A 55,013-nucleotide genomic window follows, 5' to 3' on the forward strand; every position below is an offset into this window, starting at 1 on the left:
CACTGTCGGAGCTAGAAGCACAAGCATTTCACTACACCCACAATAACATCTGCTAATCACGTGTAATGTGACCAATTAAACTGGATTTCTATTCAATTTACATTTCAAATGGTGTATCAACTCAATTGCTGTGGTCTGAAGGAATAGGTCCACTCTGTGAATTATATTTTTATGATTGAAATGACCCCCCCCCCTGTATTCATGAGCATGTTGTCTCAACCGTTGGTGGGCACAACACAAAAACCTCAGATGATGTAATGGAATGCTCTTCCAACAGTCTTGAAGGAGTTCCCACATATGCTGAGCACTTGTTGGCTGCTGTCCTTCACTCTGTGGTCCAACTCATCCCAAACAATCTCAATTTGGATGAGGTCGGGGGATTGTAGAGGCCAGGTCATCTGATGCAGCAATCCATCACTCTCCTTCTTGGTCAAATAGCCCTTACACAGCCTGGATGTGTGTCGGGTCATTGTCCTGTTGAAAAACAAATGATAGTCCCACTAAGCGCAAACCATATGGGATGGTGTATTGCTGCAGAATGCTGTGGTAGCCATAATGGTTAAATCACTGATAGTGTCACCAGCAAAGCACCCCCACACCATAGCGCCTCCTCCTCCATGCTTTACTGTGGGAAATACACATGCAGAGATAAACCGTTCACCCACACTGCATAACACAAAGACACGGGGTTGGAACCAAAAATCTCAACTTTGGACTCCAGACCAAAGGACAAATTCACCAGTCTAATGTCCATTACTTGTGTTTCTTGGCCCATGCAAGTCTCTTCTTCTTATTGGTGTCTTTTAGTAGTGGTTTATTTGCAGCAATTCGACCAAGAAGGCCTGATCCATACAGTCCATGAACAGTTGATGTTGAGATGTGTCTGTTACTTGAACTCTGTGAAGCATTTATTTGGGCTGCAATTTCTGAGGCTGGTAACTCTAATAACCTTATCCTCTGCAGCAGAGGAAACTCTGGGTCTTCCATTCCTGTGGCGGTCCTCATTAGAGCCAGTTTCATTATAGCGCCTGATGGTTTTTGTGACTACTTGAAGAAACTTTCAAAGTTCTTGAAATGCTCCATATTGGAAGAACTTGTCCCGATTGGTGTTTTTAAATCACTGATGAAGGATTTTGAGGCTGATTCCCTGACCTGTCAATGTTTTTAATTTGCTGTTTTATACTCCCGTGAATTCAATGGTTTTTACTAGATTACTTGAAGTTTCTCATGTTGTCTGTCTGTAATTTTTTTGTAATGACTTGGTGCTGCCTATCTTGGCCAGGGCGCTCTTGAAAAATATATTTTAATCTCAATGAGCCTTTCCTGGTTAAATAAAGGCTAAATAAATAAAAATAAAATATTGACTGACCTTCATTTCTTAAAGGAATGATGGACTGTCGTTTCTCTTTGCTTAAGCTGTTCTTGCCATAATATGGACTTGTTTTTTTTTACCAAATATGGCTATCTTCTGTATCCCCCCCTACCATGTCACAACACAACCGATTGGCTCAAACGCATTAAGAAGGAAAGAAATTCCACAAATTAACTTATGAAGGCACACCTGTTAATTGAAATGTGTTCCAGGTGACTACCTCATGAAGCTGGTTGAGCTAATGCCAACAGTATGCAAAGTTGTCATTAAGGCAAAGGGTGGCTATTTGATTTGTTTAATACTTTTTTTGGTTACTATATGATTCCATATGTGTTATTTCATAGTTTTGATGTCTTCACTATTATTCTACAATGTAGAAAATGTAAAAAAATAATAATAATAAAGACAAACCCTTGAATGAGTAGGTGTTCTAAAACTTTTGACCGGTAGTGTATGGAATATTAAAACAATTGAAGGTTAAGCGTTTCTAGGTAATTTACGTTAAAGGTAAAAAATAAAATATATATATATATATATTTATCTGACATATTATAGTTATCATGTGAAGTGTCTTGAGGTAAGAGGGTAATCAACCACATACCCATGTCAGAGACGCAAACTCGGTCTCAACCTTTAAGTCTTTACTGAAGACTCATCTCTTCAGTGGGTCATATGATTGAGTGTAGTCTGGCCCAGGAGTGGGAAGGTGAACGGAAAGGCTCTGGAGCAACGAACCACCCTTGCTGTCTCTGCCTGGCCGGTTCCCCTCTTTCCACTGGGATTCTCTGCCTCTAACCCTATTACAGGGGCTGAGTTACTGGCTTACTGGGGCTCTCTCATGCCGTCCCTGGAGGGGGTGCGTCACCTGAGTGGGTTGATTCACTGATGTGGTCATCCTGTCTGGGTTGGCACCCCCTTGGGTTGTGCCATGGCGGAGATCTTTGCGGGCTATACTCAGCTTTGTCTCAGGATGGTAAGTTGGTGGTTGAAGATATCCCTCTAGTGGTGTGGGGGCTGTGCTTTGGCAAAGTGGGTGGGGTTATATCCTTCCTGTTTGGCCCTGTCCGGGGGTGTCCTCGGGTGGGGCCACAGTGTCTCCTGACCCCTCCTGTCTCAGCCTCCAGTATTTATGCTGCAGTAGTTTATGTGTCGGGGGCTGGGGTCAGTTTGTTATATCTGGAGTACTTCTCCTGTCCAATTCGGTGTCCTGTGTGAATCTAAGTGTGCGTTCTCTAATTCTCTCCTTCTCTCTCGGAGGACCTGAGCCCCAGGACCATGCCCCAGGACTACCTGACATGATGACTCCTTGCTGTCCCCAGTCCACCTGGCCGTGCTGCTGCTCCAGTTTCAACTGTTCTACCTTATTATTATTCGACCATGCTGGTCATTTATGAACATTTGAACATCTTGGCCATGTTCTGTTATAATCTCCACCCGGCACAGCCGGAAGAGGACTGGCCACCCCACATATGCTCTCTCTAATTCTCTTTCTTTCTCTCTCTCGGAGGACCTGAGCCCTAGGACCATGCCCCAGGACTACCTGACATGATGACTCCTTGCTGTCCCCAGTCCACCTGGCCGTGCTGCTGCTCCAGTTTCAACTGTTCTGCCTTATTATTATTCGACCATGCTGGTCATTTATGAACATTTGAACATCTTGGCCATGTTCTGTTATAACCCCCTACTCACAAGGCAGGCAATACGCTCGACCTCATCTTTACTAGATGCTGTTCTTCCACTAACCTCATTGCAACTCCCCTCCAAGTCTCCGACCACTACCTTGTATCCTTTTCCCTCTCGCTCTCATCCAACACTTCCCACACTGCCCCTACTCGGATGGTATCACGCCGTCCCAACCTTCGCTCTCTCTCCCCCGCTACTCTCTCCTCTTCCATCCTATCATCTCTTCCCTCTGCTCAAACCTTCTCCAACCTATCTCCTGATTCTGCCTCCTCAACCCTCCTCTCTTCCCTTTCTGCATCCTTTGACTCTCTATGTCCCCTATCCTCCAGGCCGGCTCGGTCCTCCCCCCCGCTCCGTGGCTCGACGACTCATTGCGAGCTCACAGAACAGGGCTCCGGGCAGCCGAGCGGAAATGGAGGAAAACTCGCCTCCTGCGGACCTGGCATCCTTTCACTCCCTCCTCTCTACATTTTCCTCCTCTGTCTCTGCTGCTAAAGCCACTTTCTACCACTCTAAATTCCAAGCATCTGCCTCTAACCCTAGGAAGCTCTTTGCCACCTTCTCCTCCCTCCTGAATCCTCCTCCCCCTCCCCCCTCCTCCCTCTCTGCAGATGACTTCGTCAACCATTTTGAAAAGAAGGTCGACGACATCCGATCCTCGTTTGCTAAGTCAAACGACACCGCTGGTTCTGCTCACACTGCCCTACCCTGTGCTCTGACCTCTTTCTCCCCTCTCTCTCCAGATGAAATCTCGCTTCTTGTGACGGCCGGCCGCCCAACAACCTGCCCGCTTGACCCTATCCCCTCCTCTCTTCTCCAGACCATTTCCGGAGACCTTCTCCCTTACCTCACCTCGCTCATCAACTCATCCCTGACCGCTGGCTACGTCCCTTCCGTCTTCAAGAGAGCGAGAGTTGCACCCCTTCTGAAAAACCTACACTCGATCCCTCCGATGTCAACAACTACAGACCAGTATCCCTTCTTTCTTTTCTCTCCAAAACTCTTGAACGTGCCGTCCTTGGCCAGCTCTCCCGCTATCTCTCTCAGAATGACCTTCTTGATCCAAATCAGTCAGGTTTCAAGACTAGTCATTCAACTGAGACTGCTCTTCTCTGTATCACGGAGGCGCTCCGCACTGCTAAAGCTAACTCTCTCTCCTCTGCTCTCATCCTTCTAGACCTATCGGCTGCCTTCGATACTGTGAACCATCAGATCCTCCTCTCCACCCTCTCCGAGTTGGGCATCTCCGGCACGGCCCACGCTTGGATTGCGTCCTACCTGACAGGTCGTTCCCACCAGGTGGCGTGGCGAGAATCTGTCTCCTCACCACGCGCTCTCACCACTGGTGTCCCCCAGGGCTCTGTTCTAGGCCCTCTCCTATTCTCGCTATACACCAAGTCACTTGGCTCTGTCATAACCTCACATGGTCTCTCCTATCATTGCTATGCAGACAACACACAATTAATCTTCTCCTTTCCCCCTTCTGATGACCAGGTGGCGAATCGCATCTCTGCATGTCTGGCAGACATATCAGTGTGGATGACGGATCACCACCTCAAGCTGAACCTCGGCAAGACGGAGCTGCTCTTCCTCCCGGGGAAGGACTGCCCGTTCCATGATCTCGCCATCACGGTTGACAACTCCATTGTGTCCTCCTCCCAGAGCGCTAAGAACCTTGGCGTGATCCTGGACAACACCCTGTCGTTCTCAACTAACATCAAGGCGGTGGCCCGTTCCTGTAGGTTCATGCTCTACAACATCCGCAGAGTACGACCCTGCCTCACACAGGAAGCGGCGCAGGTCCTAATCCAGGCACTTGTCATCTCCCGTCTGGATTACTGCAACTCGCTGTTGGCTGGGCTCCCTGCCTGTGCCATTAAACCCCTACAACTCATCCAGAACGCCGCAGCCCGTCTGGTGTTCAACCTTCCCAAGTTTTCTCACGTCACCCCGCTCCTCCACTCTCTCCACTGGCTTCCAGTTGAAGCTCGCATCCGCTACAAGACCATGGTGCTTGCCTACGGAGCTGTGAGGGGAACGGCACCGCAGTACCTCCAGGCTCTGATCAGGCCCTACACCCAAACAAGGGCACTGCGTTCATCCACCTCTGGCCTGCTCGCCTCCCTACCACTGAGGAAGTACAGTTCCCGCTCAGCCCAGTCAAAACTGTTCGCTGCTCTGGCCCCCCAATGGTGGAACAAACTCCCTCACGACGCCAGGACAGCGGAGTCAATCACCACCTTCCGGAAACACCTGAAACCCCACCTCTTTAAGGAATACCTAGGATAGGATAAAGTAATCCTTCTCACCCCCCTTAAATGATTTAGATGCACTATTGTAAAGTGGCTGTTCCACTGGATGTCATAAGGTGAATTCACCAATTTGTAAGTCGCTCTGGATAAGAGCGTCTGCCAAATGACTTAAATGTAAAATGTAAATGTAATCTCTACCCGGCACAGCCAGAAGAGGACTGGCCACCCCACATAGCCTGGTTCCTCTCTCGGTTTCTTCCTAGGTTTTGGCTTTTCTAGGGAGTTTTTCCTAACCACCGTGCTTCTACACCTGCATTGCTTGCTGTTTGGGGTTTTAGGCTGGGTTTCTGTACAGCACTTTGAGATATCAGCTGATGTACGAAGGGCTATATAAATAAATTTGATTTGATACCCAGCATTAACCCTTTGCTAACGTTTAATTGTGTAAACGTGTAAATACCTGTTTTTAGAGACTAAAACTAGGCTAGAACAAGGAGATATTAATATTTACCTTACTGAGGTGATGTAGATGAAATAAAGTCGTTCTATTATTTTCTACCTTATTCTTTCTAAACGAGTGTGCTCTGAGCTTGAAAGATACTGATCATAGGAGATTTGATGTGTAATGTAATGAGCAGTAGCGTATTTCAAAGAACAGTGTGCATACCTTTTTCATTTAACCACACCCTTTGAACTATGATGCCAACCAATAAGATCCTTTCTCTTCAATTTAGAATGATTTATTTAGAAAGATTTTGGACCGGTAGGAGTGACCTTTATTGGAAAAAGTGGATCCCTGCTATTCGGCCGGACCATGTTGTTTCAAGCTATTTAAAAGGACAAAATGTGACCTGTCAAAGATTGGGTGGAATTTTATATATAATTTTTTTGCATCCTCCGCCCAGAGGCAGTGAGCAACCACGTCACGTGCCTCTGGGATCAACCTGTGTCGTGCTTTGCTTTCTCAAAAGAGCGATCAATGGGGAGGCGTAGAGTAAAGGTGGATCAAATTAAAAAAATATATTTTGGGTGTTTGTGATGCGCGCCGTATGCTGAGATTTAGACCCTGTGGCAATGGCGCGACTCAGAATACCCTGTCTGTCTTGTTGAGCTTTGACACAGAGTTTCTACCTGGTAAGGTTAATATTTGCTATTCTGTGAGGGCCTATGTTCTGAACCCACTACAGTGCTTTTGGTGCCAAGGATTCCGACATGTTGCAACAGTGTGGAGATAGGGAGTCAGAGGGAGTGTAAAGTTGGGATAGAGAAAGTATATAGTGTCAACTGTGGGGGCGCCCATGCAGCTGGGGATCAGAAGAGCCTTATGAGAGAGAGACAGGTTGAGATAGTTTTTATGCTGAGCCCCCCCTGAATAGAGAGATCCAGAGAGGATGAGTATCAGTAAGGTAGGGCGCTATGGTTATTAATTGTACTGCACTGAATTGTACTGCACCAAAAAATAGAGATTTTTAGCGAAGAATATCTACAGGGGGTTTTAAGAGAAGGCGATAGGGGTTCCATCCGCCCAGGCTGTTGGCCTGAAGTAGGATCTGGTTGGGTTCAAGTAATGGATTTTTGGGGTATAGTGGTATATACACTAAGTGTACAAAACATTAGGACACTTCCCTTTCCATGACATAGACTGACCAGATGAAAGCTATTATCCTGTAATAATATCACCTGTTAAATCCACATAATCAGTGTAGATGAAGGGGAGGAGACAGGTTAAAGAAGGATTTTTAAGCCTTGAGACGTGTGGGTGCCATTCAGAGGGTGAACGGACAACAAAAGATTTAAGTGTCTTTGAACGGGGTATAGTAGTAGGTGCCAGGCACACCGGTTCGTGTCAAGAACCACAACATTGCTGGATTTTTCACACTCAACAGTTAACCGTGGGAATCATTAATGGTCCACCACCCAAAAAACATCCAGGGAACTTGACACAAATGTGGGATGCATTGAAATCAACATAGGACAGCATCCCTGTGGACCACTTTCAACAACTTGCCGTCCATGGCTGACGCATTGAGGCTGTTCTGAGGGCACAAGGGGGTGCAACTCAATATTGGGAAGGTGTTCCTAATGTGTTGTACACTCAGTGTATGTGTAGGGTTAGCTGGTGCAATTCATTTGCCCCCCCCCCCCCCCTTTGTGACAAAATGTGCAATTCACACTCCGATCCTGTAAAACGCAGCAGCATAAGTCTACGCAACAAACCTTCTAGCCTGCCGGAAACGCATACGAAGAAGAAGTAAAGGGAGTGAACAGTGACCAAGAAACAATTTCCACGTTAGCGTTTTTTTGTATTTAGACGTTTATTAACAACATGGAACTCATAATATGATTAATTTAACTGCACAGCATCGAATACTTACCCCATGTAGTGCTTAATTCGCGCTAGAGACGGGACTTGGTTGATAGATGTTCTCTACGTAACGCTAGCTAGCTTCTAACAATGGCTAACTGTATGGTTTTTCACACTCAAATAGCCTCCATTATGGAGGTGCTGGCAAATGCAGCCGTGGCAGAGATCTGTAAACTCGTAGACGACGACTATGCAGTGTTTCGTTTGGAAATAACTCAAAGCCGGAAAGAAAACAGGACATTGCGGAGGAAACTACTGGAACTGAAGGTGGCACGGGAACGTGCAGAGAGGACAATGCGAGAGCGCGTCCTCACCAGTCGTCCCAGTAGTGTCAAGATCCTCGATCGATACAGAGGAATTTCAAGAGGTACAATGAGCTGCGTGGCCTGTCGCGGATCATGTATAACGCAGTTACCGTCTGTTTAGATGTATTACCCAGAATTGGTTATTGGTCAGTTTTTGGATTGTATGTAATAATTAACCCGATTACTTAGTTATCTTGCATATATAGACAATATAATATTCTAAACCAATGTATTGATTTACTGCATGGCTATTATTTACTCAATTAAAACAATATGATGCATAATACATTGATCAGTGCAATAAATGGTATATCAAGAATTTATGTTACATCCTTGCCAGTTGTAGACATTGTTAAGTGTACAATATAGCATTGACAGTAGCTAACCACATTTTTGCCGCCAATCTCTCTCTCAGGTGAAGGACATCTCACTGGAGGCCACAGGACTATTGTGAAGCCAGCGGGACACAATACATGGGGAGATGGTCAACAAATCACTGTTGATGAGGGGAGTGGAACCTCAACCCAGCACATTATCATGATAGAGGTTAGTGTAATAGTGTTGCATTACAAATTACAATTACTTTGGAAATCAAATGTAGCCTGTTTGTTTCAGAAAGGCTACCCTCAGCTATTCACTTGCTTACATGTACATCCTCATTTATCTGCCATAGGGGAGCTTATGAGACTTCCCTACAACATTATCATCTTGTGTCAGTCTGCAGAGGCTGCAGGTCCTGGGTTCAAGCAGGAGAGGTCTGAAGGAGAGGAGGACCCACGGCACAGCAGAGACATCCAGACTGGAGTGTCTGGAGCGCCCCCTGTAGCCACAGAGGACCCCACTACCACCCCAGCGCAGCCCAGCGCCCGACGCAGCATCACGGAGGTCAGTGGAACGCTGAACGCCGTCCTCAAGTCAGAGGCAGAGACCAAGACTTTAACTGTAACACACAGGCTCTTACACAAAGGATCAGACACAGAGAGATTGAGGCTAGGGAGACTGGGCTGTCCTCCTGCTCCCTGCTCAGAGTATTTACCGGTATTTCACCATAGGCAGAAGATGGTTCATTCCCATGGTGATAGTGACGTGTTAGACACTGGCGGCGATGATCAGTCTTATTCTTACGTTACAAAAATGGACCCTGGCAACATGCCCTTGGGTTTAGAGACACAGACGGTTCTGTCTAGAGGGGACAGGAACCATTACAGTAGTAGTGTATACTCTGAAGGCTGCCTTGATAAGAAAAGGGAGGTTATAGTGGTAGATGAAGTGACTGTGAAAGTAGAGGGCGATGCTCCTCCCACATGTAATGCAGATAGTCACCTTGGAGATGGACACTCACAGGGCAGAGATTTCTTAGATTACAGGGAAAGCTTAGAGACCGATCTAAATGTTGTCACCCGCTCCCCTTTACACGAGTTCAGGGATCGAAACCCAGTGTCCACATCAATGGGGCCCTCCGAGTCACATGGCCGTGTCCGATTTGATGAGGTATTGAACTCAAATGACAGGGCTCGAGCCCAGGCTCAGAGAAGGGGAGCCACATCAGGCAATATTAAAGAGAAACGGTTCCTCTGCATGTTCTGTAACAAAGGCTTCAGCTGCCTCCAGAAAGTAGAGAGGCACCAGAGGGTCCACACAGGAGAGAAACCCTTCAGCTGTACCCAGTGTGAGAAGAGGTTCTCCCGCCAGGACCACCTGAAGATGCACCTGAAGGTCCACACGGGAGAGAGGCCATTCGCCTGTAATCACTGCGGGAAGAGGTTCTCAGAGAGGAGATACCTCAGGATACACCAGCAGAAAAACCATTCCACCCTATAACATATAAAGTAACCATTCCACATGATAGCTTCTGACATGAAGATCAAACCCTACATGAATTTAAAACATTTATTTTAAATGTTGTCAGCAGAAAATATCCACAGATTGTGTGGTATATAAGACTACAAAGTCTGTTTCATATTGTTTGTGCTGTGTAGGCTATATGATGTTCAAATTGTCACAAGGCACTTCATGAGAAAATTAATTCAGTTTATCATGTTCATGCAATTTTTTGTTATGTTTTAATAAACAAAATCTGAACTTTTCATTCGAAGACTTTCATTGACTCGAGACCCACACACTAACACCTACTGTACACGTCAAAATAGTTTAGTCAGGTTTGTCTGATGATGACTTATCATAGCTGACTCATATTTGCCCACAACATCATATTTATGTCCACCATGATGGGTTTAACAACAATGAAGTTATTCTGTAACTACAGTATAGGACTCATAGTGTGGATGGGTAAACACTCCATGTTGAAAGTGCGTTTTATCTGTGTGCATAACTGAGGGAGTGTATGTCTGTAATCTGTATCACCTGTCTCTTCCAGGAGGAGGAGGGTCCAGAGGTGCTGCTGGTGAAGGAGGAGGGGTGTGAGGAGGGTCTGGGGAACCCTGAGGGGACCATCGTCATGGAGGACAACCAGACTACACATCTTCCTGAACCCACAGAGGAACCAGCTGAGCAGCACAAGAACACACACAGTCTCATGGAGGTGAGCCCACAGTAAACTACTGTCTGAATGGTATTCGTTCAGTACCCGGATCCACAAAGCCTCTCAGAGTAGGAGTACTGATCTAGGATTCAATTAGCCTTTTAGATCATAATGACTAAGATTAAATAGACAAGTGGGGACAAGATCCTCAATCAGCACTCCCCACTCTGAGACTCTTTATGGATAAGGGCCCAGGTCTTGATTCATTTTGTCTTACGTGTGGGACCATGCCTTTCAATTATCAAACCATTAGAGTGTCATATAATCAATTCAAATAACACGTTTGCATAGTATCACATCAATCCCTCATTGCCCAATCAGAAGATGCTCCATAGCACGGTGCTCATATCAGATATCTTGATTCAACATCCTCTCACTGTATTTCTTACAGTCAGTAGACATGGAGGATGGGAAGCCTGATCTGCTGATAGTCAAAGAGGAGACAATAGAAGATGGGCCAGAGAGCATTGATCTGCTGAGTGGACTAAAGATGGGGGAGCAAGGTAAGAGAGACCTAAATATACAGAACATAATAGATATAGCTACTTCATTGGGATACGCCTGGCTATTATTTTCTCTTCATTCAATAAAATGAAATCAGTACAATGTATACTTACATACTAAAACCCACACATGTACGAACTTCACCAGGAAATTGACAACAAAAAAAACTTCATATGTACAGTTTTCTGTGCCATGTTTGTAGTCTATTTTGTAACCTCCAGGTGATTGGCTGGAGGATAACAGAGGAGACTGGGTGGCCATCTTGGATTTCCAGACCCCGACCAGTGCAGCCAAGGCTCCAGGGGACAACATCACGGAGCAGGCCAGGACCAGTAGCGACATAGTGGAGGTCAGTGGATGGGACAGCATCATCAACTCTGGGCTGGGGAACAACACTGTTAACCAGAAACAGACAGTCGAACACAAAACAACGACCAAACTTAGTCTCCAAGACAACAGATTGTCAGAGATAAGAGTGAGGCGTCGATTTGGTCTGCGGGGACAGGGAGGTATGTGGCTTGAAAGAACAGACACAGACTTGGCTAGCGATGCTCCATCCTGCTCTTATAGTTGTGATTCGGAGAGACTGATGGCACCTCAGGTTAACCACCTAACAGGTTCTGCCTTCAGCCTGCCTTCTATAGGATCTATCAAATGGAACATGGATCCTGTGACAACTCAGACACTTCCTGGCCTTCGTCCTCCCCACACTTTCCAAATGTTAAACCAGACCCCCGACAATGTCAGTGCCTCAACACTAAATAGCTACACAAGCCAATTGACAGATGACAGAAGTAGAGACGGAATCAGTAAAGGTGGCTGCGCCACAGAGAAGCGCTTCCCGTGTTCTTTCTGTGGGAAAGCCTTCAGTTTCCCCCAACAGGTGGAGATTCACCAGAGGATTCACACGGGGGAGAAACCATTTGTTTGCCAACTGTGCCGGGGCAGTTTCTCCCAATCGTCCAGCCTGAAGAGGCACCAGAGGGTCCACACCGGGGAGAAACCCTACAGCTGCCCCCAGTGTGAGAAGAGGTTCTCTCACCAGCACCAGCTGAAGATGCACCTGAAGGTCCACACGGGAGAGAGGCCGTTTGCCTGTATGCACTGTGGGAAGAGGTTTTCAGAGAGGAGCTACCTCAGGATACACCAGCAGAAAATGCACAGGGCCCATGTATAGAGTATACTGACATGTAATGTAGTAGTAGTTAGTTTGTAGTTAATTCTGTTGGTTTTGGATGTATGTGGAACTGGATGAGGTGAACTGAGGAAATAATGAGTATGATGAGGTAGAGTAAATTATATGGTGATGGTGTCTGTAAAAACTTTTCACTAATGAAAAGTGACACTTGTCCTGTTTTGATCCTGGTGTTTTATAATGAGGAAATTATAGTGCCTTAATTCATGTTTACTTGACATGAAGTGGTGAAGCTGTGTGTGAAGTTTTACATTTTCCAAAGTATTCTAAAATGCATTTTATCACTGTGAGGGTACCACATTTACAGAAAATATAAAGTGTTACCATAGTGAGAAAAGTTATTCTACTTGTGATTTTGTGCAATAAAAGTACTGTACCTCAAAGTTGAGTGTAAGACCATTTTGTTTAAATTAAATACAAAATTTACTCTGTGTTGACTGACTATATCATTGCAGGGACTGAGTTTCCCGTCTCAGTCTAACCAAAACATAATACTAATTCTTGAATCAACACATATGGAAATGTTTTATAATAAACTCCAATGGCTCCATATTGTTAGGTACTTCAATCAGTGTTCGAGATGTGTTTGACTGTGGTTAACATTTTATAATATCATGTCATGTTTCTGTGTGTACAGCAAAGAGTTTCTTATATAAACCTTTATGCTTTTCTGTTTAGTTTACAGAGGACCAGTTGATATCTGGTGTTGCTTGCGGGAGAGACTGGACCTCTGAGGTGGCTGGTCACAAAGCCTGGCCCCGGATCAGAACCCTAGATCCGGAGCCGTCGCTCTTCCTTCCCGGCTCAAAACCAGGCCTGAACCACAAGGGACAGAGACATCACCACACAGAACAAAACCAGTGGACAGGTGGACTGAACAACCTCAGTCTTGGTGGTTATCAAAGAAACAAAGGCTCCAGTCAGGGATCCAGTCTGCAGACCAGACCCTTCTCTTCACAGTCTCAGTGCAGGGATGGAGCAGGGCCTGGGGCTGATAGAGATAGACCCTCCTGTTCCTATGATACAAACACCACAGTATCCATGATGAACAGAGCAGGTCACCCTGGGCTTCAGCCTTCACAGAGACTGGTGGGAGACCCCTCTGGAGGTAGTCTATCAGCAAGTCTGTCTTCTCCTTCAGGGACACATCTAATGCCTGGTGAATGGGTTAATAGAAAGCCTGGACCTGGGTCTAGCCTTCCTCAGTTACCTCATGGTTACCCCACCAATACAGACAGGGTCAGAATGGGTGTTCATCACAAGAGCTACCTAGCTTATAACACAGCACACAATCCCAACAACACCCAAACAATGGCTAGAGGTCAAGGAGGGAGCTCAAAGACTAACCACCTGAGGGTGGTGGCACCTGCGTCTACCTCTGGTGTCATTGGGTCACAACGGGGGAGGCAGAGCATTAGGACAGATGCTGACAAGCCGTATGTCTGTCCCACGTGTGGGAAGCGCTTCGCTGATGCAAATTATGTGAAGAGGCACCAGACCGTTCACACCAAGGAAAAGCCCTTCAAGTGCAAACTATGTTACAAGAGCTTCTCCTTCCTGACTAGCCTTATCAGACATAAGAGTGTCCACAAAGGGGAAAAATCATAGCGGTGTGGCTTGAGAAGTATGCTGGGGATATCTGGGAACTATACTTAAATATAGTGTGAAGTGTCTTGGGGTAAGAGGATAATTAATCACATGCCCCTCGTTAACTTGGAATTTGAAACAGGCTTGAGTAAATACCTGTTTTTAGAGAGACCGTAAACCGAGGCTAGAACAAGGAGTTTAATATTTACCTTACTGAGGTGATGTAGATGGAATAAAGTATTATTAATTTTCTACTCTATTTTTTGCTGACACACTGTCCTTTCTAAACAAGTCTGCTCTCAGCTTCAAAGATACAGTACTTGTCATAGGAGATTTGATGTGTAACATAATAAGCAGTACCGTACTTCTAAAAAAAGCACGCATACATTTTTCATCTAACTACACCTTTGAGCTGTGATGCCAACCAATAACATTATTTCTCTTCAGTGTAGACGGACGTAAAGTGACCAAGAACAATGTTCACCTTAGCGTTTTTATTGTTATTTAGACTTTAAGACCATGGTACTCGAAATATTACTAATTTAACTGCACAGCATCACGTTCTTGCCCTAGGCAGCATTTAATTCGTTGGAGACAGGACTTGGCTAATGTTCGTTAACAATACCAACAGCTATGGTTTTCCACACTAAAATACTCTATTATGGAGGTGTTAGCGAATGCAGCTATGGCAGAGCTCTGTAAACACGTAGACGACAATGCAGTTTTGTTTTAAAATGTCTCAAAGCCAGAAAGTAAACAGGGTATTGCGGCGGAAACTACAGCTACCGGAACTAAAGGTGTCACGTGAGTTCGCAGAGGACAACGCATGAGCGCGATTCTCCTCCGATACCGAGGAATGGCAAGAGGTTCGTACATTTTGAGAAAGCCGGAGGTTGACTTGCGGCGTTTCCACTAGTTACCCAAAGTCAATATCGTAACAATTTCTAAAAACAAAATGTGCTTTTTGGTCTTAATGTCGGTTAGGATCAGGCATACAGTTAGCAGTGTGGCTAGGTTTAAAATCACATTTTAAGAAGATACAGTCATAAACCCAATCCTATTTCTACAATGTATCCGTGGTAACAAGTGACGACCAGGTTGCGGGGCCTCTTGCGCATGTGTGACTTGCATGAATCCATGAGCACCAATATGTGAAGTTCACAGGAGCTTGAAGGCATAAATACATTTTCAATAATTTTCCATCCTCAAAATGTTAAATAAACAAAAGCTTTGATTTATTGGCCTTATTAGAAATATATCAAAACACAATGATGTTGAAGTACAGACCCCTGCCAACTAAAAAACACATATTTAGTTTAGGATATCTTTAAGAAACATTTCCTTGTGGATTGAAATTCTGTTTCCATAAACACACATCTTTAAGATTGTATCTCTCCCTCATGAGGAGAGAGGATCAATTCAAAGTTCAGAAGTAACTTAAATTTAGTTTCTGAATTATTACGTGATTAAAACTCAATATATAAAATCATGGAATTTCTGAAATTAAATTGGCTACAATGGGAAATCTTAGTTGTCACAAACTACAGTTGGGTCACCTGCTACTGTCCTCCATGTGGCATACTGTTACCTTCAACTGAAAACTGTTTTCTTTCTCTTTCCGTCACCAGTAGCTAGCTAACTTTTTAGTTTGAATACCGCACTGCAGTTGGCATCAGTTCCTGGAACTTCTAGTCTCTTTCCAGTGATCCTGCCGACCAAGGCCGGATCTGAGGAGCTATTTGGCGTAGCAGCCTAGCTGCTAGCTAGCTGCCTATCCAGCTAGCTGGGTATTCTTGAGGGCTTGAACACAACCTGCGATGCGATTAGCCATTGTGGCTGGAACCACAGATTCTCTCGGGTTTGTGGCTGTCTAGATCCCTGCTGTTTGTTTTCAATCTTCTCTGTGACCTGCCCTGTATGGAACTGCGAGGAGTAACAGCGTAATCTACATTGCCAGCTACCATGACAAAGATCAAAGCCGGTGGGAGTACCGTTGAGGACAGTGGTGTCTCTCTATCACACATGAAGGATCTTTTAAATTAACAAAAAGAAAAAACTTAGTGTTTTGTCCTAATACTGGTGGATTCAACTAATAAAATAATGGATGACCTGACCAGAGAGGTCCAGGACCTGAAGAACAGTTTGCAGTTCTCCCAGGGTCAGCTCGACAAGTTGAAAAAGGGAAAACTGCAAGATGGCAGCAATCTGTAAGTCATTGAGAGAGGACATCAGTTCTGTGTGTGAATCCATTATAAAAAATTACAGATAAATCAGACTACCTCGAGGGACAATCAAGGTTAGTGGACGAAATTGCAGAATCTCCATGAGACCTGGATGGAGTCTGAGGACAAAGTGAGGGGAATGATCTTGAAGATGGACCACAGGAAGATTGAGGTGGGGTGAGCCCACAGGACTGGAAAACCCACCACCGGCCCAGGTGACAGGCCCAGGTTGATAATGGTCAAGTTCCTGAGGTTCAAGGACAAGGTAGCTGTTCTGGAAAGAGCCAAGAACTTGAGAAGAATGTATATCTTCCTCAACAAGGACGATCCTGAAGCTGTGCGCCAGAAAAGGAAAGAACATATCCCAGCCATGAAAGCTGCCAGAGAGTGTGGGGACATTGCTTACATCTGCTATGACATGCTTATTATCCACCCTACCATCCAGAGGCCTGGAAGGGTTGAGAGAGCCAGGCCAGATAACATTCATATATTAGCCATTTCTGAGACTCACTTAGATAATTCATTTGATGATACAGCAATAAAAGTACAAGGAAATACAGTTGAAGTCGAAAGTTTACATACACCTAGGTTGGAGTCATTAAAATGTGTTTTTCAACCACTCCACATATTTCAAACTATAGTTTTGGCAAGTCAGTTAGGACATTACTTTGTGCATGACAAATAACTTTTTCAACAATTGTATACAGACAGATTATTTCACTTATAATTCACTATATCACAATTCCAGTGGGTCAGAAGTTTACATACACTAAGCTGACTGTGCCTTTAAACAGCTTGGAAAATTCCAGAAAATTATGTCATGGCTTCAGAAGCTTCTGATAGGCTAATTGGCATCATTTGAGTCAATTGGAGGTGTACCTGTGGATGTATTTCAAGGCCTACCTTCAAACTCAGTGCCTCTTTGCTTGACATCATGGGATGATCAAAAGAAATCAGCCAAGACCTCAGAAACAAAAATGTAGTAGATCGTACTTTTTGGAGAAATGTCCTCTGGTCTGATGAAACAAAAATATAATTGTTTGGCTGTAATGAGCATGGTTATGTTTGGAGGAAAAAGGGGCAGGCTTGCAAGCCGAAGAACACCATCCCAACCGTGAAACACGAGGGTGGCAACATCGTGTTGTGGGGGTGCTTTCTTTGCTGCAGGAGGGACTAGTGCACTTCACAAAATACATGGCATCATAAGGAAGGAAAATTCTGGGATATATTGAAGCAACATCTCACGTCAGGAAGTTAAAGCTTGGTCGCAAATGGGTCTTCCAAATGGACAATGACTCCAAGCATACTTACAAAGTTGTGGGAAAATGGCTTAAGGACAACAAAGTCAAGTTATTGGAGTGGCCATCACAAAGCCCTGACCTCAATACTCTAGAACATTTGTGGGCAGAACTGAAAAAGCGTGTGTGAGCAAGGAGGCCTACAAACCTGACTCAGTTACACCAGCTCTGTCAGGAGGAATGGGCCAAAATTCACCCAACTTATTGTGGGAAGCTTGTGGAAGGCTACCCAAAACTTTTGTCCCAAGTTAAACAATTTAAAAGGCAATGCTACCAAGTAGTAATTGAGTGTATGTAAACTCCTTACCCACTGGGAATGTGATGAAAGAAATAAAAGCTGAAATAAATCTGAAATAAATCACTCTCTCTACTATTGTTCTGACATTTCACATTCACATTAAAATAAAGTGGCGATCCTAACTGACCTAAAACAGGGAATATTTTAGTAGGATTAACACCTGTTAAGGATAGGGCTGTCTGCTGCCCCCTTTGGAGTAATTGCGTGCCCATATTAAACAGAAAAAAAATCTTTCAAAAATTGCTAATATATGCATATAAAAAATATTATTGAATAGAAAACACTAAAGTTTCTAAAACCGTTGAAATTATGTCTGTATGTAAAGCAGAACTCTCAGGGCAGTCATTCTCCCAAACTCTCTCTTGTCATCATGAAAGTTGGCCCAACTTTGACGTCATCGCCCCCACCCTTCCCAAGCGCCTACAGACCTGGGAACAGTTTCTATGTCTTCAGCGCGATGTCTGCTTTCAATGGGGCTTATCATTGTGAGAATAGCACGCTCACGAGAGTTTTGGCGGGCCGAAACCTTTCGGTCACGCGGAAAAAAAAGGTCACATTCATGCGCGCTCTCCGCCGATGCTCACTCTTTTCCTAGACTAATTAAACGACGCGTGTGTTTCTGTTCGTCCTGAGAATTGTTGTGCACCTTTATAACATGCTAAAGCTTGGTTATGAACATAGTTTGACAAGTTTAGTCGACATATAATATGTAAATTCGACGTTTTGGTGCGCATCCGCTTGACTTTTGGCTGCATTTCAACCGAAATATGCCGTGTTTGATAACCGAAAGACACAGACTTCACAACTAAACGATGTTTTTGGTGAGTATAATTCCTTCCAGGTCTTTTGATGGAAGAACAGCAAAGGTAAGGGAATATTTATGTGTTAAATTTGGGTTTCTGTGGACTCCAAGATAGAGGAGCCATCATGCTAATTTCTGAGCGCCGACTCATATTATAGCCTAGTGAACGAATTCTGTAACGTTAAAAATAAATGTAACACAGCGATTGCATTTAGAAGAAGTGTATCTTTCTATATATATGTAGAACATGCATATTTAGTTAAAGTTTATGATGTGTATTGCTTGTTATCTGACGTTATCTGCCGGAGCTATCGTCATTTCTCCGGACATTTGAGTAGCATTTTTTGAACAATGCGTAATTGTAAACAGAGATTTATGGATATATATATAGCATATTATTGAGAAAAAAAACAAATGTACTGTGTAACATGTTATATTACTGTCATCTGATGAAGATTTCAAAAGGTTAGTGATTTATTTTTCTTTTAATCCTGCGTTTGTTGATTGCATATTTTGTTCAACTTGGCTATGCAAATTAGCTGTGTCTTTGGTGGTGGTTTGACATAAATATGTGCTATGTTTTCGCCGTAAAACATTTTAGAAATCTGACTTGCTGGGTAGATAAACAAGGTGTTTATCTTTCATTTAAGCTATTGAACTTGTTAATGTGTGGAGGTTAAATATTTTTAAGAATATTTTTTTGCGTTCCATGCGCCACATTCCAGCTGAGGGTGTTAGGGAAAGTTCCCAAGTGGGGATCAACATCCACATGAAGTTTTAAATGTCAGGAATTGTGAAAATCTGAGTTTAAATGTATTTGGCTAAGGTGTATGTAAACTTCCGACTTAAACTGTAACATCTATAGAAGAGACAGAAATGCTAACGGAGAAGGTGTATATTTAAAGCCATATCCCTGTAATGCTTAGAGAATATCTCATGTCAAGTGTTATTGAAGTGTTGTGGTTGCGGGTTCACTTGGCACATCTAAAGCCTTTTCTTTTGGGGTGTTGCTATAGGCATCCAAGTGCTAACAGTCAGTATCTAATATGTGTGAAATGCTTGAGGTCTACTTTGTTGGAGACCTGAATATCGACTGGTTTTCATCAAGCTGTTCACTCAATAGGAAGCTTTTCACTGTAACAAGTGCCTGTAATTTGGTTCAGGTTATTAATCAAACTACCAGGGTGTTTACAAACACTACAGGAACAAGATCATCCACATGTATCGATCACATTTTACTAATACTGTAGAACTTTGTTCTAAAGTTGTATCCATACCCATTGGATGCAGTGATCACAATATAGTGGCTATATCCAGGAAAGTCAATGTTCCAAAAGCTAGGCCTAAAATAGTGTATAAGAGATCATACAAAATGTTTTGCTGTGACTCTTATTTGGATGATGTTAAAACATATTTGTTGGTCTGATGTGATTAATAATTAGTATCCAAACAGTGCACTTGATAAATGTATAATATTGCTTCTTCCAATTATTGATAAACATGCACCTGTTAAGAAACTCATTGTTAGAACTGTTAAGGCTCCATGGATTAATAAGGAATTGAAAAACTGTATGGTTGAAGGAGATGGTGCAAAGGGAGTGGCTAATATGTCTGACTGGCTGATTTACTGCAAATTGAGAAATGAATGTGACTAAACTCAACAAAAAGAAGAAACTGTATTATGAAGCCAAGATCAATGATATGAAGAATGATGGAAAAATACTTTGGAGTACTTCAAATTAAATTATGGACAGAAATACAAATGAAACTTTAATCGAATCAGATGGCTTATTCATCACAAAACCATTTGATGTTGCCAATTAATTTAATGATTACTTCACTGGCAAAGTGGGCAAACTTAGGCAGGAAATGCTAACAACGAACAGTGAGCCACCGTATTCATGCATAAAAACAAATAATGAAAGAAAAGCAAGTTTGAATTTTGTAAAGGTAGTGTAGGAGAGGTGGAAAAATTGTTATCGATCAATAATGACAAACCTCCTGGCATCTACAACTTAGATAAGAAGCTACTGAGGATGGTAGCTGACTCTATTGGCACTCCTATCTGTCATATCTTTAGTCTGAGCCTAGAGGAAAGTCTTTGTCCTCAGGCCTGGAGGGAAGCCAAAGTAATTCCGCTACCCAAGAGTGGTAAAGCAGCCTTTACTGGTTCTAACAGCAGACCTATCAGCTTGCTGTCAGCTCTTAGCAAACTGTTGGAAAAATTTGACCAAATACAATGCTATTTCTCTGTAAACAAATTAACAACAGACTTTCAGCATGCTTATAGAGAAGGACACTCAACATGTACTGCACTGACACAAATGATTGATAATTAGTTGAAAAAATTGATAAGAAGATAGTGGGAAATGTACTGTAAGATTTCAGTGCAGCCTTTGATATTATTGACCATAACCTGTTGTTGAGAAAACTTGTGTTATGGTTATATATCTAATAGAAGCAAAGGGTTTTCTTTAATGGAAACTTCTCTAATGTCAAACATGTAAAGTGTGGTGTACCACAGGGCAGCTCTCCAGGCCCTCTACTATTTTCTATTTTTACCAGTGACCTGCCACTGGCATTAAACAAAGCATGTGTTTCCATGTATCCTGGTTTAACCATATGCACATCAGCAACCACAGCTAATGAAGTCACTGAAACCCTTAAAGAGTTGCAGTCTGTTTTGGAAAGGGTCGCCAGTAATAAACTGGTCCTGAACATCTCTAAAACTAAGAGCATTGTATTTGGTACAAATAATTTCCTAAGATCTAGACCTCAGCTGAATCTGGTAATGAATAGTGTGGCTGTTGAACAAGTGGAGGAGACTCAATTACTTGGCGTTACCTTAGATTTTAAACAGTCATGGTCAAAACATATAGATTCAATGGCTGTAAAGATGGGGAGAGGTCTGCCCGTAATAAAGAGACGCTCTGCTTTTTTGACGCCACACTCCAAAAAGCAAGCTCTAGTTTAGCCTAATTTTGATTATGGTCCAGTCGTGTGGTTGAGTGCAGCAAGGAAAGACATAGTTAAGCTGCATCTGGCCCAGAACAGAGTGGCACGTCTTGCTCTTCATTGTAATCAGAGGGCTAATATTAATACTATGCATGCCAGTCTCTCTTGGCTAAGAGTTGAGGAAAGACTGACTGCGTCACTTCTTGTTTTTATAAGAAACATTCATGTTGGATATTCAAAATGTTTTGCATAGTCAACTTACACACAACACTGACACACACATTTACCCCACCAGACATGCCACCAGGGGTCTTTTCACAGTTGCCAGGTCCAGAACAAATTCAAGGAAACATACAGTATTATACAGAGCCATGAGTGCAAGTGAATAGCGCAAGTGAAACGCAAACATGGTTTAAAAAATACAAAGAAAGTAACACCCCACGGCACAATGCCTCTCCCCCATGTGACCTACTTGTGAGTATGTACTGACATGTATGTGTAACTGATAGATGCACACACACGTTAATGTTTTAAAAAGAATGTAAATTCTACAGTATTTTGTCTGTAATGTCTTTTTCGTTATATGTCGGACCCCAGTAAGGCTAGCTGTCACCATTAGCGTTGGATAATGGGGATCCTAATAAAATCCAATCAAAAACTAAGAAAGTGATTTGAAAGGTATTTTCAAGCTAACAATTATGAGCGCTAACCGTGGATGACTGGGTGTAAGCAAACCAAGAAGCTGTACTGCTGGGATTGTTGTCACGTTCTGACCTTAGTTCCTTTGTTTTATTATGGTCAGGGCGTGAGTTGGGGTGGGCAGTCTGTTTGTTTTTCTATGTTGGTTTTTGAGTTCGGCCTAGTATGGTTCTCAATCAGAGGCAGCTGTCAATTGTTGTCCCTGATTGAGAATCATACTTAGGTAGCCTGTGTTTCGCTTTTGGTTTGTGGGTGTTTGTTTCCGTGTGAGTGTTTGGGCCACACGGTATTGTTTCGGTTTTGTAAATTCACGTTGTCATTTATTGTTTAGTGTTCTGAGTTTGAATTAAAAATCATCATGAACACTTACCACGCTGTGCTTTGGTCCTCATCTCTTTCTCCCGACAACAACCCTTACCATTGTACTCTCCAGCACTACAATATATCAACCTGGGCCAGTGCTGGTTTCAAAGACGTAGTCAGTTTTACGAAGTCAGCTCTGTGCCACCAAAACTCAACTTCACACCTGCGAACTACAGTGAGCTCAAAAACATTTGGCGACTCAAGAGTAGCCATTCAGTTTAACGAGAACCAATGCAGAGAGACTCTTTCTTACAAGGCGATAGTCAGGCAGAACAGGGAGATTCTGAAGCACTTCAATCACACTGTGTTGTTGGCAGTGCTTGACTTGGGCGTGAGTGTAACGGATGTGAAACAGCTAGCAGGTTAGCGTTGCGCGCTAAATAGCGTTTCAATCGGTGACGTCACTTGCTCTGAGACCTTGAAGTAGTAGTTCCCCTTGCTCTGCAAGGGCCGCGGCTATTGTGGAGCGATGGGTAACGATGCTTCGTGGGTGACTGTTGTTGATGTGTGCAGAGGGTCCCTGGTTCGTGCCCGGGTATGGGCGAGGGTACAGTCTAAAGTTATACTGTTACAGGAGCTCGCCGGGGCGGAGTACCGACACCTACATTTTTCTCCTGCTAGAGCTCCTGCACCCCTTATAGAACATTAGCTCAAAAGTATTGTTGAGCTCCTGCTCTTAAATATAAACAGTACCGACACACAAAACCTATTTCAGTACAAGTCAAGTACTGTTTTCTGGGCACGCAACAACTGGCATTCAGAGGACATGATGAGGGAAAAATAATCGGCTAATTAAAGGGAACTACGTGGAGATGCTGGATTTTTTGGCTGAGTATAACAGCCCCCTAAACTGTCATCTTGCTACAGCAACCATGTTCATTGGCACTTCCAGCAAAATCCAGAACGACCTGATCCAAGCGGTCGCAGATGTAAGTAATTGCAGATGCCATGAAGGAGGTGGTGAGAAGAACACCTTGTATAACCATTAGGGTTGAGACAACAGACATTAGCAATGTAACTACCAACGGTGGTGAGAAGGAGAGATTTGATGAGTATGATGTCACCGAGGACAAGTGGGCAGCGGATGTTGCAGCCCTGGTTCTCGTTTTTTTTTTGATGAGTATGGATCCACTCCCTAAGTAGCGGCACAGTGTTACGATGTGGCCGCAGTCATGGTCTCTGGTCTAAACGGAGTACACGCAAAGGTCAAAGAAAAAATCCTACAGGCTCAGTTAATTCATTATTATGTGCATTCTCTCAACCAGCTTCATGGGGTAGTCACTTGGAATGCTTGAAGGATGTCCTACATATGCTGAGCACTTGTTGGCTGCTTTCCTTCACTCTGCGGTCCAACTCATCCCAAACCATCTCAATTGGGTTGAGGTCGGGTGATTGTGGAGGCCAGATCATCTGATACAGCACTCCATCACATTCCTTCTTGGTCAAATAGCCCTTACACAGCCTGGGAGGAGTTGTTTAGGTCATTGTCCTGTTGAAAAATAAATTATAGTCCCACTAACTACAAACCAGATGGGATGGCGTATCGCTGCAGAATGCTGTGGTAGCCATGCTGGTTAAGTGTATATGTGCCTTGAAGTGTGCCTTGAATTCTAAATAAATCACTGACAGTGTCTCCAGAAAGGCACCCCCACACCATCACACCTCCATGCTTCACGGTGGGAATCACACATGCAGAGATCATCCGTTCACCTACTCTGCGTCTCACAAAGACACAGCGGTTGGAACCAAAAATCTCGGTCTAATGTCCATTGCTCATGTTTCTTTGCCCAAGCAAGTCTCTTCTTATTGGTGTCCTTTAGTAGTGTTTTTTTGTTGTTGCAGTAATTCGACCATGAAGGCCCGATTCACGCAGTCTCCTATGAACAGTTGATGTTGAGATATGTCTGTTACTTGAACTCTGTGAAGCATTTATTTGGGTTGCAATTTCTGAGGCTGGTAACTGTAATATACTTATCCTCTGCAGCAGAGGAAACTCTGGGTCTTCTTGTCCTGTGGCGGTCCTCATGAGAGCCAGTTTCATCATAGCGCTTGATGGTTTTTGCGACGGCACTTGAAGAAACCTTCAAATTTTCCGGATTGACTGACCTTCATGTCTTAAAGTAATGGTTGACTGTCATTTCTCTTTGCTTATTCGAGCTGTTCTTGTCATAATATGGACTTGTTCTTTTTCCTTTGTCATAACACAACTGATTGGCTCAAACGCATTAAGGAAATACATTTTTATGTCTTCACAATTATTCTACATTGTAGAAAATAGTACCCATAAATAAAAACCCTGGAATGAGTGGGTGTGTCCAAACGTTTGACTGGTACTGTAGCTAAAGTCAAGTCTTCTCAGTCACTGATCTGGAGAAACGTATACATTCAAGGACAATGAAAGGCTTATGGGTCCTCTTTGACCCACAACAGTTCCCCAGGTATAGTGAAACCTCCCCAGTACTGCATCCTCAAGTCTTGAGGAAAGCTATGACACCAACTTTGATCTGTTGCAGCTCCAAACTGAACTCACAGTAATGTACTCCATGTCTGACTTCGAGGGTAGGATCCCGGCCGATCTTCTCCATGTTCTCCTGCAGAAGAGGCTGAATGAGAGTATGCACCAACTGTATCTGCTTACCTGTCTGGTATTGACCATTCCTGTGTCCACATTTTCCACCCTGAAACTGATCAAGACTTACTCTAGGAACACCACCGGATTGGCCCCACTGTCAGTCTTGGCTTTGATGTCTATCGAGAAAGTACTTCTCTCAGATATAAAATTAAAGGACAGTGCCATCAGAAAGTACTCACAACCCTATACTTTTTTTAACCTTTATTTTACTAGGCAAGTCAGTTAAGAACGACAGATTTTGTACCTTGTCAGCTCGGGGATTTCAACATGCAACCTTTCGGTTACTAGTCCAATGCACTAACCACGAGGCTACACTTTCCCACGTGTTACAAATTGGGATTAAAATGGATTTAATTGTCTTTTTTTCTACAATCTACACAAAATACTCTGTCAAAGTGGAAGAAAAGTTATATATATTTTAAAAAGATGATTGAAAAGTAAAACACTAATATTTGGATTGGATAAGTATTCAACCCCTTGAGTTAATAAATGTTAGAATCACCTTTGGCAGCAATTATAGCTGTGAGTCTTTTTGGGTAAGTCTCTAAGAGCTTTGCACATCTGGATTGTACAATATTAGCCATTACACATTTTTTATTCTTCAAGCTCTGTCAAGTTGTTTGTTGAACATTGCTAGATAGCCATTTTAAAGTCTTGCCATAGATGTTCAAGCCGATTTAAGTCAAATCTATAAATAAGCCACTCAGAAACATTCAATGTCATCCTGGTAAGCAATTCCAGAGTATATTTGGCCTTGTGTTTTAGGTTATTGTCCAGCTAAAAGGTGAATTTGTCTCCCAGTTTCAGTTGGAAGGCAGACTGAAACAGGTTCAGGTTCTAGGATTTTGCCGGTGTTTAACTCCATTCTGTTTCTTTTTATCCCAAAAAATCCTCCCTAGCCCTTGCCGATGACAAGCATACACAGCACATCTGTTTTCTTTGCTGTCCGTGGTCTTGAATCAATAGTTAGGCCTATGTGTGGTTGTATTTATTCCATCACTGTGCGAGTGTGACTTGTTATTTGGAACTGTTCCTGTGAAAAGATGTATGGCTTTTAGGTCTTATATATCACGTGGAGATTTGACGTAGCAGGTTAGGAGAACTAGGTTAAGGTTAGGACAAAGATTAGGTTAAGCTAAAATGCAAAGAAATATATACACTACTGTTAAAAAGTTTGTGGTCACTTCGAAATGTCCTTGTTTTTGAAAGAAAAGCACATTTTTGCCCTTTAAAATAACATCAAATTGATCATAAATACAGTGTAGACATTGTTAGTGTTGTAAATAACTATTGTAGCTGGAAACGGATGATTTTTTATGGAATATCTACATAGGCGTACAGAGACCCATTATCAGCAACCATCACTCCTGTGTTCCAATGACACGTTGTGTTAGCTAATCCAAGTTTATCATTTTAAAAGGCTAATTGATCATTAGAAACCCATTTTGCGATCATGCTAGCACAGCTGAAAACTGTTGTACTGATTAAAGATGCAATAAAATTGGCCATCTTTAGACTAGTTGAGTATCTGGAGCATCAGCATTTGTGGGTTTGATTACAGGCTCAAAAATGCCAGAAACAAAAAGTTGAAGGCTATTCCATGTGAGAAATTGCCAAAAAAACTGAAGATCTCATACAACTCCTGCTCCCTTCACAGAACAGGGCAAACTGGCTCTAACCAGAATAGAAAGAGGAGTGGGAGGCCCCGGTGCACAACTGAGCAAGAAGACAAGTACATTAGTGTCTAGTTTGAGAAACAAATGCCCCACAAGTCGTCAACTGGCAGCTTCATTAAATAGTACCCGCAAAACACCGGTCTCAACATCAACAGTGAAGAGGCGACTCCTGGATGCTGGTCTTCTATGGGCATATTTTCTTTATGCAATTTTAGAATATTCGCATGAAAATCTGTCGCCAATTGGATGGAAATCTAGATACAACGTGTAATGAATTCATACTCCAGAACAGTAGAATGTTTGCGGACCGCCATAATACCATAGAAGAAGTATACGGAAGTGACCGGTGAACAATAACAATTTCCACGTTAGGGTTTTGTTATTTCTACGTTTAACACAATGGAACCCAAAATATGACAAATGTCACTCCAGAGCATCAAATATTTACCCCGGGTAGTGTTTAGTTCGCGTTGGAGACAAGACTTGGTTGATATATGTTATCTAGGTAAGTCTAGCTAGTTAGTTGTTGACGTTAGCTAACTGTAACGGTATGGTTTTATACACTCAAGTAGCCTCCATCATGGAGGTGCTAGCGAATGCAGCCGTGGTAGAGATTAGTAATGTCGTAGACGACGACTATGCAGTGTTTTGTTTGGAAATTTCTCAAAGCCAGAAAGAAAACAGCATTGCGGAGGAAACTACAGCTCCTGGAACTGAAGGTGGCACGGGAACGCACAGAGAGGACAATGCGAGAGCGCGTATTCGCCAGTCGTGCCAGTACTTTCAACATCCTCGACCGATCTAGAGGAATTGCAAGAGGTAAAGGCGTGGGTGCCTGCCGTGCGCCTAGTTCCCCTCTACACATGTGACTTGTGTTAACCAGAATTGGGTCTAGGTCAGTTTTTGGATAGTATGCAATAATAACCCAGATTGCTGAGCTATCTTGTACAAATATACAATATGGTATTCTAACCAGATTCTTGATTTATTGTATTTCCTATTTACTCATTTTAAGCAATATGATGCAAGGGACATAATTGATCTATAAATAGTATATCAATAAGTTGAGAATGTTACCTTGCATCCTTACCAATTCTAGACAGTGTCAAAACTGTCAATATTGTACAATATAGCATTGACAGTACCTAACCACCTTTTGCTTTTCCCCCAATCACTCTCTCAGGTGAATGACATCTAACTGGAGGCCACAAGCGCTTTGTGAAGCCAGCAGGACACAATACATGGAATGATGACAAACCAAGCACTGTTGATGAGGGGAGTGAAACCTCAACCCAGCACGTTATCATGATAGAGGTTAGTGTAATAGTATTACAGTACATCAAATGTGGACAGTTTATTTCAGAAAGGCTCCCCTCAGCTATTCACTTTCATACTTGTACATCCTCATTTATCTGCCATAGGGGAGCTTGTGAGACATCACTACGACATTGTTATCCAATACAACTCATGTACCCGTAATAACCTCTCTTCTTCTGCAGATGCCGAGGATACAGGTCCTGGGGTCAAGCAGGAGATGACTGAAGAGGAGGACCCATAGCACAGCGGAGACGTCCAGACTGGTGCGGCAGGAGAGCTCCCTGCAGCCACGGAGGACCCCACAACCGTCCCAGTGCAGCCCAGGACCCAACACAGTATCATGGAGGTCAGTGGAACACCGTCCTCAAGTCAGAGACAGACACCAAGACTAACTAACACACAGGCTCTTACTCAAAGGATCTGACCACAGATCAGACCCAGAGAGACTGGGGGCTGGGGAGACTAGGCTGTCATCCAGAGCCAGAGGACAGTTCATTCCCGTGGGGATAGTGACCAATGGCAGTGATGATGTGTCTTGTTCTTAGGCTACAGAGATAGACCCTGGTAACATATCCTTTGGTTTAGAACAGTTTTAGACTCGAGCCTGACTAGACTCCCCACAAGCATATTGGGACTCGTCTGAAGTCAGTACAGCCAATCTGCCAACTTCTGTCTGTAGGGGCTGAACGTTTGGGCTACACAATAATACGACCCCTCAGTGGAAAGGTGGAACTCTCACGTTTTGCTCTAGGACGCCAAACAGGCCTCAAGACCCGTCTGAAGGTATTGGACCCGTCTGAAGGTTCTCCAGTACCAGTTGAAAAAGTGAATGGCAGTATATATGGAGTCTGTTTGGTGACAAAAATAAGGGGTTAAATACATGTGAACAAATAAAAATAATGTTTCATATCTCTCAGATATAGGACAGACACTTCCGAACTAACTTCCTTTAGAACTGTTGTACAATGTTGTGAATCTCTTATTCAATGCGTTTGTGTGGGCTAATAGCAGTAAGGCCCAACATTTTTGTTATTTTTTCATCAAACCATTTAATATTTTTTGGGGCTACTTAAAATTCAAAATCAAATAGTTAAATGATCCTTGGTATGGCCTTCTTAAAACAATTCCATATAGCTTCGTAGAATCCCCCCCTTCCCGGATTAGACAGGGTTTAGAGTTATGGGTTAAACTGACTGATCGGGAGGCTTTTCTTTAGAGGAATGGGGTGAAAACAATCACTTCTTAGAAGTTTTTTTTTCTAACTATGGGCTTCCTATATAGATTGGTGACGAGTGTATCATTTTCTTTAGTGATCTGAATGTCAAGGAAGCTGACACTAGAGTAATCAAAGTCCACGGTGAAATGAAAATGATCATTTGACTTATTAAGAAACTCATGGAACATCTCAAGTTCATTGGGAGTCCTGTCAAATAATACCAATATCATCTATATAATGAGTTGAGTTGAGTTTATTTTTACAGGGACAGTGCACATTAATCAACGTTTCAGTAAAAGTGCCGGTTTTAGCCAGCCGGCTAATTTTCAACCGCAGTCCCTGGGCAGGTTATTAAAAACAATTACAATATAGACAATAGCAACATAGAACAAGCAAGACATAGCAACATAGGATAAGCAAGACGTAGCTAACAGACAGAGTAACATAGAGCAAAAAGCAGCAAGACAAAATTCATAAAAGCAACAAAGTGTTTCCACACCTCACAAGCTACAGACAACAGACAACATGGAAAGCGGCAACACACAGCTAGGGACCATGTTCACAAATCTGATTGACCTTTAGCCATGTCTTCAAGCATTTTGTGAAAGTGTGATATGTGGTGCAGTTATGTGTGTCTGATGGCAGTGTATTCCAGACATGGGAAGCTCTCACAGAGAATGCAGATTTACTAAAGGTGCTTTTCCTTAGGGGAACTATACAGTCACCTCTCATGGCAGACCTTGTGGATCTGCTGCCATATGTCTGGGTTTTCTGTTTAACAAAAATATTGAGTGGAAGGGGAGCCAGGCCATTAAGGATCTTGAATACAAGACATGCGTCAGTGTATTGCACAAGATTTTCCCAACTCAAGAGCTCATGCTTTCTAAGGATGTGACAATGATGATGGCTATTGGGCTTCCTATCAAGCACTAATGTGGATATAGTTTGATCATGGATAGAAAGGGATTTTACTCAGGGTTGGGAATGTAATCATGCTCTAAGCCAGTGGTTCCCAAACGTTTTTGGTTGGTGTACCACCAACTGAATTTTGTTTTTCTTGGAGAACCCCTGAAGTACCACCTTTTTGTGCATTTTACCAGTAAGTCTATAGTCTCATGAGTCTTCTCAAGTACCGCTTGTGGATAGCCCAAGTACCCCCTGGGGTCCCAGTACCCTTGGTTGGGAACCACTGCTCTAAGCTTCCCATATAAAGATTGGCATAATTGGGTGCCATCGAACTCCCCATAGTGGTTATTTTGGTTTGTTGGAAAAAGTCACTTATAAACATAAAAGTTATTTGTGAGTAACAGCTCTGCTAGGTATCTGGTACATGAGGAGCTAGGCCGAGACTATAGCGTGTTGTTCCAAAAATAAGCTTGTGGCCTCTAGTCCACATTGGTGGGGTATTTATGTGTATAGACTTTCAACATCAAAACAGGCCACCGATATTAGCATTTTTCACACATGTCCAAATCATCCAAAAGTATCTCATACGATTGTAAAGCTCAACAAAGTCACTTATAGATGTGAACATGATGCGGGAAAAATGCTAATATCTGTCCCATGACTTGAATGGGATTTGTGCCACAAATGTTAAAACGTTAGCATGTGAAACTCGCAGGTTGTGACTTGCTTGTGACTCGAATAATAGTGACTTAGTCCCACATCTGGTTTAGAGATACAGATTGATCTGTTCTGAGGGGTCTGGAACCAGTACACTAGTTGTGTATAGGGGAGGGTCTGGTCGTAAATGAAGTGACTGAAAGTGGAGGGCGACATTCCTCCCACATGAAATTCAGATAGTTGCCTAGAAGACGGATACTTACAGGGCCACGATTTCTTAGATTACAGGTAAAGTTGAGACAAATCTAAATGTTGCGACCCACTCCCCTTTACACACGCTCAAGGATCGCGACCCAGTGTCCACATCGGTGTCCTTTTCGATCAAGTATTGAACTCAAACAACAGTGCAAGAACCCAGGCTCGGGGAGGGGGAACCACATCGGGCAATAGTAAAGAGAAACGGTTCCTCTGCATTTCTGTAACAAAGGCTTTAGCTGCCCCCAGAAGGTGGAGATCCACCAGAGGGTCCACACAGGGGAGAAATGCAGTTTGGCCAGTACCCACTGCGAGAAGAGGTTCTAATAGCGGACTTATATTTACCCACATGTCCACCATGATGGATTTAACAACAATGAAGCCATTTTGTAACTACTCAAAAGGTAGTGGGGATGGGTAAACACTCCATGTTTAATGTGTTTATTATCTGTGTGTGTGTATCTGAAGGAGTGTAATCTGTATCACTTCTCTCTTCCAGGAGGAGGAGGGTCCAGAGGTGCTGCTGGTGAAGGAGGAGGGGTGTGAGGAGGGTCTGGGGAACCCTGAAGGGACCATGGTCATGGAGGACAACCAGACTACACCTCCTCCTGAACCCACAGAAGAACCAGCTGAGCAGCACAGGACCACACACAGTCTCACTGAGGTGAGCCCACTGTGAACTGTCTTTATGGTATTAGGTCCATATCAGTGGTGGTCAGTGGTTTTGATGATGAGGGAGGACAATATTTTTTCATGAGCACCCAGTTCAATGTAACATCGATAGGTTTAGGCTACTACGTGATGCAAAAATTCCCCCTATACCCATCATGAGGTTGTTTCATCCTTTAAGTTTACAACGTAGCCACACACAGGTCGAGAGAAAATATTGAAGTGACAGACAGTGACACATCTAGCTGATCTTGGGTGTAATCATAAGTCCAACAATTGCAAATGAGAGTTTCTATTGGACAAATTCAGGTATGTTTATTCCTGTTTTGTTAACTTTCATAGCAGCCACGTTGTATTCCTTCTCGCATCTACAGTGGGGCAAAAAAGTATTTAGTCAGCCACTAATTGTCTGAATGTTATTACGTCAGGGCCCATATTATATGGAAAGGTAAGCCCTCCTACTCAGACTTTTTGTGGATACGGGTCTTTATTAATTTAGCCTAAAGTATGGGACCATGCCTTTGAATGATCAAGCCATTAAAATGTCACGTAATCAAATTAACTAAAATGTTTGCATAGTACTCATAGCAATCCTCATTGCCCAATCAGAAGATGTCCATAGCAGGGTGCTCATATCAAATTTCTTGAATCAACATCCTCTCACTCTGTATCTCTTACAGTCAGTGGACATGGAGGATGGGAAGCCTGATCTGCTGCTGGTCAAAGAGGAGACAGAGGATGGACCAGAGAGCATTGATCTGCTGAGTGGACTAAAGATATATGCATATAGCCCATTTTTTCCTGACAGCTAATGTCACTCCAACACAAGGCTCGTTCCTCCTCATAGCACCGGTTTCAATCCAAGTGCCAATGCAGTTTATCAAACTTCAGGCTTGTGCTACGGTCAGGTGACTTGAAAATAAAGCTATTAGGCCATGTACAGCAGTGGTGAAAAATGTAAGCAAATGCAAAAAAAAGTACCTCATACCTACTGTAAAATATGGTGGTGGATCTTTGATGTTATGGGCATATTTTGCTGTTCCGGGTTTTTGCTTCATCAGAGGTGCCAATATTTTGGATCTGAGTTCTCTGCCATGTTTGTAAAGTCTATTTTGTAACCTCTTCCTGTAGGTGATTGGCTGGAGGCTAACAGTGGAGACTGGGTGGCCATCTTGGATTCTCAGACCCAGACGGATACAGCCCAGGGCCCAGGGAACGACATCAACAAGTCGGCCTGGAACAGAGGCGACATAGTGGCGGCCAGTGGATTGGACAGCATCCTCAACTCTGGGCTAGGGAACAACAGTGTTCAACACAACCAGAAACCGACAGTTGAACACAAAACATCCTAACTTAGTCTCCATGACAACAGACTGGCTGACACCAGGGCGAGGCGTAGATTTGGTCCGCGGGGACAGGGAGGTGTCCATATGAGAACAGACATAGACTTGGCTAGCTATTCTCCGTCCTGCTCCTATAGTTGTGATTCAGAAAGACAGATGGCCCCTCAGGTTAACCACCTAACAGGTGCTGCCTTCAGCTTGCGTTCTATAGGATCTATCAACTGGAACATGGACCCTGCGACAACACAGACACTCCCTGGCCTTCGTCCTCCTCACACTCTCCTGTTAAACCAGACCTCAGACAATGCCAGTGCCTCAACACTAAATGGCAACACAAACCCATTGACAAATGACAGTAGTAGTAATGCTATCAGTAGATCCAGTGGCAAAGAGAAGCGCTTCCTGTGTTCGTTCTGTGGGAAAGCCTTCAGTTTCCCCAAACAGATGGAGATCCACCGAAGGATGCACACGGGGGAGAAACCATTTGGCTGCCAGCTGTGCCGGGCCAGTTTCTCTCAATCCTCCAACCTGAAGAGGCACCAGAGAGTCCACACAGGGGAGAAATCCTACAGCTTCCCCCAGTGTGAGAAGAAGTTCTCCCGCCAGCACCAGCTAAAGATGCACCTGAAGGTCCACACGGGAGAGAGACCGTTTGCCTATACGCACTGCGGGAAGAGGTTCTCAGAGAGGCGCTCTCTCGGGATACACCAGCAGAAAATGCACACAGCCCATGTATATTAATATATAATGTAGTTCTGTTGGTTTTGGATGCAGTAGGGAACTGGATGAGGTGAACTGAGGAAAGAATGAGTATGATAAGGAAGAGTAGATGATATGGTGATGGTGTCTGTAAAAATGCTACACTGATGAAGAGTGACAAACTTCATGTCTTTAGGTGTTTTATAGTGAGATAATGATAGTGCCTTAATTCATGAAGTATTGAAGCTGTGTGTAATGTAGTGTTGAACCATTTCCAAAGTATTCTATTAAAGTGAAGGTACCATATCTTTCCTCCATTTAATATCTGACCTTTTCTAAGACCTCTTGTGGCAATACAGAAATTACTTATTTTTTTCATTTATTTTTCTAGTGATTTTCTATCAATACATGGCCAACATATTATCTTCCTCTTCGGGCACAGCCAGAAGAGGACTGGCCACCCCCCCCATAGGCTGGTTCCTCTCAAGGTTTCTTCCTAGGTTCCGGCCTTTCTTGGGAGTTTTTCCTAGCCACCGTGCTTCTACACCTGCATTGTTTAGGGTTTTAGGCTGGGTTTCTGTACAGCACTTGGTGACATCAGGTGATGTAATTAGGGCTAGATAAGTAAATTTGATTGATATTTACAGAAAAGGTGAAGGTGTATCATTTTGTGCAATAAATGTGATTTATGCTAAAATACTATATTGACTCGGTGCTGACTGACTTAGTTAATTTTGTATCATTGCAGAGACGGAGTTCAGACTTAAAAAAATAAAAAAACTCATGGCTCCATATTGTTAGGTACTTGAATCAGTGTTAGATGGACTTGACTGTGGTTAGCATTTTATAACATGTCGTGTTTCTGTGTGTACAGCAAAGAGTGCTTTCATGCTTTTTTGTATAATCTTTATTTGCAGTCTCCAGTCCATAAAAATCTGCTGATATCCGGTGTTACTGGTTGGAGAGACTGGACCTTTGAGGTGGCCCTGCATCAGGACCATGGATCAGGAGCCGTAACTCTTCCTTTCCCAGTCGGAACCAGGACCCAACCACGGGGGACAGAGACTCCATCCCAACCAGTGGACAGGTGGACTGAACAACCTCAGTCCTGGTGGTCATCAGAGAGACCGAGACTCCAGTCAGGGATCCAGTCTGCAGCCCAGACCCTTCTCTTCACAGTCTCAGTGCAGGGATGAAGCAGGACCTGGGGCTGATAGAGATAGACCCTCCTGTTCCTATGATACAAACACCAGTGTCCATGAAGAACAGTGCAGGTCTTCCTGGGCTTTAGCCTTCACAGAGAGTGGTGGGAGACCCCCCCTGGTGGTAGTCTATCAGCAAGTCTGTCTTCTCCTTCAGGTTCTTGTCTAATGCCAGGTGAATGGGTTCATAGAAAGCCTGGACCTGGGTCTAGCCTTCCTCATTTACCCCACAAATACAGACAGGGTCAGGATGAACATTCGCCGCAAGAGGTACCTAGCCTATAACACAGTGGATAATCCCATCAACACCCAAACAATGGCTCAAGGAGGGAGGTCAGACTATGTCCTCTGCTGTCATTTGGTCACAACATGGGAGGCAGAGTTTTAGGACGGACGCAGACAAGCCGGCTCATGCGAACTATGTGAAGACGCACCAGACTGTTCACAAGGAGAGGCCCATCAAGTGCAAACTATTTTTACAAGAACTTCTCCTAACTGACTAGCCTTATCAGACACAGGAGTGTCCACCAAGGGGAGAAATCATAGCGGTGTGGCTTGATATGTATGCAGGGTGTCTTGGTAAGAGGGTAATTAATACCCCGCATTAACCTTAACTTGTTATTTGAAACAGGCTTGAGTAAATACTTGTTTTTAGAGAGAGAGAGTGAACTTCGGATATAACAAGGACAGTTTAATATTTACCCTACTGGGGTGATTAGAAAATAATTACTTTATTCCATCACTTTATTCTTGCTAACACACTGTCCTTTCGAAACAAGTACTCTCAGCTTGAAAGAAAGATAGTGATCATGAATAGGAGATTGCAATCAGCAGTTCCTGTTTAAATTTAACCACACCCTTTGAGCTATGACAGCCAATAAGATCCTTGCTCTGTAAACGGAAGTAAACAGTGAACAAGTTCTATGTTAGCGTTTTTGTTATTTATAAGTTCCTTAAACACTGGTACTCAACGTGACTCATTTAACTGCGCAGCATCATATACTTACCACATTTAGTGTTTAATTCGCTTTAGAGACATGACATGATAGGTGTTCCAGGTAACGCTAGCTAGCTGCTAACAATGGCTAACTGTATGGGGTTTCACACTCAAATAGCCTCCATCATGGAGGTACTAGCGAATGCAGCCGTGGCAGAGGTATGTAAACTCGTAGATGACGACTATGCAGTGTTTCGTTTGGAAATAACTCAAAGCCAGAAAGAAAACATGGCATTGCGCAGGAAACTACAGCTACTGGAAGTGAAGGTGGCACGGGAGCGCGTCTTCGCCAGTCGTCCCAGAAGTGTCAAGATCGTCGACCGATACAGAGGAATAGAAAGAGGTACATTTTGCAAAAGGCCGAGGATGCATGGCTTTCGTATACAGTGAGTGTACAAAACACAAACGACCCTCATCAGAAAAGCTTCAATTCGTCGGTGCATGGACTTTACAAGGTGTCGAAATGGTACCGCAGGGATGCTGGCCGATGTTGACTCCAATGCTCCCCAAACGTGTCGCAGGTCTTGACGCAAACCGGTGCGCCTGGCACCTACTACCATACCCTGTTCAAATGCACTTGAAATATTTCGTCTTGCCCATTCAACCACTGAATGGCACACGCACAATCCATGTCACAACGCTTAAAAATCATTCTTCACCTACACTGATTGAAGTGGATTTAACAAGTGACATCAGTAAGGGATCATAGCTTTCACCTGGTCAGTCTGTCATAGACAGAGCAGGTGTTCTTCATGTTTTGTACACTCGGTGTATATTTATATTAACAACCAAAGTCTAATGGTTTTACCCAAAATTGAAGGACTCATTAGCCTATTCTGTTTTTGTCATCGAGGTCTCGTTGTTTCAAAACAATGTAAAAAAAAAAAAGTGCTGCTCGTTGAATGGTATACTTTGAGCTGTACCAAAAAGTGCTATTGGCATGACATGAAAAATGAATGCTACATTTGTTATAGGCCTAATGTTTTTGTTGTTGACACCATAGAATTAGGAATTATAATACTTTTTAATAGGATCTCTATATGGGTGACACTATCTCGATCAGTTGCAGATTTTAAGCGTGTGTCCATTAGGACTTTTAACCTGAATTAGACGGAGCAATAAAATACCTACTCGTGGTCTTCTTAAATTAAACTAGTTTTTTTTCCAGTATTAGTGGATCACAATAACACGGAGGAGTTTACAAGGGAGGAAGTTTTATTCCATAGGCTGGGATCGGCATTATGCAGCTGTTGCAAAGAGCGCATTTTCACTGGCTGTCCGCGGGTCGCATAAACAATGATTGATAGGCAGCTTAGCCTACACTTCTTCAATTCAACCATCATTGTGGTAAACTACACCTATACATTTGTGAACAGTCATCCACAACTACCACAGCAGAGGTGTGAATCACATTGCTATGTAGACATCAATAATAAGCCTAAGTGTTATCCGTATCGCACGTTGGCTACACCACTGCTGTCATCCAATTTTATTTGTCACGTTTCATAAACAACAGGTGTAGACTAACAGTGAAATGCTTTCTCACAGGCCCTTCCCAACTATGCAGAGAGAAATAATAGCAAAGTCCTAATAAAATACACAATGAGTAACTAACTTCTCTATATACAATGGGTACCAGTCCGTAGCCGATATGTACATATAACTAGGAATAACGTGACTAGGCAACAGGATGGATAATAAAGAGCAGCAGGGTATATGAGGAGTCCAAAAAGTTGGTGCAAAAAGGGTCAATGCAGATACTTAACCAAATAGCTACCCGGATTAACTATTTAGCAGTCTTATGGCTTGGGGGTAGAAGCTGTCCAGGGTCCTGTTGGTTCCAGACTAGGTGCATCGTTGCCGCTTGCCGTGCGGTAGCCAAGAGAACAGTCAATGACTTGGGTGGCTGGAGTCTTTGACCATTTCTAGGGCCTTCCTGCCTGGTATAGAGTTCCTGGATGGCAAGGAGCTTGGCCCGAGTGATGTATTGGGCCGTACGCACTATCCTCTGTAGTGCCTTGCAGTTGGATACCAAGCTGTAGCCATACCAAGCGATGATGCAGCCAGTCAAGATGCTGTTAATTGTGCAGTAGAATCTTTTCAGCCTCCTTGGTGGCGCTGATTGTGGACTACAGGAAATGGAGGACCGAGCACGGCCCCATTCACATCGACAGGGCTGTAGTGGAGCAGGTCGAGCGCTTCATTCCTCAGTGTCCACATCAAAAAGGATCTATTATGGTCCACACACACCAACACAGTCATGAACAGGGCTCACATCATCCCAGACTTATTAATGAAGCCGGTGACTGTGGTAAACTCATCAATGCCACTTGATGAATCCCAAAACCTATTTCAGTCTGTGCTAGCAAAACAGTCCTGTAGCTTAGCTTGCGCTTCATCGGACCACTTCCTCATTGAGCTGAACAAGGATGGTTTTTCTATGCATCGCCAAGACCGTACGGCAGCATCGGGTAAGGTTAGGGGGAGGGGTGTGTTAACAACATCTGGTGTGCAATCTCTAATAATAAGGAAACTTGTACTCCCTGTTTGATTCACTTGTACTCCCTGTTTGAGTTTTTCTTGTAAGCAGGAATGCGGAGGATAGAGTTATGGTCAGATTTTCCAAATGAAGGGCGAGGGAGAGATTTGTATGCATTTCTTTGTTGTGGAGTAAAGGTCATCTAGAGTTTTCTCCTTTAGTTGCTCAGGTGACTTGCTGGTAGAAATGGATTTCACTTTCCCTACATTAAAATCACTGGCCACTAGAAGTGCCACCTCTGGATGAGCATTTCCTTGTTTGCTTATTGCCCTATACAGCTTGTCTTAGCGGTCTTAGTACCAGCTTTGGTTTGTGGTGGTAAATAAACAACTACGGAAATATAAACTCTCTTGGTAAATAGTATGGTCTACATTTTATCATAAGGTATTCTATCTTGAGCGAGCAGAAACTTCAGATTTCCTTATTATTAGAGATTGCACACCAGATGTTGTTAACACACCCCTCCCCCTAACCTTACCCGATGCTGCCGTACGGTCTTGGCGATGCATAGAAAAACCATCCTTGTTCAGCCACGAATCCGAGAAACATAGGATATTTCAGTTCTTCAGGTCCCGTTGATAGGATAGTCTTGAACTGAGCTCATCCAGTTTGTTCTCCAGTGATTATACGTTCGCCAATAGAATGGAGATTAGTGGCGGATTATTTCTCTCTTAAGCAGTCTTTTCCAAGTCTTGGGGATTAGGGCCCGTTCCGGGGTTAGCAGTATGTCCTGTATTTGTTTGAGCCGTCCAAAAGTTACATATTGCAGCTTTAAGATCAGCGCAAAAACCACGCAAAAATAGCTGAATTGGTCAGAAGTAAACGGCAGCGCTCCATTGCAGTACTATTCATTGCGGTGCCATTTCCCTTGTCGTCCTTACCTCCAAGGATTTATCCAAGTTGTTTGTATAATCTTTGATGCCGATAGAAGTTGCACCATTGGAAGACATACAGTAGCTTGCACTGTAGCCTACAAACTTATTCCTGCAATCCTTTAAACTGATTTGGTGTGCCATCATAGTGGTCTCTGACTTGTGGTCAGACTCACTCAGTATTTCGTAAACATCCTTTCTGAATTTAAAAGTAATCATCTAGTTTTTCAAAGGTAACTGTAATCTGATAATATTTCTGCTATTAAAGAGTTTTCTTTATCAGTTACATGTAATCTGTTACTCCCCAACCCTGTCCCCGCATTACTTAGCTATCTTGCACGCAGACATAACCATATTCTAACCAGATTCTTTATTTACCGCATTTCCTATTATTTACTTAATGAAAACAATGTGATACATGGAACATAATACATAAATTAATAAATAGTATATCAAGAAGTTATGACAAGTGTTACCTTATATCCTAGCCAATTCTAGACAGTGTCAATAAATATACTGTTGAGCATTGACAGTAGCTCACCTTACCACCTCGTTTCCCCCAATCACTCTCTCAGGTGATGGACATCTCACTAGAGGCCACAGGAGCATTGTGAAGCCAGCGGGACACAATACATGGAGAGATGACCAACCCATAGCTGTTGATGAGGGGAGTGGAACCTCAACCCAGCACGTTATCATGATAGAGGTTAGTGTAATAGTGTTGCATAAAAAATGTGGCCAGTTTATTTTCAGAAAGGCTCTCCTCAGCTATTCACTTGCTTACATGAAACCCAGCACAAAAAGTTTAGGGAATTATTCATATTTTTGCATCACAAAAGAGTTTAGGGTGAAAAAAAATGTCTATAGATTTCATTGTAGAGTAATGTGCACTGTAGTGGCCATTAGTAAATGGTAGTAAATATGAACTATTTAGATCTTATTTCAATAGGGAAAAATTATTAAACTGCCATAAACTCAAACTATTCCTTATATATTTACCTACTAGAAACAATTTGAATATTAAACTCACAAAAATTACTCACACTTACCAAAAAATGTGTTAATTGTAATTGTGATGGTAGCCATTTTGAAGAACCATAAAGAAAAAATAATGTTGACACACCCACACGTGATATCATTGAAAGCCCAGAATGTCCTCTCAAAGTTACAACAGGAACTAACACAGCGGCATGTATGGCCTTAAACTTAAAAAACAAATACTCATTAGAAAGGACAAAAATGTATTGCTGGATCTCGGGGGATATTTCAGGAAGGCTCCCCTCAGCTATTCACTTGCTTACATGCACATCCTCATTTTTCTGCCATAGGGGAGCTTATGAGACTTCAAGACATTGTTATCCAATACAGCTCATGTACCAGTAATAACCTCCTCTCTTCTTGTGTCAGTCTGCAGATGCAGAGGCTGCAGGTCCTGAAGGATTGTCTCTGGTCAAGCAGGAGAGGTCTGAAGGAGAGGAGGACCGACGGCACATCAGGCACATCCAGACTGGAGCAGCAGCTGGAGCGCCCCCTGTAGCCACGGTAGACCATACCATTGCCCCAGCACATCTCTGGACCCGAAGCAGAATCACGGAGGTCAGTGGAACGCCGAATGCAGTCCTCAAGTCAGAGAAAGACATCAAGACTTTAACTGTAACACAAAGGCTGTTACACACAGGATCTGACCACAGATCAGACCAGGGGGGACTGGGGCCGGGGAGACCGGGCTGTCCTACTGCTCCTGGCTCAGAGTATTTACCGGTATTTCAACATAGCCAAAGGGAGGTTAATTCCCATGGAGATGGTGATGCGTTAGCCACTGGCGGTGATGATCTGTCTTGTTTTTACACTACAGAGATGGACCCTGGAAACATGCCCTTGGGTTTAGAGACACAGACTGATCTCTCTAGACGGGACTGGAACCAGTACAGTAGTAGTGTATACTCTGAAGGGCGCCTAGATGACAAAGGGGAGGGTCTGGTCATAGATGACGTGACTATGAAAGTGGAGGGTGACCTTCCTCCCACATGGAATGCAGATAATCATCACCTAGGAGATGGACACTTACAGGGCAGAGATTTCTTAAATTACAGGGAAAGGTTAGAGACAAATCCAAATGGCTCTACCCACTCTCCTTTACACACGTTCAGGGATCGCGCCCCAGTGTCCACGACGATGCGGCCTTCCGATTCACACGGCCGCTTCCTTTTCGACAGGGCTAGAGCCCAAGCTCAGGGAGGGGGAGAAATGTCAGGCAGTAGTAAGGGAAAACGGTTCCTCTGCATGTTCTGTAACAAAGGCTTCAGCTGCCCCCAGAAGGTAGAGATCCACCAGAGGTTCCACACAGGGGAGAAACCCTTCAGTTGTACCCAGTGTCACATGCACTTTGCCCAGGCTGGTGACCTGAAGAGGCACCAGAGGATCCACACAGGGGAGAAACCCTACAACTGCCCCCAGTGTGAGAAGAGGTTCTCCCGCCAGGACCACCTGAAGATGCACCTGAAGGTCCACACGGGAGAGAGGCCGTTCGCCTGTACGCACTGCGGGAAAAGGTTCTCAGAGAGGAGCTACCTCAGGATACACCAAGAGAAAAACCATTCCACTCTATAACATAGAAAGTAACCATTCCACTCGATAGCTTCTGACGTTTAGCTCAAACCCTGCATTAAAGAAAAATATGCATTTTCATTGTTGTCAGCAGAAAAGATCCACAGGTGCATTTGGAATAATGAGAGTAACAGATTTCAGTGTTGAATATTCCAGGGTAGAATATTGTATACAGACATTGTGTGATAGATACAAAGGGAACACCAAAATAACACATCCTAGATCTGAATGTATGAAATATTCTTAAATACCTTTTTCTTTACATAGTTGAATGTGCTGACAACAAAATCACACAAATTATCTCTGGAAATCAAATGTATCAACCCATGGAGGTCTGGATTTGGAGTCACACTCAAAATTAAAGTGGAAAACCACACTACAGGCTGATCCAACTTTGATGTAATGTCCTTAAAACAAGTCAAAATGAGGCTCAGTAGTGTGTGTGGCCTCCATGTGCCTGTATGACCTCCCTACAACGCCTGGGCATGCTCCTGATGAGGTAGCGGATGGTCTCCTGAGGGATCTCTTCCCAGACCTGGACTAAAGCATCCGCCAACTCCTGGACAGTCTGTGGTGCAACGTGGCGTTGGTGGATGGAGGGAGACATGTCCCAGATGTGCTCAATTGGATTCAGGTCTGGTGAACGGGCGGGCCAGTCCATAGCATCAATGCCTTCCTCTTGCAGGAACTGCTGACACACTCCAGCCACATGAGGTCTAGCATTGTCTTGCATTAGGAGGAACCCAGTAACAACCATACCAGCATATGTTCTCACAAGGGGTCTGAGGATCTCATCTCGGTACCTAATGGCAGTCAGGCTTCCTCTGGCAAGCACATGGAGGGCTGTGCGGCCCCCCAAAGAAATGCCACCCCACACCATGACTGACCCACCGCCAAACCGGTCATGCTGGAGGATGTTGCAGGCAGTAGAACGTTCTCCACGGCGTCTCCAGACTGTCACGTCTGTCACATGTGCTCAGTGTGAACCTGCTTTCATCTGTGAAGAGCACAGCGCGCCAGTGGCGAATTTGCCAATCTTGGTGTTCTCTGGCAAATGCCAAACGTCCTGCACGGTGTTGGGATGTAAACACAACCCTTACCTGTGGACGTCGGGCCCTCATACCACCCTCATGGAGTCTGTTTCTGACCGTTTCAGCAGACACATGCACATTTGTGGCCTGCTGGAGGTCATTTTGCAGTGCTCTGGCAGTGATCCTCCTTCTCCTCCTTGTACAAAGGCGGAGGTAGCGGTCCTGCTGCTGGGTTGTTGCCCTCCTACGGCCTCCTCCACGCCTCTGATGTAGCGGCCTGTCTCCTGGTAGCGCCTCCATGCTCTGGACACTACGCTGACAGACACAGCAAACCTTCTTGCCACAGCTTGCATTGATGTGCCATCTTGGATGTGCTGCACTACCTAAGACACTTGTGTGGGTTGTGGACTCCGTCTCATGCTACCATTAGAGTGACAGCACCGCCAGCATTCAAAAGTGACCAAAACATCAGCCAGGAAGCATAGGAACTGAGAAGTGGTCTGTGGTCCCCACCTGCAGAACCACTCCTTTATTGGGGGTGTCTTGCTAATTGCCTATAATTTCCACCTGTTGTCTATTCCATTTGCACAACAGCATGTGAAATTTGTCAATCAGTGTTGCTTCCTAAGTGGACAGTTTGATTTCACAGAAGTGTGATTGACTTGGAGTTACATTGTGTTGTTGAAGTGTTCCCTTTATTTTTTTTAGCAGTGTATATACACAGTGTATAAAACTTTAGGAACACCTGCTCTTTCCATGACAGAGTGACCAGGTGAATCCAGGTGAAACCTATGATCCCTTATTGATGTCACTTGCTTGATCCACTTCAATCAGAGTAGAGGGGAGGAGACAGGTTCATTAATGATTTAAAGCGGCTGCCCCGCTTCGGATAGCGTCTCTCCAGTGAGCCATGTTTCCGTGAAGCACAGAACGTTAGTCTCTGATGTCCCTCTGGAATGCTACCCTTGCTCGGATTTCATCAACCTTGTTGTCAAGAGACTGGACATTGGCAAGAAGAATGCTAGGGAGTGGTGCACGGTGTGCCCGTCTCCGGAGTCTGACCAGAAGACCGCCTCGTTTCCCTCTTTTTCGGAGTCGTTTTTTTGGGTCGCTGCATGCGATCCATTCCGTTGTCCTGTTTGTAAGGCAGAATACAGGATCCGCGTCGCGAAAAACATATTCTTGGTCGTACTGATGGTGAGTCGACGCTGATCTTATATACAGTAGTTCTTCTCGACTGTATGTAATGAAACCTAAGATGACCTGGGGTACTAATGTAAGAAATAACACGTAAAAAAAACAAAAAACTGCATAGTTTCCTAGGAACGCGAAGCGAGGCAGCCATCTCTGTCGGCGCCGGAAGTAGTTTGTGTCAAGAACTGCAACGCTGCTGGGTTTTTCACACTCAACAGTTTACAATGCCTATCAAGAATTATCCACCACTCAAAGGACATCTAGTCAACTTGACACAACTGTGGGAAGCATTGAAGTCAACATAGGCCAGCATCCCTGTGGAATGGAGAGTCCAAAAGGGGGTGCAACTCAATATTTGGAAGGTGTTCCTAATGTTTTGGACACTCATTGTATGTTAATGTCATTATTTGGCAACAGTTACATCAGACGTATCTGATTCAATTAAAATTAGTTTGTCAATGACATGTTTGTTCTACATTGTATACAGTGAGCTCAAAGTATTGGGACTGACACATTTTGTGTTCTGGCTCTGTAATCCAGCACTTTGGATTTGAAATGATACAATGTCTATGCGGTTTAAGTGCAGACTGTCACCTTTAATTTGGGGGTATTTTCATCCATATCGAGGGAAAAGTTGAGAAATTACAGCACTTTTTGTACATAGTCCTCCCATTTTATAGGACCAACGTATTGGGACAAATTCACTTACAGTTGAAGTCGGAAGTTTACATACACTTAGGTTGGAGTCATTAAAACAATTTTTTTCAACAAACTATAGTTTTGGCAAGTCGGTTAGGACATCTACTTTGTGCATGACACAAGTAATTTCTCAAACAATTGTTTACAGACAGATTATTTCACTTAAAATTCACTGTACACAATTCCAGTGGGTCAGAAGTTGACTGTGCCCTTTAACAGCTTGGAAAATTCCAGAAAATTATGTCATGGCTTTAGAAGCTTCTGATAGGCTAATTGGAGGTGTATCTGTGGATGTACCTTCAAACTTAGTGCCTCATTGCTTGACATCATGGGAAAATAAAAATAAATCAGCCAAAATTGTAGACCTCCACAAGTCTGGTTCATCCATGGGAGCAATTTCCAAACGCCTGAAGGTACCACGTTCATCTGTACAAACAATAGTAGTCAAGTATAAACACCATGGGACCACGCAGCCGTTATACCGCTCAGGAAGGAGAAGCGTTCTGTCTCCTAGAGATGAAAGTACTTTGGTGTCTGAGAAGTGCAAATCAATCCCAGAACAACAGCAAAGGACCTTGTGAAGATGCTCGAGAAACAGGTACAAAAGTATCTATACCCACAGTAAAACGAGTCCTATGTCGACATAACCTGAAAGGCCGCTCCGCAAGGAAGAAGCCACTGGTCCAAAACCGCCATAAAAAACTGCGCATGGGGACAAAGATCATACTTTTTGGAGAAATGTCCTCTGGTCTAATGAAACACAAATAGAACTGTTTGGCCATAATGACCATCGTTATGTTTGGAGGAAAAAGGAGGAGGCTTGCAAGCCAAAGAATACCATCCCAACCGTGAAGCACGGGGGTGGCAGCATCATGTTGTGGGGGTGCTTTGCTGCAGGAGGGACTGGTGCACTTCACAAAATAGATGGCATCATGAGAATGGAAAATTATGTGGATATATTGAAGCAACATCTCTCAAGACATCAGTCAGGAAGTTAAAGCTTGGTCGCAAATGGGTCTTCCAAATGGACAATGACCGCAAGCATACTTCCAAAGTTGTGGGCAGAACTGAAAAGGCGTGTTTCAAGCAAGGAGGCCTACAAACCTGACTCAGTTACACCAGCTCTGTCAGGAGGAATGTACCAAAATTCATCCAAATTATTGTGGGAAGCTTGTGGAAGGCTACCCACAACGTTTGACCCAAGTTAAACAATTTAAAGGCAATGCTACCAAATACTAATTTAGTGTATGTAAACTTCTGACCCACTGGGAAATAAATAAGAGATTCTCTCCACTATTATTCTGACATTTTACATTCTAAAAAATAAAGTGGTGATCCTAACGGACCTAAAACAGGGAATATTTACTGGTATTCAATTTCAGAAATTGTCAAACGTTTTTATTTTTTTATTTCACTAGGTCTGCTAGTTGAGAACAGGTTCTCATTTACAACTGCCACCTGGCCAAGAAAGAAAAGCAGTGCGACACAAAAAAACAACAGAGCTGCACATGGAATAAACAAACATACAGTCAAAAACACGATAGAGTAAAAAGTCTATATACAGTGTGCAAATGAGGTAAAATAATAGAATAAATTGGCCATATTGGTGAAATAATTACAATTTAGCAATTAAACACTGGAGTGATAGATGTGCAAAATATGAATGTGCAAGTAGAGATATTGGGGTATAAAGTAGCAAAAAAAAACAACAGTATGGGGATGAGGTAGTTGGATGAACTATTTACAGATAGGATATGTACAGGTGCAGTGATCTGTGAGCTGGTGCTTAAAGTTAGTGAGGGAGATATGGATCTCCAGCTTCAGTGACATTTGCAAATCGTTCCAGTCATTGGCAGCAGAGAACTGAAAGGAATGACGCTCAAACGTCGGAATTGGCTTAGGGGGTGACCAGCGAAATATACCTGCTGAAGCGCGTGCTATGGGTGGGTGCTGCTATGGTGACCAGTGAGCTGAGATAAGGCGGGGTACCTAGCGAAGACTTATAGATGACCTGGAGCCAGTGGGTTTGGTGACGAATATGAAGCGAGGGCCAGCCAACGAGAGCATACAGGTCGCAGTGATGGGTAGTATATGGGGCTCTGGTGACAAAATGGATTGCACTGTAATAGACTGCATCCAATTTGCTGAGTAGAGTGTTGGAGGCTATCTTGTAAATACATCGCCAAAGTCAAGAATCGGCAGGATTGTCAGTTTTACGAGGGCATGTTTGGCAGCATGAGTGAACGATGCTTTGTTGCGAAATTGGAAGCCTATTCTAGATTTAATTTTGGATTGGAGATGCATAATGTGAGTCTGGAAGGAGAGTTTACAGTCTAACCAGACACCTAGGTATTTGTAGCTGTCCACATATTCTAGGTCAGAACCATCCAGAGTAGTGATGCTGGATGGGCGGGCAGGTGCGGGCAGCGATCGGTTGAAGAGCATGCATTTAGTTTTACTTGCATTTAAGAGCAGTTGGAGGCCCCGGAAGGAGAGTTGTATGGCATTGAAGCTCGTCTGGAGTTTAGTTAACCGTGTCCAAAGATGGGACAGATGTATACAGAATGGTGTCATCTGCGTAGAGGTGGATCAGGGAATCACCAGTAGCAATAGCGACATCATTGAGGTATACAGAGAAGAGTCGGCCCGAGAATTGAACCCTGTGGCATCCCCATAGACTGCCATAGGTCCGGACAACAGGCTCTCCGATTTGACACACTGAACTCTGTCTGAGAAGTAGTTGGTGAACCAGGCGAGGCAGTCATTTGAGAAACCAAGGCTGTTGAGTCTGCCGATAAGAATGTGGTGATTGACAGAGTCGAAAGCCTTGGCCAGGTCGATGAATACAGCTGCACTGTATTATCTCTCATCAATAATGGTTATGATATCGTTTAGGACCTTGAGCGTGACTGAGGTGCACCCATGACTAGTTCAGATCACCCACCATTCGGAATGGTGGGTGATCTGTTTGTTAACTTGCCTTTCGAATACCTTAAGGCATGGTAGGATAGATATAGGTCTGTAGCAGTTTGGGTGTCTCCCCCTTTGAAGAGGGGAATGACCACGGCAGCTTTCCAATCTTTGGGGATCTCAGACGATACGAAAGACAGGTTGAACAGGCTAGTAATAGGGGTTGCAACAATTTCGGCTGATAATTTTAGAAAGATAGGGTCCAGATTGTCTTGCCCTGCTGATTTGTAGAGGTCCAGATTTTGCAGCTCTTTCAGAACATCAGCTATCAGGATTTGGGTGAAGGAGAAATGGGGAGGCTTGGGCAAGTTGCTGTGGGGGGTGCAGGGTTGTTGACCAGGGCAGGGGTGGCCAGGTGGAAAGCATGGCCAGCTGTAGAAAAATGCTTATTGAAATTCTCAATTATAGTGGATTTATCGGTGGTGACAGTGTTTCCTAGCCTCAGTACAGTGGGCAGCTGGGAGGAGGTGCTCTTATTCTCCATGGACTTTAGTGTCCAAGAACTTTTTGGAGTTTGTGCTGCAGGATGAAAATTTCTGTTTGAGAAAGCTAGCCTTCGCTTTCCTAACTGCCTGTGTATATTGGTTCCTAACTTCCCTGAAATGTTGCATATCGCTGGGGCTATTTGATGCTAATGCTGTTCGCCACAGGATGTTTTTGTGCTGGTCAAGAATATATTATTATTATTATTATGCATTTGGCTAAGGTGTATGTAAACTTCCGACTTCAACTGTATGTGTATTAAAGTAGTCAAAAGTGTAGTATTTGGTCCCATATTCCTAGCGTGCAATAATTACTTTAAGCTTGTGACTCTGCAAACATGTTGGATGCATTTGCTGTTTGTTTGGGTTGTGTTTCAGATAATTTTCTACCCAATAGAAATTATTGGTAAACAATGTATTGTGTAATTTTGGAGTCACCTTTATTGTAAATAAGAATAGAATATGTTCTAAACACTTCAATATTCATGTGGATGCTACCATGATTATGGATAATCCTGAATGATTTGTGAATAATGATGAGTTAGAGTTAGATGCACAAATATCATAACCCCCTCCCCCTAAAATGTTCACCTCCCCTGTTATTGTAATGGTGAGAGGTTAGCATGTCTTGGGGGGATGATATGTGTGCACTTGTAACTTTCCCACTCATCATTATTCACAGTTAGTCCTGAATTATCTGTAATCATGGTAGCATCCACATTAAATGTAGAAACATTCTATTGTTATTTACAATAAAAGTGACTCCAAAATGACGCAATACATCACCTACCATTAATTTGTACTGGGCACAATATAATCTGAAACACAACCAAAACAAACAGCAAATGCAAGCAGCAAAGAAGCACTACCCTCTCTAGGCACTTGTGGAGAGCTGAAACAACTTTAATAGGTGTAAGGCTGTAAGCAATAGGGTGAATGCATTTTGAAGTAAATCTCAGCTCTGTTAAAGTACACTCAATAAAAACATGAACAGATCTCAAAGTGATTCAGCACATCTAATCAATGATGAGAGTACTCTGAATAACCGATATGTAGCAGGAAGATTAGCGTACCGTGAATCAAGGGGTTGTGATTTGAAATTCAAGGTGAGGACTGTTTAATTATTATTAATGTATTTTTACATTTTTTATTTTATTTCACCTTTATTTAACCAGGTAGTCCAGTTGAGAACAAGTTCTCATTTACAACTGTGACCTGGCCAAGATAAAGCAAAGCAGTGCGACAAAGACAACAGAGTTACACATAAACAATCGTAAAGTCAAATAACACAATAGAAAAATCTGTATACGGTGTGTGCAATTGAAGTAAGGAGGTAAGGCAATAAATAGGCCAATAGTGGCGAAGTAATTACAATTTAGCAATTTACACTGGAGTGATATGTGCAGATTAGGATGTGCAAGTAGAAAAACAGGTGATCAAAAGAGCAGAAAAACAAAAACAAATATGGGGATGAGGTAGGTAGTTGGTTGGGCTGTGTACAGCTGCAGCGATCGGTAAGCTTCTTTGACAGCTGACGCTGTATAAATTAACATTATTATTAATTAGCATGCTAACCTTATCTAGCTAGTTATCTTCACTATACTGTATTCAAAAGATTAGCCGGTTGGCTGGACTATGGTTGGAGCTGGATTTGTCATAAGCATTTAGGAAAAACGTAGCCACAGGTGAATAGGAAAAACCAGTATCATTGACTTCACCATCTATTGTTATGGCCAATGCTTTGGTATCTTCCATAAATTGGAGAGGCGTTTTTCTACGCTGTAATGGACACGGTACAACCTTTGGTAAGCTGCGGTATAGCAAAGCCAAGTCCCATGCTCATGGTTTTCACAGGGGAATTGAAATTATAGGCTACAATGACTTTGCTCATGATGCACTCCACAAATTACATGGAACACTTCTTAAGCAGGGGGACATGTCTGGCACTGCAGGATTTGAGTCCCTGGTGGCGTAGTGTGTTACTGATGATAGGCTTTGTTACTTTGGTCCCAGCTTTCTGCAGGTCATTCACTAGGTCCCCCCGTGTGGTTCTGGGATTTTTGCTCACCGTTTCTTGTGATCATTTTGACCCCACGGGGTGAGATCTTGCGTGGAGTCCCAGATCGAGGGAGATTATCAGTGGTCTTGTATGTCTTCCATTTCCTAATAATTGCTCCCACCGTTGATTTCTTCAAACCAAGCTGCGTACCTATTGCAGATTCAGTCTTCCCAGCCTGGTGCAGGTCTACAATTTTGTTTCTGGTGTCCTTTGACAGCTCTTTGGTCTTGGCCTCAGTGAAGTTTGGAGTGTGACAGGTGTCTTTTATACTGATAACAAGTTCAAACAGGTGCCATTAATACAGGTAATGAGTGGAGGAGAGAGGAGCCTCTTAAAGAAGAAGTTACAGGTCTGTGAGAGCCAGAAATCTTGCTTGTTTGTAGGTGACCAAATACTTATTTTCCACCATAATTTGCAAATAAATTCATTAAAAATCCTACAATGTGATTTTCTGGATTTTGTTTTTGTCTCATTTTGTCTGTCATAGTTGAAGTGTACCTATGATGAACATTACAGGCCTCTCATCTTTTTAAGTGGGAGAACTTGCACAATTGGTGGCTGACTAAATACTTTTTTTGCCCCACTGTTTACCATTTATAAAATGGTCAGTTATTTTGTTGTTGTACAGACTAGCTAAAAAAATAAGTGGAACTTGACAAATAAGCCAATGGATTATGATAATTTTCTCAGTTGCAATTCACTGGAGCCGCCGAGCCAGAGAAGCGTGTATTAATCATACTGTAGAACTCATTGCGACCAGCACTAGCCGGTCAAATGAACGAGTCACTCAGAAAAACAAATCATGACTCTCGAGTCAGTTAAAAGACTTGTTAAAAAATAACGAATCGTTCGAAATGCACATCGCCTAGTTGCAATACGCAAATACACATTTTAAGAATAAGTGAACGGAAGTGAATAGTGGCTCTTTGGCAATTCCTTGTTATGTCAGCTGTCAAATGAAATCAACACGTGCAAAATAAGCAACATGAACAGCAGATAACAATCCCAATTGGGAGAGGCCAGAGATTGCTAGACACGTAAATTGGGCTAAGGAACAGATGTTGGGAATTGGAGAAAGGCCATCAGTGCGGCATGAGCGTTGTGAACAGAGATGTGGCTATGGACAGCGAGGAAGAAAAGACTAGTGTAGTTGTAAGATGTGTGTTGAGGAAGAATGGCACGAATTACAAACTGTACTCTGCTGTTTCTGATGGCTCAGAAATTGAACCTGAAGAGAGTGAGGATGAATTACCTGCGGTGGCAGGTGTGATGAAGACCTCAGACTCCAAGCCTCACCCCGATGGTCATGTAAAGTTGGTTCTGTCCCAGTGGGAGTGACATTTTTGTAGAAAGTGGATCCCTGCCTTTTGGCTGACCCATATGTAGTCTCAGGCTGGGGGGGAATGATTTGGGTACTGTTAAATCAGTTGAAGGCAGTTCGAAATGGACTTAATGATTTTCAGTGTTTGTTCCTTTCTGAGGAAGAGGGCACTTCACAGAACGCACGTCTGGACAAGACCTGTGACTTGATTTGCTCTCTGGAGCAGGGTGCCTTTTGAAAGGAGTCATTACTGGGGTGGCATTAAGTGTTGAGGTGGAGAAACTGAAATGGAAGATTCCCTTTGTCTGTGACACCTGCCGTTTGGTGCTACGCTGACACTGCATGTTCTTTTGAGTTTTGCGTCTTTACCTAACAAAGTCATGTTAGAATATGTCAGTTATCCCGTGAGAGCTTTTGAGCCGAACCCACTAAAGTGTTTCAGATGCCAAGCTTATGTTGCAGCAGCAGTGTGTAGGAGGGCATTGGCCCGAAGGAATGTTAGTATCAATTGTGGGGGTTCCCATGTTGCTAGGGATCAGAAGTGCCTTAGTGCGAGAGAGACTGGTTGAGGTTGCCAGAGTCAGAGAAGAACAGAAGGTGTCGTATGCTGAGGCAGTGAAGAGAGTGGCCTTGGCCAATACAGTGATACGAATTTGTGCTCCAGTAAGGTTGGCTTCTTAGTATTCATAGCCATGGTTATCAACTGTACCACAGAAATGGAACCTAAAACACAGAAAATAGATGTTGTGGTGGCAGTTGCAAAGAAGTACTTGGGTGTACAAGGTTTTACTGCAGGAGTTACATGGTGTGTTGAACGAAATAGTAGGCCTGGTGTAGGATCAGTTAGGGTCAACGTAGTGGACTGGGGTGATGGTGTTTTTTTAACGAATTAGTGGTATATAGGTGAAGGGCTAGTTTGGTGGTACAATTGTTTTCCTTTCCCTCAAACCTTTTTGCATCACTCAATTTAACGTGAACGCCCACACTCCCGCACAGTAGGTGGCGGCATGCACAAACAACGTGCGAACACCATGATCCCGAAGAAACAGAAGTAGTGTAGTGAACAACTATAATTTCCACGTTTGCGTTTTTGTTGTTATTTAGACGTTTATTAACACATTGGAACTCAAAATACGAGCATCATAAATGTACCTCAGGTAGTCTTTACTTCGCGTTGGAAGTAAAGACTAGGTAACGCTAGCTAGCTGCTAACCTAACGATGGCTAACTGTATGGTTTTTCACACTCAAATAGCCTCCATTATGGAGGTTCTAGCGAATGCAGCCGTGTCAGAGATATGTAAACTAGTAGACGACGAGTATGCAGTGTTTCGTTTGGAAATAACTCAAAGCCAGAAAGAAAACAGGGGATTGCGGAGGAAACTACAGGTACTGGAACTGAAGGTGGCACGGGAGCGCGCAGAGAGGACAATACGAGAGCGCGTCCTCGCCAGTCGTCCCAGTAGTGTCAAGATCCTCGACCGATACAGCGGAATGGCAAGAGGTACATTTTGCAGAAGGTGGAGGGTGCGGGGCTGTTGCACCGTTCTCCTCTGCATACGTGTTCAGATGTGTTACTCAGACTTGTGTCTTGGTTAGTTTTTGAATAGTACGCAATCCTGACCTATGTTAAGCTAGCCACAATAAGGATTAGCCACACGAGTGGAACTTTCATTTCGCCTTCAAAGTAAAATACCACCATTGAAAGTGATACAAATAATGGAGTCATTGCATATTTGGAATAGATCATGCAACGTTTTTTCATTTTTGTATCATTCTGACATCAATTCAACTAAATACAATAATGAGTTATTTTAACACAATCCCCTCACTATAAAGCCTATTGTATGTATTGACATTTTATATTGCAATGTGGCTCATTTCAGTGAGATCTCGCAATAAAATATGACACTAATATGTGTGTAAAGTCTTGTGGGTATCACTGAGTGGGCTGATACCCCATTTCATGGACTCAGAATCCATAGGTAAGGCTGTACAGTGCATAGAATTAGGCACCAATGCAATTCAAGTCTAATTACATCCACAGTGATTTAAAGACATTTTTTTGGGGGGGGGGTCAAATTAATTGTCTTTTGTTTCATTTATATTACATTTGAATATTGTTCAGCAATAGCTAGTCCAAATATGGCATGATTATTATATATGTATCCGTTTCCTTCACTTTCAAGTGCGGACTTGTATTATGAAGGCAATCCACAAATTCCACTGTGTGGCTAATTTCACATAGGTGCAAAAAAAATAAAAAATAAAATCGAAATTATTTTACCAAAATAACAAAATACTCTTGCACAAAGACTGTCAGAATAAGCGTTTTAGGTATGAGGGAAAAAAAGTTTAAATCAAACGTACCATTTTGTTGACGATTTACAGTACTGAGTGCATACTTATTTATACTTTTTTTTTGTACTGGACGCCCGTGGGAATCCAACTCACAACCCTGGCGTTACAAGTGCCATGTTCTACCAACTGAGCTACACTGGACAGCAAATGCTAGTATGTTATACTCATGTCGGCATTTCATCTAGTAGAATTCACCGCAGACTTTTGAGGAAGACTCCCATGTGTTTTACATCTGCTGATAATTAAAGGTGCAATATGCAGAAATCGCGCCGCCATGTCCTGGTTGCTAAAATTCTAATAGTTTGCCCAATTTCAGTTTGTGACAAAACAAGCATTCATTGTGTAGAGAATCATTGTACCATCTAAACAGATGTTAAATATATTTTCCATAACCAAAACTATTGTATTTTCAGCTGTTTAAAGCAAAAGATGCAAAAACTCAACTTAAGAATGGGAAGCATAGAAATGAAACCTAAAACAGATCCACCGCTTCTTAGACTTGCTTTCAATGAGTGACATATCTACAACACATTTCTATGTGAATTTTGTCAGTCCACAAAAAGTTACATGTTGCAGTTTTAAATATGGGGATGTGCTACCGAAATGAAAGAATGGCTGGAAATGGCGCAATTGCGTATTAGATGGCACATTCTCATTATCGATATGCCTAGTATGTTGGTATTTGTTGCTTACTGCATTCGTTTTTACTAAACAGTAGTTCTAAAGAGAATGTAGTATGATTAGTACACAGTATGCCGTCTAAGTAAGTTGTAGACAAGCCAGATTTGACAACCAGTATCATATTCTAACCAGATTCTTGATTTACTGAATTTCTTATTGTCATACTCAATTTAAAAAAATGTGATACA

The 55,013-nt window shown here is 43.2% G+C and overlaps 2 protein-coding genes across 4 annotated transcripts in view; both read left to right on the top strand.

Annotated features, from left to right (window-relative positions):
• The first annotated feature begins 7,543 nt into the window (after window positions 1–7,543).
• Window positions 7,544–14,057, top strand: LOC135506881 (neurotrophin receptor-interacting factor homolog). 3 transcript variants are annotated; one of them, XM_064926297.1, is made up of 7 exons: window positions 7,544–8,039; window positions 8,393–8,523; window positions 8,695–8,862; window positions 10,355–10,519; window positions 10,911–11,022; window positions 11,245–11,372; window positions 12,897–14,057. In XM_064926297.1, the coding sequence occupies exons 1-7, from the start codon at window positions 7,763–7,765 to the stop codon at window positions 13,824–13,826; spliced, it is 1,911 nt and encodes a 636-aa protein (XP_064782369.1). In that variant the 5' UTR covers window positions 7,544–7,762; the 3' UTR covers window positions 13,827–14,057. The 3 variants fall into 3 exon arrangements, with proteins under 3 accessions (XP_064782369.1, XP_064782370.1, XP_064782371.1); XM_064926298.1 differs by lacking the exon at window positions 12,897–14,057 and having other exon boundaries at window positions 11,245–12,592; XM_064926299.1 differs by lacking the exon at window positions 7,544–8,039 and having other exon boundaries at window positions 8,467–8,523; window positions 8,651–8,862.
• Window positions 14,058–52,708: 38,651 nt separating this feature from the next.
• The window catches only part of LOC135506882 (zinc finger protein 2-like), an 8,678-nt gene continuing 6,373 nt past the window's right edge, over window positions 52,709–55,013 (top strand). Inside the window, exon 1 of the mRNA XM_064926300.1 lies at window positions 52,709–53,287. Within this exon, the coding sequence (XP_064782372.1) occupies window positions 53,005–53,287 (283 nt within the window). The 5' untranslated portion in view covers window positions 52,709–53,004. The remainder of the gene's footprint in view (window positions 53,288–55,013) is intronic.

Source organism: Oncorhynchus masou, chromosome 20, assembly GCF_036934945.1.
Source record: "Oncorhynchus masou masou isolate Uvic2021 chromosome 20, UVic_Omas_1.1, whole genome shotgun sequence".
Taxonomy (NCBI): domain Eukaryota; kingdom Metazoa; phylum Chordata; class Actinopteri; order Salmoniformes; family Salmonidae; genus Oncorhynchus; species Oncorhynchus masou.

Bases quoted from the DNA above. Each gene is read 5' to 3' on its own strand.
- LOC135506881 (XM_064926297.1), top strand. From the start codon at position 7,763: ATGGCTAACTGTATGGTTTTTCACACTCAAATAGCCTCCATTATGGAG. The intron at 8,524-8,694 runs GTTAGTGTAATA...ATCTTGTGTCAG, and splicing joins AGCACATTATCATGATAGAG to TCTGCAGAGGCTGCAGGTCC. The intron at 8,863-10,354 runs GTCAGTGGAACG...TGTCTCTTCCAG, and splicing joins CCCGACGCAGCATCACGGAG to GAGGAGGAGGGTCCAGAGGT.